The 68,667-nt window shown below is 30.1% G+C and overlaps 6 protein-coding genes and 1 non-coding gene across 10 annotated transcripts; 3 read left to right on the top strand and 4 right to left on the bottom strand.

Annotated features, from left to right (window-relative positions):
* Positions 1-9,706: 9,706 nt before the first annotated feature.
* On the bottom strand, positions 9,707-18,596 carry LOC106757931 (protein GUCD1). Of its 3 annotated transcripts, none has more exons than XM_022779416.1 (11): positions 18,386-18,595; positions 17,909-18,029; positions 16,178-16,450; positions 15,961-16,085; positions 15,151-15,262; positions 14,382-14,480; positions 13,616-13,704; positions 13,296-13,354; positions 12,027-12,099; positions 11,456-11,531; positions 9,707-9,991 (listed from the first exon to the last, which is right to left on the bottom strand). In XM_022779416.1, the coding sequence occupies exons 3-11, from the start codon at positions 16,337-16,339 to the stop codon at positions 9,917-9,919; spliced, it is 870 nt and encodes a 289-aa protein (XP_022635137.1). In that variant the 5' UTR covers positions 16,340-16,450; positions 17,909-18,029; positions 18,386-18,595; the 3' UTR covers positions 9,707-9,916. The 3 variants fall into 3 exon arrangements, 2 of the variants coding, with proteins under 2 accessions (XP_022635137.1, XP_014496272.1); XM_014640786.2 differs by having other exon boundaries at positions 14,382-14,456; XR_002667398.1 differs by having other exon boundaries at positions 9,929-9,991; positions 12,027-12,112; positions 18,386-18,596.
* Positions 18,597-23,095: 4,499 nt separating this feature from the next.
* LOC106756701 (rop guanine nucleotide exchange factor 5) lies at positions 23,096-26,669 on the top strand. Its single transcript, XM_014639237.2, has 7 exons — positions 23,096-23,744; positions 24,009-24,125; positions 24,288-24,442; positions 24,541-24,615; positions 24,707-24,997; positions 25,275-25,637; positions 25,952-26,669. The coding sequence occupies exons 1-7, from the start codon at positions 23,456-23,458 to the stop codon at positions 26,459-26,461; spliced, it is 1,800 nt and encodes a 599-aa protein (XP_014494723.1). The 5' UTR covers positions 23,096-23,455; the 3' UTR covers positions 26,462-26,669.
* Positions 26,670-26,995: 326 nt separating this feature from the next.
* On the bottom strand, positions 26,996-27,067 carry TRNAP-AGG. The gene has a single exon. It is a non-coding gene; the product is annotated as a tRNA-Pro (tRNA).
* A 759-nt stretch (positions 27,068-27,826) lies between these two features.
* On the top strand, positions 27,827-30,193 carry LOC106757390. 2 transcript variants are annotated; one of them, XM_022779415.1, is made up of 2 exons: positions 27,827-28,635; positions 29,828-30,193. In XM_022779415.1, the coding sequence occupies exon 1, from the start codon at positions 27,942-27,944 to the stop codon at positions 28,473-28,475; it is 534 nt and encodes a 177-aa protein (XP_022635136.1). In that variant the 5' UTR covers positions 27,827-27,941; the 3' UTR covers positions 28,476-28,635; positions 29,828-30,193. The 2 variants fall into 2 exon arrangements, with proteins under 2 accessions (XP_022635136.1, XP_014495539.1); XM_014640053.2 differs by having other exon boundaries at positions 29,825-30,193.
* A 2,888-nt stretch (positions 30,194-33,081) lies between these two features.
* On the bottom strand, positions 33,082-36,010 carry LOC106756834. Its single transcript, XM_014639435.2, has 6 exons — positions 35,515-36,010; positions 34,726-34,783; positions 34,399-34,565; positions 33,891-33,966; positions 33,723-33,780; positions 33,082-33,470 (listed from the first exon to the last, which is right to left on the bottom strand). The coding sequence occupies exons 1-5, from the start codon at positions 35,659-35,661 to the stop codon at positions 33,764-33,766; spliced, it is 465 nt and encodes a 154-aa protein (XP_014494921.1). The 5' UTR covers positions 35,662-36,010; the 3' UTR covers positions 33,082-33,470; positions 33,723-33,763.
* An 18,283-nt stretch (positions 36,011-54,293) lies between these two features.
* On the bottom strand, positions 54,294-58,623 carry LOC106757739 (cucumisin). Its single transcript, XM_014640511.2, has 10 exons — positions 58,365-58,623; positions 58,110-58,198; positions 57,174-57,268; positions 56,829-57,072; positions 56,197-56,713; positions 55,925-56,022; positions 55,568-55,786; positions 55,377-55,488; positions 55,086-55,299; positions 54,294-54,994 (listed from the first exon to the last, which is right to left on the bottom strand). Exons 1-10 carry the CDS (start codon positions 58,455-58,457, stop codon positions 54,471-54,473), a joined length of 2,205 nt encoding a protein of 734 aa, XP_014495997.1. The 5' UTR covers positions 58,458-58,623; the 3' UTR covers positions 54,294-54,470.
* Positions 58,624-66,461: 7,838 nt separating this feature from the next.
* On the top strand, positions 66,462-67,661 carry LOC106757096 (ras-related protein Rab2BV). The gene is made up of 3 exons (XM_014639684.2): positions 66,462-66,637; positions 66,868-67,060; positions 67,140-67,661. Exons 1-3 carry the CDS (start codon positions 66,471-66,473, stop codon positions 67,623-67,625), a joined length of 846 nt encoding a protein of 281 aa, XP_014495170.2. The 5' UTR covers positions 66,462-66,470; the 3' UTR covers positions 67,626-67,661.
* Positions 67,662-68,667: the final 1,006 nt, after the last annotated feature.

The raw sequence follows: 68,667 nt of genomic DNA, 5'->3' as shown, positions 1-68,667 counted from the left end.
GTTTTGTTATAATGGCTAGCAAGGTAGGAAGTAGCCAAACCTTCAGATTGAAAACTTTAGTTGGGCACAAGTGTGGAAGGGCTTTTGGTAGCAAAAGTGCAAGTGTAGAATGGATTGCACAGGTTTTGGTTGACAGGTTTGTGAATGTAGGAGGCATGACAGTGATTCAAATCATAGATGAAATAAAGAAGTCATATAGTGTNGNAATAANTCATTGGAAGGCTGGAAGAGCTAAGAAAATTGCAATGGATTCTTTAGTGGGTGATGGAGAAAAACAATATGCTCGTCTTTATGACTATGTGGCTGAGTTGTTAAGAGTAAAGGCTGGAACCGTCAAGATTAAGGCCATCCAACCCCAACCCACCTTGCCACCAAGGTTTGGGTCATTTTACATGTGTTTGGAGGGCTGTAAGGAGGGGTTTTTAGGTAGTTGCAGACCTTTCATTGGGGTAGATGGTTGTCACTTGAAAACAAGTTATGGAGGTCAGTTGTTAATTGCAGTAGGAAGGGACCCTAATGACCAGTACTTCCCACTAGCTTTTGCTGTGGTAGAAACAGAATGCAAAGACACATGGATGTGGTTTTTGACACAGCTCCTTGATGATATTGGAGGCATGGATTGTCAAAGGTGGATCTTTATTTCAGATCAGCAAAAGGTACTCTTTATTTAAGAGAATGATGATGCTATAATATTGCTTAATTTTCATATCAGCATGCTGTAATAGTTTCTTCGTGCTTTAATATTGCAGGGATTAATGTCAGTTTTTGATGATATCTTGAATGGAGTGGAGCACAAACTTTGTTTACGCCATTTGTACAGCAATTACAAGAAAAAATTTGGTGGTGGCTTGCTCATTAAAGACCTTATGATGGGTGCTGCAAAGGCAACATACCATAAGGAATGGGAAAAAAAAATGAGTGAGTTAAAAAAATGTGAATGTTGATGCTTTTAATTGGTTAATGAGTATACCCACTAAATATTGGTGTAAACATGCTTTTAGTGCATATCCTAGGTGTGATGTGTTGATCAATAACTTGTCTGAGTCTTTTAATAGTACTATTCTAGTAGCAAGAGACAAACCCATAATTTCAATGATGGAATGGATTAGGTCATACATAATGAGTAGGTTTGCCAGCCTTAAAGAAAAACTTGATACATATTCTGGTGATGTTATGCCTAAACCAAGGAAGAGGTTGGATAAGGAGGTTGAAAAGAGTGGCAATTGGCTTCCTGTTTGGGCAGGGGTGCAAAATTTGAAGTAACTCATGGCTTTACAATGGATAAGTTCATAGTAGATTTAAGTAATCACACTTGTACTTGTTACTTTTGGGACTTAGTGGGAATCCCATGTAGACATGCTGTTGCGACAATTAATTACAAATTAGAAAACCCAGAACAATATGTTCATCCTTATTATAAGAAAGATGCGTATAGAACATGTTATGCACCTATCATAACTCCTATCAATGGGCAACAACTTTGGCCTACATCTGAGTGTGCACCACTACTTCCTCCCATATATAAAACACCTCCTGGGAGGCCAAAAAAATTAAGAAGGNGTGAAGCTGATGAGTATGTCAGCCACTCAAAATTGTCCAAGAAACAAATTNCAATGAAATGTAGCAGTTGCAATGCTTATGGCCACAATGTTAGAAGTTGTAAAAAGGGGCAGAAAAGCAAGGTATGAGATATGGAACTTTTATTTACTCCATTTATTTACAGTATTTGATATGTAACTACCTTACTCATTTCACAGGAAATAAGGAATGCCTCTGCAACAACTTCTACTTTAGTTGCAAGACGATCTGCATCAGCTGGAAGGGCTGCAGCTGCATCAGCTGGAAGGGCTGCAGCTGCATCAGCTGGAAGGGCTGCAGCTGCATCAGCTGGAAGGGCTGCATCTGCATCAGCTGCAAGGAGATCAAGAAGAGATGAGGAAAATATTCGTCAAGGGGGAACAAGACTGGCTGGACACATTATAGGGTCTCAAGCAAGTTGCAATTGATTTTCTAGTGTAGGAATGGACTTTTTGTACTCAGTCTGACCCACTTAGGGAGACCATTAGTAGTGGGTACAGTATTTTTTGTNATGTACATTAAAGTAGTCAGGGACCACATGCTATTGTTGGCTGAATTATTGTGTTGTTTATTGTGCTGAAGGACCACTGGGACCACTTTGTCAGGCACCATTACTAGTGTTGTATTCGGTGCTGCTATATTATTCAATGTCTGGGACCACTTTTATATTATTCAATGTGTTATATTCAATCTTTTATTCGATGCATCATTCATATTCGGTGCTTTATTCTGGCTAAGTTGTGTGGAGTGTTTTAGACATTTCTATTTGTAAAAGATTGTTTTGTTGATACCAACATCATCTAATTTGACTAAAGATTATATTATTGGAGTGTTTTGGACAGTTCTATTTGTTGTTTTTTTATAACTGTGATATAGCTACCAATATAGAATAGTTACCAAATTTTGAATATAGAATATAGAATTACAGCTGATGCAAATTGTATTTCTGTTTGACTGATGCAAATTGCTGAAGTTGTGGTATAAATTTAGTCTGATCTGTTATTCTAAATGTACCAAAATGCTTAAGTAAAGCTTTCTAAAAAAATCTACCAGTAAAGCAATATAATGCTGATGCATTTACAATGGTCATATGTTAGAAAAGCTAAAAGTTGCATTCATAGCTGCAGTAAACTGATCTGCAGAATTTTCCTAACAGTTGCTTTCAATCATCCAAATTACTCTCTGCCACTTGGAGCAAATTTCTTTGACTGTATTAAGTTCAGTTTAATTGTGTTCAAGTTGAATTAGTTTTGATTGCAAGATTTGGCTAGTATAGTTGCTTAAAAATGCTGGTAGCAGAACTGACATTGTCCAAATCTAATACACTTGGAATTTTGGATGTAATTGTGGTCAAACAAGTTTGATTTAGTCATTCAAATATGCTTGAAACTGACTGACTTGACCAATTGCTGTTCTGCAAAATTTGCATATGTTACTTGCTAAATTTTGGGTCAAAAACTGTAACAGTGCAGTGAACACAATTTCTGTTTCAATTTCTAAATTGAATTTGATTGAGTGGATGAATTGAGGATGTAGTAACAGCCTTGCTTCCAAAAAGCTAAATTGAACATTCAAATTGATGATTGAAAGCAACTGACATAGTCAAAATGAGAATTACAGCTGACTACTTTGGCTTTCAACAGTGATACGACTGCAATTGTTATTACTGATTTGGCTTCAAATTGATGATTGAAAGCAACTGACATAGTCAAAATGAGAATTACACCTGTTTAAACTTTGTTCACTGNTGGAACAAGTCACAATTGGATAAAGAAAGTTGCTCAGATCATAATACTGATTGTATAAACTGGTTTCTGCAAAAGTGCCATCTCAACCACTCAATTCTGCATAAGTTCACAGTTCTGCATAATTTCACAGCAAATAAAATTGCTTTAACCACCAATTGCTGCATTCTGAGTTTGGAAAACACACTTCATGTTAATTGCTTCTTAAAGTTATTGTCACATTCACAAGTTCAACCAATTTGATATCTGTACTCAGACACAGACACAACATTANCTATCTGTACTCAGGGCAGGGGCAGAATTTAACTAGGCTTGAACTGAACTTCCACATTTTATTGAATTAAAAACTTCAAAGTACATCCACAACACAACATTACCTATCTAATTACAATTTATCTTCAAGACAAACATAATAGAAAGCATTGNTGTTAATGCCCATGACAATACAAAAAACACCAACATGATTTTGAAATTTTTTCTCTCTTGCTCTAATTTCTTCTTCAACTTCTCCTTCTTCTTCCTTAGATCAGACACATTATTTTCAATACAGACTTCAACTTCTTCACTCTTCCTTCTTTCTTCAATTTCAAAAGCTCCTTCATCAACCCATTCAAAGAAGTTACAGGTTGAATTACTCTGCAAAAAAAATTACGAATCACAGATACAATTATCAACACAAAAAATAAGGCATTTCTTCTCACTTACTGCCCAATTTCTACATTTATAAAATAGTCTCATTTTGTTCTTCAATGTAGTTGCCTTCAACAACAACAATCTTTCCCCACAACCACACATTTTTGAAACTAAGTGAGAAGAGGATCCACATGTTTGGGACATTCCAGAACCTATGCTCTTTGGTGTGCAAACTCCTCTATCAGCTTTCATCTCCCTTCAACAAAGATTAAGCAAAGACAATGAAGTTCGACTACTACCACGATTGCAAGCACAAACACGAACCCTAACTTATGTCCTCCTCTAGCACAAAAGAACGAACCCTAACTTAATAAAAAAAACAATTTCAAACTACAGAATAATTCCCAAATTGAAATTATCTTAACAGATCACACAAACTAGCAACACGTGGCTAAAGTGTTAATCCATATGGACAGAAACGTTTGTCAGATCACCAAGGTTTTAACGGTGTTAAGTTTCAGGGACTAAAACCAAAGTTTGTAAAAGTTGGAGGACTGAATTGTATCTTAGTTTTAAAGAGGGACTAAAACCAAAATGACTTGATAGTTTAGGGACTAAAAACATATTTAACCCTATAAATAATTATCTATTAAATCATATCCAAGTAGTTATTTAATAAAAGACGAATTTTTCATATTTATTAAATTGAAAAATAAAAAATTATTAGATTTTAATTCAAATATAAAAATACGTATAAAATTTTATATTGAAACTCAATGTATATAGTTAAAATTTGAGATGGTGGTTAGTGAGTGTATAATCATTTTTCAATACTCATTATAGATAGGACAAGATAACCATAAACAATCTCTTTTTGTGATTTTTTAGTGTCATCTATTTATGACTTTAATTATTATATAATTTTTGTTGTTTTGCCATCACTCACATTAGATATTTGTAACGAAAATAATTAATAATCGCCTTCCTGGATGGTAGAAAAAGATAAATAAAAACACTTCTATATTTACAGACATTATAATTATGTTTAAACTTACTAACAAATTTACACGGTATGCTAATTATAAATTATCATATAAAATTCTAATTGTTAAAATATTTAAATTATGTCCAGTTTTACGGGACATGTATTAATATAAAATTTATGACTATGATTACTTTGTAATTTGAATGCTAATTATATTTAATACCTAAAAGTGATGTAGTAGAAAACACCAAAACACTGATAGTGATTTATTTATTTATTAGTGGTAATTGATAGCGAACATGATCCTCCCTCTACATTTGATGTTGAGTTGAGATACATAGGGTGCACTAAATTACGTGTTAGTTAAGTCAACTGTGACTTTCATTTATAATTTTAATTATAATAATACAAACAGTGTAAAATATATTCATTTTAAAATAAAATATGAAAACGGTAAAATTAATTAATCTACAATAATTTCAGGAAAGAAAAATAAAATAAAATAACTGTAAAAAAGTATTAAAGTATTAAAGTATCACTGCTAACACTAAGTTGCCTTAAAACGTGGTTAGGTTTTCTTTTGTATCTAAAGACGTGATATGTCGTCATAATGTTTGAATGAGAAAAATGTGATTTTTACATTTATAGCTCGTTCATATTTGAAAAAAGATGTATAGAGAATAAAAAAAAAAGATAAATTAAAAGAAATCCAAGTAAAAGGTAGGCATAAATGTATTTTACAGTGTTAAACAGATTTAAAAATTAGGGTATATTTTTTTGAGAGAATTGCATTATGGAGAAAGAATAATGACTACTGGCCTTTAGAAAAGGAAAAGTACTAAAATTCTCAAGGAGAAAAAGTAAAAAAAAAGGAATTATTCTATATTTAAATTAATTTGTTACTTATTTTATTTCATAAAGAAACTTATTTTATTTTCTTATAAAATATAATTTAAAATTAATTATGTACGAATATAGTTTTGATTATGTCTCCCATAAACTAGTTTAACATATAATTTTGATTATGTATGAACTAATTATAGATTTTTTCTTTTTTTACTTTTAAGATCTTATCAAGTAAATTTTTCTATAAATATTTATGTTTTAGGTGTCGGATTAAGATAAACTGTTTATATTGATTTGTATTGTTCTAAGTTTAGATGTTATCTAAGAGTAATCTCTTATGAGTTTAAATTAGTTGGAGGGACCAACAAAAGACATTATGATGTCAAAGTTAATTTAATGTTAGATGGATAATAATTAATGTAAGTAACTTATTTCTTTACCTCAAACCTTTATTTATATGTTTCATGGTGGACTATTGATTAACGTTAACCTAATTACAGCTTAATTGTCAGTAATTATACTTTAATCTTAAGGTGATAAACTTTAAGGTTAATATACTATATGACTTTTCATTTCGATCAGTCATATTCATGGTCGTTAAGTATTTTTAGTGCTCGATCGGTCTTGTTGTCCTACTCATTGAGTTGGTGATTGACTATTAGAACTAGTACATTGTCAGCTGACCTGTTTGATGACCAGCCAATCTTGGTGACTTACGCTATGAATTGTGGAAAGGGAGCTCTGAACTACAGGATGTTCATATAAGTTGGTGTATAATCAACCAACTTATTTGATATTTTGACTGGACTCACTAGTTTGTGTTCCGGGACGTGGGATAACCATCTAGACTAATGTATGATCAGTCAACTTGTTTGATGTTAAACTTGATTTACATTCTAGATTGATATATGATCATGTGGTTTGTTTGGTAGTTAACCGAACTCATTAGTTGACCATCCAAATTATAATTGACACTCAAAACTATGACTCTTAGAAGAGTCATACAATATAATTTATTAAAAAAAACAAGAAAAAAAAATCACATAAAACAGAGTAAGTTTTTGGTATATATAAATTCATCTGTATCTTCTGTATTAACTTTTTAAAATACTTGAATCAAGAACAATTTATATTTTATGTTTTTAAAATATTTTTTGATTTTATTATATTGCGAGTGTTTGTTCCTCGGCATACTTTTAGTTTCTTCAGCTAAAGGTTGTCGGGAAAAATCTATTCAGACAAGTCTATGAACTAAAACCAGTTGCACTTATTTTACTCTGATTAATGATCTTTGTTTGGAAATTAAAACATATAATGACATTAAATATTAAAAGAGAAAGTTCGGTGGCATAAAATAATTATACCTTAGTTAAAAAGTTCCGGTTCCTTATAAACAACGCTTGTGAGATTTATATAAAAAAATTTGAAATTAAGTTAAACTTGAACTAACATAAAGTAATTAGTTCATACAAAATTTGATAAAATCGTATTAAAAATCAAGTGAGGTTCGTTTGGATTTAATTCACATTAAAAGTTTTGATAAGAAACACATTATATTACCAAAACAGTTAATTAAATTAAAGAAAATAAACTATAGGCTTAAAAGGCAAATTAAATTATTAAATACTCCTAACCAATCTAAGAACAGTTTATTGGAGATGCATAGATTTGATTTTTATCATCTCCAAGCATTTGAGTTTATAACAAGTCTAAACTACTCAGCTATTAACCATCCTTCTCTTATCTGTGTTGTTGGTTTTGTTCTAATTTTTTTTTTTTTTTTTAGAAATGAACTATTAACATGAGAAGCATGGTGTTCAGATAATTAATAAGAGAGAGACAGAGAGAATATATATATATATATATGGAGCATCGTTTTCATTCGAATTTGGTTGTGACAGGAAGGAATAGGACAGAGATAGAGCAGAAGATGCAGAGCAGTATGATAGATCCGCCGAATAATGGGTTCACTCAATTTGGCTTTATTAATGGCCACCACCTCTCCACTTGGCTCTTTTTTTTTTATTACACATTCCAACCATCTCTAATCAACTTACTCATTTAATCGCACTATTAAATTCCACTTTTCAATATGCAACAACTCACTTCAAACACTCCTACCAAAATCATCTTAATGTTCTTTCTCATAAAAAAGTATTGTAGAAATATTTTTTCATAAATCATAGTCATCTTCATACCATTTACTTTTCCTTTTCTACATTCATTTTTATGCATTAAAATGACAAATACTTTACCCTTGAAAAATGAATCGCTTTTATCCTTGACAAATATGCATGTCTCACTTTTAGTCTGGATAGAAGTTTGTCTCTTTTTACTTTTATCTAAATCATAATTTCAGAATTTCATCCTAAGTTTTGTGACAACCAACAGAAAAAATGTCTAACCTTTTACCACCAAACCAAAGCAAACACTTTACAACGATCGCTGCAATCACTCTATTTTATTGCTTCTTTATATATCTATATATTACAATTGAAATTAGTCATGTTATAATAGGCTTAATTCTTATTGTATTTTTAGGCTATGAAATACACTACAATGGTGAGGTAAGTAAGTTGTGATTGGATTACATTTAAAAACGTGCAAAGAAAGTTCTACATAAGTATTGATTGTACATAAATAATGAAGATGGTACAAGAGAAGGGAATAGGTATAACTAATAAAGGGAAGATATACTAAAAAAAATGAAGCAGGAATTACTACATCTCATACAGAGAAGGATACATCATGACACCGACAACAGCCGGAAAGAAACTAAGAACATGCAAGACTGATATCTGATCCCACCACCAAATGTCAACCATTACTGCTGATAAAAATGCTTCTAATTTAGTTATTTCGTTGTGTTTAAAAAATAATAAAATAAAATAAAGTAATATTGTTAATGATTTTGGTTATAATTATATAAAATTAGGAAATGGGATAAAGTAAAATATTAAAAGTAGTGGAACATGTGTGGGTGTTGTGCGGGAAGGAGACGGTGTGTCGGGGAACTCTTTATAGAAGATTCTTGGAAAAGTGAGTTCCACTTCCATTACAGAATCTATCACCGTTTTTTGACCAATACACCACACCATGCCTCCATTCCACCACCGTCATTCACACAAATTTTAATCATAGTAATGACAAAAATTGTTTCAGAGAAACACGGCAATCACAGACCCAAAAACAATATAATTATTCAATCTTAAACATGCCTGCTCATAAAATTGTCTTTTAGGTTTTGTTTTACAAGAGCATCACAACACAACACAACTAGATCGTAGATCCATTGTTTTGGAAATAATAATAATATGAAAAGCCGCGCCAAGTGTGAAAAGCCCCAAAACCAGGACGGCGTTCCGCTTACGTGGTGCACGTGGTAGTCTACGTAAGAGTAATACACTAATATAAATAAATAAATAAATAATACAAGCATCTTTGATTTATAGAGAGAAAAATCAAACTCAAGTTTTAATAAAGTGACTGAAAAAATAGATCATTGTTTTGTACTTTTGCGATTTGATAAAGATAGAATCAATGATCGTGTTTTTTCCGGACTGAATGCCAAGTTCACTGAAAAGATGGTCGCATCGCATCAGATGCATTGCATATAAGAAATACATCATCCGGAGCAATCTTGTCTTCTTTGTGCAGGAATGGCATTACTATAATAACGGAGATCTGCAACTATGACTTATGAATGTTCGTATTGAACAATATGCCTAACGAGGCATGATTAACTAAGTAAAACAATTTCACATGATCCCATAATACTCGAAGCCGACAAATGGAAAATAAGACACGTAATAAGAAATTAACTCTGTTTTAATTACTCCAGGTCACATAATTTAAATTTTGGTGCAGATAAAGAGCAATGCCCTGAACTCCGAGTTTCCGAGAAAGGACACGGTTTACATTCCATTAAAATGAATTTATGATTACTATACAGTTTGGAGTAAACGTACACAATACATAGAGCCCAGACTAAACCTATCAAGAGGTTTATACTGGGAATACAAATAAATAATAGATTGTAGCTACTAAAATACACAAGGGATAAGTAATATATGCAAAAAAAAAAAAAAATACAGCAACCTAACTGCCTAGTTATTGCAAAACAAGAAAATCAAGAATCACTATTGACATCAATGGACAGTTGCAGAGAAGGTTGATGACGGTTATTGTTCTTCTCCAAACATATCTGCTTGTCCATGCAAGGAAAAATACCATTACTATCACGTTGTTAATTGAGTCGAGTAAGTAGGAATACAAGACCAATTGAAATGCTACAAATATGCTCTTTTTACAAACTTGTTTCAACATACTAAATCACTTAGGTTCCAAAAAATAGAGTGCAACCTATATATACACATGAAACTCATCTAACAATAAAGAATGAGTTTTTAACATTCTCTACAACTAAATTATGATATAAACAACTTATATAAATTAAAAAAAGAATAAACGATGGTCAAAACGTCTATTCAAAGTCCAAAGAGAAGATGATGATGGTTGCACTGACATCACAGTAACCATCTTACCAACAAAACAAATAATCCCTACATGGGTCTATGAAGCATTTTACTCCTGAAAAGTATCAGTTTGACAAAATTATGACAGGTGTTTGAATAAAAGTTTCATTTATTTTTTGTAATTTGGTATTATGATGAACCCAAGATATTTAATTTTTAAACAAATGTTACTCTCTTTTAATGACTACAGAGATTTAATTGAAGGCTAGAATACGAGGAAATCTTCAAGTTAGATTCGGAAAATTCTCACTTCTTGCTCTGATTCCGCAAACTTACCAAGTACTGCAATGCACAATAAAATTAGCCCCTTGTGCTTGTGCAGAAGGACTCAAATCAGAGTTTTGAACTACTGGTATTTCTTTAAAATTGACGTATCTTGAAATGGATTCTTGTATTATTAATTCAATGCAAACAATTCCTTAGAGTCTTAGATTGATCAAAGGAAAAGCCTTTGTTCTGGTGGTTTTACACTCAATGATCAGGCTATCAAGATCGTACCACCTAGGGCCGCTCCTTGAAGTCCTCCATACTTTGATAAGTTAATCAAAATTATATAAAAACATGTTTGACAAATATTAGTTTCAACAACTTTTGGGATAAATAAGTTGTTTGCAATTTAAACTAAATGTTTGTGAAAGCTGAAATTTGCAAATAACTTTTTTTCCTAAAAATATGCTGCTGATTTTATAAATTTGATCATTTATAACTTATCATTTTTCAACAATTTTTTTCCTTTCAACTTCATAGATGTCTTTTTCATCCAATGCAAAAACTGTTTTTTTTTTGTTGTTGCATCCAAATGAAATTACTTAAAATTATTTTTCAGCTCCAAATAAAGACTAATCGATGCTATAACTGTTTATGCAAATAATATAATTTTCACAGCTATCTCAAACACGCACTAAAAGTATGTTATTTGAAGAAAAGCAACACTTTCACAACTAAAACAATCATTTTACACTATTATATTAATTGATGAATTAAATGAAGTTGTCATCTGGTTGTACGAGTAAATGAGCTTGCCCGTATATCATTGCTCTTATTTTAAATATTGTCAAGCATATGCATATAATTTGCCAGTATTAGTTATCAAATAGCCTCGTGCAAGATGATTTGACGTATAAGATGCTTACCAAAAGAAGATCCTCATCAGTGCCAAAGGCTTTGCGAGCTTCTTCTAAAGACTTTGAAGAAATCGTCTTGTGTTTCCTGCATATAATTCACAGAATTTTGAATTTGTAAATTCATAAAGATGATTAGTCAACTCTTATTTTAGGATCAAAATCAGAAAAAAGAACTAGGTAATTATTTATCCACTCAAATTATATGCATATGCTTGTCATATTCCAACATATTTTTTTATGAAAACTAATAATATAAAAACTGGCTATTTGACAATGTCATTTCATCGTTTGCATGTGTCCTTTGCTATACCAGCAAATTCAGTCATTGTAGAGTAATAGAGCTAGGATAACAAGACATAACACACAATTTTAAGAATATTCTCAAATGGTTTTCATCGTCTAAGGCATGTATGAAAAACGGTTTATCTTAACAAATGAATAATTCAATCATTAATGAGTTTTGGATTGACATAAGTTGTGATCCAAATATAATGGTAAATATATTAATGAGGAAAAACATTGGATCATACAGAAAATTTCAATATAAAACCGGAAGTAGAGAGACAGAAAAGAGTATTACTTGGAGCTGGCAGGATCTCTAATCTCAAACATATCCGCTCTAGCATCATAGCCACATATCAACACATAATGACCTGTCAATGGAATCTGCCAATTAGTAACAATTCAGTAAATTGATTAATTTATACTATTAGGATAAATCTTAATAGAATTATAAATCTGTTGCAAGGATATCGACTAGTTTCTCACACATTAGACAAATATCAGCTCTTATTTGCAGCTGCAAACAAGTCTAATCTTGGTGTTCAAGAATTAGAACTTTAGGATACCAACAGCAATCGATCTTTCAAATAATTTTTCAGTCAAAGCACTTAATTTAGCAACAATACAGTATAATATATAAAATTTGCATTAGCCTTCTTCTCCATAAAAATACAAGTAACTTATTTTCTGAGAAGGATTTGAAAGAAAATGGAAATATCAAATATTGAGAAAAGGAACACCATTGGGTTCTGAAACTTATGAGGTGACTAAAAATGATGAAGCTAGGACCTCAAGTTCATGCAGCATATTAATGAATGGAGAGGTCATTCTAAGCTTTTTATAGAATTTGACACAAAGCAAACAGCTCAGGTTGCATCAGCTCTTCAAGAACAATAATAAGTTTACCAGGTTTGAAGGGCACACGCTAGTCCGGTTTGGTTTAATAACTATGTTTCAAATGGAAAGCATCTATAAGAGGATTGTGGATATGACTTCCTACTACACTTACAAGTGTAGAAAAAACCTTAGAGATTGCGGCAGACCTCCAACCAGAAAACTTAACAATGTTGATGCATAGCCCAAAGTTTTACTCCTGAACTAAAACCTATGTTTTTTTCTTCAAATTGAAATAACAACTTTGTTTACACAATAAAAATACATCAACGGGTATAACATTATGAGTTAAATTGAAATACATGATCTTCAACATAAATTTGGCACCAGGGTTTTACTGGAGTACGTAATTGTGTATTCTAAGTAGTACCACATCACTGTCGGATATACAAAGGAAAACAAATTAAAATCAGATTTAACATTTCTTCTTGAAGGAAGGTCAGAGAAAATCCATGAAAATGTTTGCTTCCCATTACCCTAATAAAATAATAAACTATGTTTATTTGACTAAACTAATATATAAAGAAGTTATCTTGAACATCACACAGTTGGGGTAAATCAAAGAGGAATGTTGCTCACATGCATACTACAATTGCAGGTACCAATTTCCACTAGGAAAGAATACATCAAAAATAGATGCAAATTAACCTAAAGCTAAAATATAGATGTTCACCTGTATAGCCAGGGTTGTTGGCGACAGCAGGCACAGGAACACCTTCTTGCCAAACAGGACTGAAACAGAACCTTTTCAGAAGCAGCTAGAATTGCCCATCACCAAGGAAAACGACATTATTCGGGAAAAGAAAATGAAAACTGTAAAGAATTTACATCACGCCTCGGGTAGCCAGGTTTCTAAATAAGAGTTTGTCAATGAGTGAACTTCGTTTACCTAAGGTGTTATCTAAAGTTGGTGTGAGTAATTGGCTTATTATGTAAATATAGTTGTAACAAAGTATAAAAGCCAGCAAAGAAGGGATTATAATACAATTGTACCTCAATTTGTTGTGGTCAACTAATGCAATAGCAATATATTTCCCAGACAATACGAGAATGGAAATCTCTTCTGCACTAATTGACCTGCACTGTAAGAAGAAGGGGATTGGAAATTTTTTAGAAGTTAGGCAGTTATTGTAGTTTGTTAGTAGGTTAGTCAGTTAGAGGGGATTTTAAAGGTAAATAAGTAGCAGTAAGATGTAAAGGAAGAGAGGCACCCTATCATGAATCATTTGCAGATTGAGCTTTTGCTCTGTGAAATGAGAAATCCTTTGTGAAGGGGGAAACCTTTGGAATAGAAGCATCTCTCCTATTTTCTGTTCTTTCCACTTAACTCAATAATTTTATTTTTTTTTCTGTTTCTATTTTTGTTTGATTCCTAAGAAAAGGTTTGCAGCCCAGTTGTAAAGAAACCAAGCCATAAGCAAATAAAATCTCTACATAGAAATAAAACTATTAAGATAATAACCAAAACTTCTACTTGTCATTTTCTTCCAATTCCAACGTATCTACCAAAAAAATCAATTTAAAAAGCCTTATAAAAAGCTGATTTCCTAACAATGACTGCTCGAGTATACAGTAAAATTACAACCGAGTGAACTGAGTTTAAACTTCAAATTGTTAAGGCAAACATGACAATAATAAAACTGATGGAAAGAAATGATGTAACATTTTCATTTTTCTCTCCAATAGGAGACAAACTCGTAACTTCTATCAGATTGATACTAGTAGGATCCAATAAAAAGGGTGCAGGCATGCAGCATACCTGTATATCAATCCCAGCTTCCATTGCTTTTTGAAATAGTAAATCCACTCTCACTAGATCATTAGGCAGCTCCTCCTTCAGAATGTTTACAACAAAGTCCTATCAACTTTGTGCAATTGGTAGACAAGGTATTGAATGTGCACAGAAGAAAGATCAATATAGCATGGTTCCCTAAAAATCTCCAATAAACCAGCATAAAAATTGACAATCATAATATGGACATGCCATAACCCATAAATGGCACCCATCCCACGAAATCATGAATTCGTGATTATCAATAAAACATTGTGCAAAGCTTTGGTACATTTTGGGCAAAACTTTTCTGCTAACACTGGTGAATCACTTATGCCATTTAAAATGGCCTCTTGAATAATATTCTGATACCAATATCTCAAACCCATTTCTTGGCCAGTATCCCAGAAGTTATAGATTCCCAACTTGCTTATCAAACATCAAACAAAAAAATTATATCTTCAATTTCTTCAACTAGACACGTGAGCAAAGACTTGAGAATCAAATCCCCATTTTAGTCCTCAACATTATTGAAACTGAATTTTCTCTTCTAAAAATTATTACATCTATATACTCTTCAGACTTCAAATCATAGTTTTGCAGCATAAAAAACCCAAGTTACTGATTTGATGACCAAAAATCATGATTTCATGACCAAATTGATGTTTCAAAATTCTCCCAATGACCAAGTTCAGGGTTTACTAATACTAAATAAAGATAAAGTGGAGGTAACTATTTTGGTAAGACAGTTAATCACCTTGTAAAATGATTCAACACAATAGTTTGGGTTTGCACCAAAGGTCACCGTGAAGTAGGAAAAAGTGACAGAAAATCTCTGTAATAAATATGCCAAATCAACAGTCCAAATGCTGCAAACAGAAGTAAACAGTGAGTCTAGTCAGAAATTCATCATAAATTCTCATATTGAACTACCACATTTCATATTTAGTTGAAAATCTATCAATACATGATGACCATTTTCCAAGTGGCTTTCTGAACTTCTACCTGATATGGTAAGGAATATTTGTCATTTCATAGTTTATTTACAATAGCATGAATTCTGAAGCAAACTTTAGATCTGACTTTTGAATTCAAAATATCACATGAACTAAAATTTTTATTGATATGAATTGTTTACCAAGACTTCAATTATTTTATTCCAATGAATCTGGTTTAGTATGTTCACTAGCAACTGAGATTTTAATCTGAAAACAAGCTCACACAAGGAGAAAATATGTACTTCCCAAGTATCATAAAACCTATTGATTATGCGAGCCCAAAACACCAGGGAACTACACATTCAACAAACTAATCAAGGAAACACGCAATGGACCAGACCCATGACCATTAAACATTAGACCTATGGATCTTTTTCAATTATAAAGCTCTTAATTAAGTCTATATCTTCCAACATAGGACTTAAAAATCCACATTTAAGTCTAACTCACTGAAAATTATGCTTCCTTCTTAGTTGAGTTCTAAACAGCAATGCAAAAATAATCTAGGATCTTCAGGAATTTCATATGACAGAGTAACTATGATTTTAAGCTTTTATAAGGGAAAGCACCTATTCGTGCAGCATAGTTCAGCCAATGCTTGAATATCGTAGTTGTTGACACCAATAGTTCTCAAAACCATCAAGACACAAGCAAGGCCACAATCCCATGTATATATTTGGTTTACATGCGGTACCTATAGCATAATTAGATAAACTTTAAGTAAAGAATATTTTTCTGGTATGAAAGTAGAGAATAAGTTTTCAGCCACAAATCACATGCTCTTACTTCAGGCAACTGAGAACAGAGCAAGGAGGGAGGATGAGAATCTATGTTACTTGATGACTGCTGAAAGAGGTATGGATCTATGGCATTCAAATGATCTCCTCTTAGTTCTCTCTCATCTCCAGTCTTGAGAATCTTGTTGAATAGCAAATATATGGGCCACATTAATGACCAAAGTGAGTTTGATAAGTTTAATTCCAAGCAGATATCCAGGGCAGGAAATAGGGTGTCCCAGTCATGTATGTGGAGTCTCAACCAAATGGGTAGAATTGCTTCCTGCAGCAGGTTCAACAAGGAAAAATATTTGAAGTCAAGCAATATAAAATTTTCAATTCCTTTATATAGTTAAGGCTGGATCTCTCTTTGTTCAAACTTCAAAGTCTCCAATTTCTCTATTTCAAGGTACAATTGCTGGTATTCTCGTCTGAGTTTCTTTTACACGTATACATGGCTTGTCTTACAAAACATCAGATTAGAGTTTACTGGTTTAGTTCTCCTTTGCTTTTGCTGGCAGAACTTGTATCTAGCTGGATAAGATTTGTGTATGTATACATATCAAAGAGAGTCAAATGAGGACATTTTTTACCGTGAAGAAGTTGATTATAAAAATAAATTTAAAACTTTAATACTTCTGCAATAACAATTATTCTCACTCCATAAATCCGTTGTGTATACGTAGAACGTCACATAGCAAGCTATAGAGAGAATATGCCCTAGAAAATATTTTTGGTATTTTATTGTCGCCTAACACATCCATACCACAAAGGTGTTTCTGTGTGCGAACAATATTCGCCATGTATTATTATCAGTGTAATATATATATATATATATATATATATATATATATATATATATATATATATATATATATATATATTATTTGTTGGAGGTATGCACGACCAACAACAGCACCCTGCAGTGTGGAATAATATAATTGGATGCAATAACATTGGCAGCTTCTACCAGAAATTTATTTTCACGAATGCTGTGAACATGTTGACTGCACTATGTGTGAATTAGCGCATATTCATATATGCCATTATATTGAAAAGCAAGTCATCCCATACTTAACATTATGTGCATACCAGAAGATTGAAAGAGATATATATATATAGTGAAAAGAAAAGACAAACAACATTCAGTCAATGGTAAAGTTTTTTTCTGAAAGGCACTCACGAAGGCTAAATGAAAATTATATAGAACATCGGACTATTCTCCTTCAAGTATATATTGCATAATTTGGTCCTTAACCATGACTTTAAAACATTAGTTACACATCTGCAGAATTATTATCTAAACAAACGTTGGGAAGTTAAGAATTTTGACAAACTTCCAAACACTAAGTGCACTATTTTGTTTTCAGCAAAGAGAAATACCCTGTCTTTGCTCCTCCACTTACTGCGAGCATTCCAACCACTTTTATTCAGAAAATTAAGACTGGTGTTAAATTATTATGGTTTTGTTTCACTTCTGTTTCCACGTCAAAGGAGACAAAAAGGACATATAAACCGATTCACTGATTATTTAATTTCATAGCTAAGAGTAGTCCTTACACAAACGTTCAAGACAACCAAATCAATAATCAATAAAGATAAAACTAAAAGAATATTCTCAGATTTCACCGCAGAGTAAAATCAGCCGAGTCATAATTCGCTTCAGAACCCATAAAGTGATAAAATAGAAGAAATGTTAAAAAGGAAAATAAATATCTTTGGTCACATTCATGAAACGTACCCCACACGCTTGCAGTGTCTGCAGACAGCCCAAAAACCAAATCAGATCCGCTACAACGAATTTCGCAGGTGAATGAAGAAGACTAAAGCCGATTCAGAGAAGGAGAACTCCGAGGGAAATACTGAAAATCCAAACAAAAATAAATAAAACATCAAAAACGCCTTCAATGGAATTCTTTTACCATCCTTAAAGGTAACGGTTGATCAAAAAAGAAGAGCACATGTGATAAAATTCAACGGTAGGTAGGTAGTTTCGCTCCAGCCGACGATAAAGTATAATTGAAAAACTAAATTATTATTTGATACACAGGCAGCGAAAGAAGCAGTGAAAGGCAAAATTAAAGTAAATAAAGGAATGAATTAACGAAGAAGTGTGTAACATTGATGAAAAAAGAAAGATGAACAGAACATGAAATGAAATGTAAGATGGAGGGAGAGAGATAGAAAGAGGATGGAATCTGGAGGAGAAGGAACGTACCAGAGAAGAGGATAGACGAGGAAAACTCGAATTGGGGTAATAGGTTTGTTTGGTTATGTTATGTTAGGTCAGGTGGGTGGCTTTTCTGTTCTTTTCCTCCTTCGCAGTTCTCTGTCCTCTGTTTCCCCCATGCGATTTTCTTCTCCTTCTTCTTCTTAATCATTTCTTTATTTTTTGTCAAACGGATTACTTATTTTATTTAACTTCAGCTGTTCATATTTACTGTCTTTATATGAAAAACAAGTGGCAACATCAGGTACAACTTAGTCTTCCCATTTCCGATTTTTCTTGCTTTATGCTACACTGAATTACTATCATGTCTTTTAAGACACGTTTTTTTTTTTTTGTCTATTAATAAAACTAGCATTTATATGGATAATATCATTAAAAAAGTTATTATGTGAATGTTTCTCATAATTTTTTAAATCTTTGTTCATCGTTTACTTTTTTTAACCAATAGATATCTATGTTATTTTTATATTTAGTGACTATTAAATTTTTGTTTTATTTTTATTTTCGTTGGGTAAAGGAGCTATCAATACTTATAAGTATAATTTATTATTTTAAATATTAATCAAATATAATAAAAAGTATAATATTATTAATAACTTAATGTGAAAATAACGTACGATAAAAATTTAGAAAATTGAATATTAGAAATTGAGATATTTAATTAAGCGAGTCGTATGTAATGGCAAATAATCTATTTTAGAAAATATATTGACAAAATATATTCCCATCTATTTTACAAATCAGTTTTTTTTAGATAGAGGTGTGCCTGTAAATGATATTTTGATGCACTTATTTATAGTGAATTTTTATTTGGATAAACATAGGTTATTTATGTGGTTAATCTTTGTTGATTTGTTTTAGGATTCCGATAATCTATCTTATACATCAACATCTATTACTTTATCTTTATAGATTTTGGTCAAAATGTTCTTATCAAATGTTGTCATTTTACTTCTTTTGTATGTTTACTAAATGAATTTTTATTCTCTCAAATTTTCACATGTTAAATCTTAAGCTATTTTTTTTTAAGTCTTAAAGATATTAATTAACAATACAGTTACTGATTTTTCTTACAACTTCAAAAGTTGAAAAAAATATGAAAATTAAGTTAAAAGTTATTTACATAAATAAGTGAATACTATATATTGAAAGAAGAAGAAAAGCACTAATGACCTCCCTGAATATTTTGATTGAGTTAATTGATTGAAAAGATTAAAGTAATATTAATAAAAAAAATACTAAATTTGATTCGATTAAACTTAGAAGCGAAAGTAACATTTGTTAAATAGGTTTTTGACGACATTGCACGTGAAAGGGACATAACGTATATATCTGGACTATTTCTCAATGTTTACTAGCTGTTTTCGGTTCATATAGAAGAATAATCACAACTTTCCAAACCCGCAATTAATTCGGAGCTCCGAAAGAGTAAGTCAATGCATTGCTGGAACAAAAATTTACGAAAAAAGGAAAACTAAAACTCATCATAAACAAATCGAATTTACTCTATTATATTTAATAAAAATTCACTAAATCCGTAACATGAATTTAATTCAAACTGGATTTAATTTAAATTAACAAATAATTCAATTATTTTGAGGACTATCGGGAAGGAAAAGGGCGAAAGTAAATTTAAAAAGGATGGCAGAAAAAAAAAAAGTAGTAGTTTTGAAAAGGTAGTCGCAATGAACTACAAAAAGTTAAGAGTTAAACGGTTCAAAGTTAATAAACGGACATAATAACAGTTAGCCACCTTTTTTTTCACTTTACTTTCAACAAATCCATTGTCATAAACAACGTGCAAGGTCGGCCTTTAACTTTTTCATCATCGTTTTGTGGGTTGAAACGGATACAACGTACATAAATTTCAAACGAACACATGCTCGTGAAGTTTATGAGAATGAAGTTTGTAAAAATTATCACGAGAGACCGATTCTCCCATAAGAATTAAGACATTTAAAAAGGTATGAATATGAAATAAATGAAAAAAGTTTTATTTTATTTTTAAATAAACAAATATAAACTCATATTATTACTTAAAATATTTTAACGATATTCGTCATCACATATCAATATAAGAAATGTATATAATGCACAAAGCAAATGTATTGAATGCAGGGAAAAGGGACACAAGAAATGTATAGTTTGATAAAAAAAATGTCTCAACTTTCATTTTCGAGTTTGCAATTTTTCACTTTTGGCAGTCCTATGCCGTAGCGGACTTTTTTATACATTTAAAACTCATACTTTTAATCGAATATTGCTATAGTTCCTTCTTATTAGGCAAGATTTATGGTTATCAATTCAAACGTGCTTGTGGACTTTTGTCGCATATAATGCACATTTTCTTGAAAGATTTATGGATTTTCTCAATATGAGATATTTTTATAAAGATGCTCTCAAATAATTGATAGCCTTTTAAATTGGAAACATATTACCAATATATTAAATATATATTTGTTTACTTCATTTCACATTAGAAATTATTTTCTTTTCATTTAAAATGATTGCAGTACTCAATGGACTTGTAGTAGTCGCTTGTTTCTCTGAATATCATTTAATTTCATAAGAAACTTTAAACTTATAAAGTAAAAATATAATATATATTTTCTTATTTATAGAAAAACCATATTTCTTTAAATATATGAAAAAAATTTAAGTATTTTTTTGTCTTTTTTTTTTTTTTTATGGATTAGACTACACTTAATTCTGTAATCTCTCTAACCATCTATTCTATATCAATCAATTGCTCTCCTTATGTCCCTCCATCCAATTGGTTACTTGTAAGATACAAGTAAATATTAAATTTAATAGCACAATAAATATAAAAAGTTTAAAAGTTTACAAGTAAATAAATTTATTTTATTTGATGTTTTTTTTTAAATATTAAAACTTAGATTATTTGATTACACTATTTGTATTCTTAAAACTCTTTCCAATTCAAACATTAAACATCTTACTTATACTAATAAAACACGTTAAATAATATCTTAAACAAGCTGCAAATGATGTAATGGGAGATTTAAGTACATGGTAATTAAAATACATTTAAAAAATGTGATTATCTTAGTAAAACTATCCTCACAAAATAGTTTACAATTCAACCATAAAAGTCAATGTTCATTGTCCTCAATCCTCAAAATGTGTGAAAATTGAGTGTTTTTAAATTTATAAAAGATTAAATATTAATTTGATTCTTAATTTGTAAAGTTTATTTAAATTTACTTTCTTTTTGTCAATATATATATTTTTTATTAATTTTGTTCAATTTGATAATTTTTTTAACAACGTTTAAATAGTTTGATAATGACTTGTCTATTCATTGAACTAATTAATAATAGTTGATTAATTTTAGAAAAGACAAGACTGTTAGATTGGATAATGAAAGTAAGGAGATTATAAGAAGATTACCTCAAGGCATGTGATGTGAGGCAATTTTCTCCGAGGGCCTAACTGCTATTTAACGGCCATATTTTGGTTTCAGGTTTAATTAAATAATTAAAAAAGAGACTTATCTGAAACAAAATTACAAGATAGCCTTTAATCGACTAATACTAAAATACGTTTTCATCCATGAATTGGTCACCAAATTACTAGATAACCCTTCATCAATAATAATTCAAAAGTCAAATCTTGTTATTATTATTACCACTTTAATACTATCACGTTTTGTTTTTGTTAAGTACAAATTTTTAATTAAATGCAGCGCGTGCTTAGGAATAATTTTAATAGTTCAATCAATATATATTACCAGTGCACAAATTTTAAATTGTTAATTGTTTAAAAATTAAGTTTAATATGTTTACAGATATATTTTTTTATCAAAACTAATAAATTCATAGCAAAAGTATTTACACTAGTAAAAAATTATTTGACACCCTTACTTAATATCTCTTTTCAAAATTAAGGATTTATTTTTGTAGTGCTACGGAATCAAGCAAAATTGATTATCAATAAATACCATAAAGAAGTTTGATAGTAGGAGTTGGAAGATATATAAAAGAGGGACCGATTATGGCCTTATTATAGTGCCATTTTCAATACAAGCTCGTAAATATTTCATGCCATCAAACTATTAAAATTTTAAAATACCAACACTATCTATCCATCCACATAAATTATTATCTTATTACACGTCTATTTTTATTTTCTTCCTATAATTAGTGCTACAAACTTCGCCAAGCCCCACACTATCAAACCCTAACTAAACCACGAAACATCTTTTCTAAAATGTCATTCCATTTGAATTAAAATACTATCTACTTTCCCCAAATAAGTAAGTAATCATAGGAGAGTACAAAATCTTCTGTTACCATTTCCGTACAAGTAAATTTTCTTTAAGTAAATCACACCTTTATTTTTTTTTTTTGGTGAAGGCATAATTATGAAAAATAAGAAAAATATTGAACATGTGGATTTTAGTGTCAAAAAATAATTTTCATAAAACTCTTAATTAATTTTGAAATAGTATACTTTCGTGTTTTCTTTTTTAAGTTTCGAGTTTCTGAAAATTCTGACAGAATGAGATACTATTTTTTATTTGAAATTCTGCCATTCAATCTTACTGGTCGTAGAGCAAACGTGAAAGGTCAAAAAAGTAATTATGAGAGCTGAGCGTGTTGTTGTTGTTGTAGTGTAGTGTAGCTCTGCTCACTTACTTCCACAGCTACCAGGTTCAAATTTTTTATTGATATTTTGAACGTACCTTCAAACTCTGAGAGCGAGAGCCAGAAGAGAGACGTTGGCATTTTGGTATGTAAAACCTTCAAACTTGAAATCAAATTTGTCGATGTGAGAGTGTGTGTGAGTTTGTTTGTTGTGTGCACTGTGCAGTGCTGAGAGTGGAATCGTTTTCGGAAAAAGCCACACGTCTTCATCATTGCATCGTCTTTTCTTCCATGAAACATCCTTAGCGGTCCCTTCATATATCCTCAAAACCCACCTCACACTTGTCTTACCGTTATGTTTCGACCCACGTTCCCAGTATCTTCTTATCTGCCTCCCTGCTAACTGCCCCATTTCCCTTTTTGGACTCAAACCGCTTTCTTTCTCTCCCAGATGGATGTTTTTTCCGACAAGAACCAAACTTCTCAAAACAAAACAGATGGGGTTTCCTCTTGTGTTACCGATTCCACCGCAGACTCCAAGGAAACCAGTTTCTGTGCATCCACTTCTTCTGTTGCCGTTGAAGAAGCAAAGGCAAAAGGCTCTTCTTCACCCGCTCCTCTTGGTTGGCCCATTCTCAAGGCTACACTCTCCAAGCGCTCTAATTCTCATGAAAAAGAAAACGAACATAAATCTCACTTGGAAGACACTAAGCTTACTCGTATTGGTTTGAAGTTGTCAGGTTAGTTTTTTTTTTTTTTTTTTTTTTTTTTTTTTTTTTTTTTTTTTTTTAAAGAATGTTATGATAGATGGACGTGGCTGTGTTTGGAAAGTAGAAAAGTATTGTGGGAATTTTACTTGAAAGAGACTATTTTTTCAGTTGAATTGGTTGGAGTTAATAATCAGATTCCTTTTAAAGTCATTAATTAATGTCCCTTTGTTATTTTTTGTGTAATAACTCTAATTAGAGCTAATTATTGGATTTATTTTAATTTGTTTAAAACAGAAGTTGACATGATGAAGGAGAGGTTTGCAAAATTGTTGCTTGGTGAAGATATGTCAGGTTCTGGTAAAGGGGTTTGCACTGCTTTGGCCATCTCTAATGCCATTACTAATCTGTGTGGTATGCTTCCTTTTTTCCACACAGACATTTGGCTATCAGTTTAATTGAGAAACTGTTTTGTTTGTCTTTGTTGGTCAAGTGGTTCAAATTTTGAATTTTCTCGTTTGATGTGAATTTTTGAGTTTTGTAACTTGTTCAAATTTGGATTATTTGAACGTGTAGCAACTGTATTTGGGCAATTATGGAGACTAGAACCCTTACCTTCTGAGAAGAAAGAAATGTGGCAGAGAGAGGTGGAGTGGCTTGTTAGTGTTAGTGATTACATTGTTGAGTTGATGCCTTCTTGGCAAACATTTCCTGATGGGAGTAAACTCGAGGTAAAATTGGATTGAATCTTGATCTCATTGCTGAAGTCTGATTTTTATTCAAAAGGGAATTCATAATTATGATGTTTCTAATATAATGCATTCTTCAGGTAATGACTTGCAGGCCTAGGACAGATATTTTTATTAACCTTCCAGCTCTTCGCAAACTTGACAACATGCTTCTCGTGAGTATTGAATCTTGTTCTTTCATGGCTCAGCAGTAAATTTCTGTGACATCATTCAATGTTTGAGGCCTTAATGTTTCTTTTATAACAGGAAATTTTAGATAGTTTCACTTCTACAGAGTTCTGGTATGTAGACCAAGGCATTGTAGCCGCAGATGCAGATGGTTCAGCCTCTTTTCGCAAAACAATTCAGCGGCAAGAAGAGAAGTGGTGGCTTCCCGTACCTCGTGTCCCTCCTGCAGGACTCAGTGAAGACTCAAGAAAACAGTTGAATCACTCTCGAGAATGTGCAAACCAAATACTAAAAGCAGCCATGGCTATCAACAACATTGCTTTGGCTGACATGGAAGTTCCCGAGTCATATTTGGAAGTTCTTCCTAAGGTCTAATCTAAATTCTATCATTGATAGACTTTTGCCCCTTGAGTCATTATTCTACGATTAAGAACAACGAGCAAACAACGAATATTGATTACACCATTACAATTTACACTCACCTTGCTTATCTACTAATAAGCTTAAGGAACTATCAGAAATCTTTCTTTTAGATGTATGTTTCCTTAAGCAATGTGATCAATGGTTTCTGTGTACCTGCAATAAGATGTTGTTTAGTTAACTTTCTGTCACGTTATGACGTTGCCTTGAATATGGGTTTCTGCAGAATGGAAGAACTTGCTTGGGGGATTTTATTTACCGTTACATAACATCAAATCAATTCTCCCAAGAGTACCTTCTTGATTGCTTAGACATATCCTCTGAACATGTTGCATTAGAGATTGCAAACCGTGTGGAAGCAGCGATTTATGTATGGCGCCGAAGAGTCCACACTCGGTTCTTACCATCCCCAAAGCCCAACCGTTCTACCCCAAAATCATCATGGGAAATAGTTAAGGACTTCATGGTTGATGGAGATAAGAGAGAATTGCTAGCAGATAGAGCTGAAAGCATTCTAGTTTCCCTGAAGCAGCGGTTCCCAGGCTTAAGCCAAACCACCCTTGATACCAGCAAGATCCAGTGCAATAAGGTTGCTTCATTACATTTTTCTCAATCCATTTGCATCTTCCTCAATTGCATATATTACGACCCTTTGAAAAAGTATCAATTTGTTTTTTAGCCTTTTTCCATTTTTAAAAACTTTGGAAGAAAACAGTGAAAATAATCTTTTGGTTTTTTCAATCTCTTGTAGACCTTCGAAAGCCGATTGAAAATAAGAAGTTGAAAACCTCTAAAAATTGATCAGACCCTTATTGACACATTTTTACGGAAGCATTTAAAAGAAGATCCTTGCTTTCATAACTGAATATATATCATTGACACATTTTTACACGGACATTTCAGGATGTGGGGAAATCCGTGCTAGAGAGCTACTCAAGAGTTTTGGAGAGCATGGCATTTAACATTGTAGCTCGCATTGATGATTTGCTATATGTGGATGACTTGACAAAACAGTCAGAGAGGTTTGCATTAGTTCCTACTACTACTACTACTACTACTGTTAAGGTGGTTTCTCAGCAGAAGAAGGTTACCCGTCCACATGCGGTGTCTGTCTCAGGCACTGTTACTCCGCACAAAGCAGCATTTAGCAGACCAAGCTTTTCACCAGCTTCTGTGCCACTCATTAGTCCTGCAAGAGGGGAGAGAACTCCTTTCCTCCATAACAATAGCATCAAACCTCATCGTCGTGGCTTTGCGGTGAGGAGAGTGCTGTCAAATTATCTTGGAGTAGAGACAAAGACCACTAAGATATGCAGCAACTCAACAGAGGTGAAATGTTCAAACCCAAGTAGCAAGAAAACTGAACAACAACGTGAGAAGAAACCATGCACACTCAAAAACAAAACCAAATGACTACCAAAAGGTTTATCTATTAGATCCACTCAGTAGGGTTGTTGAGATTCGTCGACACAAAGTTTACATAGTTTAGTGGAGCATAAACTACGTTGTTATAAAGAAGCATTTATTATATATTTTTTAACTTTTACATTTGTATCATTCACGAGGAATATATATTTGTTGGTATTGAGAATTCAAATTCAAATTCATACTCATCAGTTGGCTTTTGAATTTAAAAATGCTGAGAATCACGTTGACATTTAATGATATTTTTTCAATTTATAAACTTGACTTTGTACCAAACATAAGAAAATGGAGCTTGGTTATTAAAGCTGAGAATCACGTTGACATTTAATGATATTTTTTCAATTTATAAACTTGACTTTGTACCAAACATAAGAAAATGGAGCTTGGTTATTCGTGTAATTGACAAGTGGGACCTAAGACACTAAGGTTGCTTATTCTTGCTTGGAGTACTAAAATGCAGGAGTGGTCACTGACAAAGAAGACTTAATAGTAAGGAAAAGGGAAAACAAAAAGCTAAAATTGGGGGCATTCCGAGAATTGAACTCGGGACCTCTCGCACCCTAAGCGAGAATCATACCACTAGACCAAATGCCCTGAATGATATTGGCTTGTAAGTAAAACTTTAAATTTCTATCATACTAAATTTCTAGATGGCTTCCAAACATGTAAACATCACATCACAGCACCAAACGTGTACGCTTTTCCTCTTTGTCAGGATGCTTCTGCAATTTTCTTTGAAAATAGACTTGGAATCAAATTAAATAACATGTTAAAGGAACACGAAATGTGATTTTACTGATCGGCACAATTTTAATATTTAAAAATCTAGTCAATTACTTCAAAGATTTTTTTTTAATCTCACTACTTTAGTTCTTTGGAATTTGGACACACTCTTCTCAAGGTATTTTGGTCAAGATTAACGCCCCAAACATATTTATTTATTATCATGTTCTTCGCTGTTAAAAGAAAAAGAAAAAGAAACAGTTAAACACGCAAAAGATCCCGATAATTAAAAAAGCAAAAATGATATTTTGAGAATTCTTTTTTAATAATTTTTTTATAACAGTGTGGTTATTTTATTAATTTATTTGAATTTATATTTGAAAAAAAAATTTTAAAATAAATCAATTATAACTGTCACAAAGTAAAAAAATAAAAAATTGTTAATGAAATTTTTTCCTTAAAATTTTTTTTTCAGTATTTACAAAAAGGATAAAAATATTTATACAATATTTTTTTACAATATTTAAACATTATCATACCTGTCCTAACTGGTCTATATGTATCATATGCACAAATCACATAAATTCTTGTAAAAAATGTTATCTATTATTACCTTACAAAAAATGGGTCGGTGAAAGCGTTTGTTGCTGGCAGGCATATAACTGACCAGTGACCCTGTCTCCCGTAAGAGTCCATTCCATAAACTTTCGTCTTCTCTCTTTTCTGCCTGAAGAAAATAATAGCAATGTCATCTTCCTTCACGAGTCTTCACATCACCGCGTTAGACTCGATAGTGAACGTGAACTCCCTTTTCACTCTCGCTGTCTTCATAGGCCTAACTTGGAACCCTAACGATCCGGAGAACAATCTCAACTCCGATCCGGCGTGCGCTCCCACCTCCGCCATCGCCGAGAACCTCATCGCCTTCCACGTCTACTCCTTCAGCTCCTTTCTCTTCTCCAGCCTTGTCGCACTTGCGCTCAAGCAGGCCATTCGCCTCTCCCGCACCACCTCTTTCCACTACCCCGCCGCCGTCGAACACCTCGTCGCGCACGTCAACCGCAGCTCCCTCCGCGTCGGAATGCTCGTCTCCGCTGTGGGATCCGTCTTCGGCTGCTCCTTCCTCATGCTTGCGCTCGTCAACGTCGCGCAGATCAAGCTTGGAACGCTTGCCTGCGGAAGCTCGCACACCTACGCCGCCGTCGTTCCGCTTCTCATCCTCGTCCCCATTGCGCTCCTCATCTACGCCTCGCTCGTTCTGTACGCTTTCACTCGCTAGGTTTTCTGTGAACGAATGCAATCGCGTTTCACACTATTACAATGTTTGATGCGGCTAATTTATGTGTCTTCGTTGAAATTGTAGAGCTCTAGATTTCTACTGAGTTTTGGACCTTTGGAGATGTTCTAAACTCCGATTCGCTTTTGAAAATTGATCCCGAGTAAGTGTAAATTAATACGAAAGTGCTCTGAAATGGAAGTGTTGCTTTGGTTGTGTTGTGTGTCCTTCTGAATCAGGCTTTGAGATATTCATCTTTGTCAATACAAGCAGTTTGATCCTTGATGATAAGTTAGATCTTCATGTTAGAGTATAGAGAAGAAATTTTGATGAAAACTTTAGCATTATAAAGGAATTTTGGTATTTCAGGAATTAGTCTTTTACTATCCATCGGAGAATACTTCTAGTTAACCCAAACAATAGTGATATTGGGGGTTTCGATTGCATTTCAAACTCAATGTACAGTTTCATTGGAATTTGAGCAGAGCCTTTGGAATTAAGGTTTCTCTCTATATTTGCCACTGAATTGTATGAGAATTAAGGTCCACTATTCCTTTTTTTGAATCTGACTACTGACCAGACCGTTTAAATCGAATAACTTCAAATTAGTTTGAAAATTAAATTAAATTTTAGTACAAACTTTAGTTTATTTTTAAATTTTATATAATTTTTTATTGATTTGTGTGCATATATAATTCAGTTATATTTACTTTATTTGTGTATGAATAAATTTAAAAAGAATGTAACACTACATTTATTGAATGACAACTAGTTTTAATCGAAAGGAGTTCAAGCTAAAAAATAGTTCATGTTAAGTTTCAATCAATCTACAAGTTGAGTCATTTTCTATTGATTGGATTCAATCAGTTCGACTCCAATTAACTCTATAGCAACATATTAATTTCTTTAGAATTTTTTGAGAGTTTTAGATCTTTCTTTTAAGCGCATTCTTGATTATCGATTACGACTAGAGTATTTTCTTAATGAAAAAATGTATTGGTTAAAAATGTATAAATACAACATGTGAAAATACTAAAAAGGTCGAACCGCTGGCTTGCCTCAAAAGGATTGTTTAAGGCGTTTACTTCCTGGAACGCTTAAATTTTTAAAATGACTAACATTTTTCAATTTCATATTTCAATTTTTTTTTTTATAATTTTCAGAACACATAAAATATATTTTAGAATAATTTTTTTGGAATCGGATAGCCCAGAACAAACTCTTCCAAAATGCACCTAATGCCTTTTGGAATGATTTTTTTGGTACACTTTTATATAAAAGTGTTTTGAAATTAACTTATTTTTGGATTCTCTCTTCTTCCTCTGTAGTATTCTTATACTCTTCGTTTTCAGCAGCGATGGCAGCAGCAGCAACATGGTAAAAGATGTGAGTATTATTCTCTGTTGGTGGAGCTAGTAATTGTGGAGGTGTAGAAAGCAAGAGCTATCGCTTTATTACAAGCAATTGACTTCACCAACTTTTATTGATTTGTTTCGGGGCTGGACAGTAAATAAGGCCTATCTTACCATACAGGCTTTTGCCTCATTCATTAACACTTTTGTTCCTTCAATGAATACGTGGAAAGGAATGGAATGAATTTGAAGGTAAATTTTTTTATTGTTTTTTTAATGAATTTGTAGGTAAGTAAAAGTGGATTTAGAAATAAAGTTTTGTAAAGATTAGTGTAAGATTTGATTGATGTAACAGATTAAAAAAATTTACTTCCAAATCAATCTCACTAACAAAGCAAGAAGGTCTATTTATATTTGCCAAGTGATATTTTATAATATTTTAATAATTATTCTATTAATGATTTTTAATTAGTGCTTTTAGGACACTAGTTAACGAGACAGTTCATATTTTCCTTACATTTTTCTTTCTCTTACAGTATTATCCTATTAGACAACATTTCTCATGATTTATAAATTTAGTGAGCATCGATCAGTAATTTGACTTCTCTCACAATCTACAAGATTTAGTCAACAACTGTTATTTTGTGAAACAGATGATCTTGGTATAGCATGACGTTTCAAAAAATAACTGAAGCCTTATATAAAAGTTAAGTACTTAATTCAAATTTTGATCTTTCGTTTTCATTGAAATAGTCCATCTCCCAAACTTGAACCTGTGGATTAGGGAAATAACCTTGATTTTGATTGAAGTTCAAAAGTTACCTTGTTAAATCTCTCTTTCGCATGTTTCTACGGCCCATTATACAAACATCAATTGGAAATCTCAAGTCCTTGAATTAGTTATCAATTGCATAATGCCATTTTCTGGTGTATCCCTTCTTCATTTTGAATCACAATGCAAGATATTAGAGAAAAAGAAATTCAAGGGTAAGCTTTCTTCATTCTTGATAAATCTTACCAATTTTTTTTTTGGCACTGACAAGCTTTCTTCATCTTCATTCAAGTATATTTGTCCTCATCTTTATAGTTTAGTCCTACTAAGTAAAATTGCCCCAATCTTATTTAATTAGCCGTTGTTACAAGTCTAGAATATTAATTCTCCATTTGCTTTGTTTGCTTCTGTGCTTATGAATACAACACCCATTGACACTCCTTGGCTCTTTGATTTTGCTTCATTTCTAAAAACATATGGTTGGTTTTTACATTCAACAACAAAAGTTATCTACATCAAGAGACAAACTCTCTCTCAACTATAAAGTCTAAGAAAAGTTAGATCACACATTCACAACCTTGCCTATTCCACTCAAATTGGCTATGTATCTCTAAAACCCCCACTGTCGACATGATTCCATATTCAACTCAAATTATTCAGGACTTAGTTCTAAAGAGGATCCATAAATTTATTATTACATTTGAGTTAAAGATTGTGTCAAGTTTTTTTTTTTTTTTATTTATTTATTTGATTCATATTTCATTGTTATTGAATTTCATAATGAATCCATTCAGAGTCGATGAAGTTTTATTACTAATAGTAAAATATAAAAGAAGATAGATAAGTGTCGTTATTTTAAAATATAAAAAAAAGTGTCTTATTAAAAATAAAATATTAAAACCATTAAAAAAAGGATATTTATTTTAAAACTAAACAAGTATCGATAAGTGTATCCTTTACCATGACTTCTTGTAATTCTCCAGAAAAAAAGTACTTCTTGTGATAGTTAGAAGATTGAACCTTCATTTATCTTATTAGTAAGCCACAAGGAATAATTGCAGAATAGCACAGTTGAAAAAGAAGACGAGGAAGAGAAAGCCTCCATTGGTTTTGTTTTCATATTAGATATATACAATATATCTAATACCAAATATACAACTTTCTCCCTAGAAATCACATAATATGCAGAATCCAGGTATATTGTGTATCAGATAACTTTTATATATATGTCCTTAAATATGTCCTTTTTGTTCGTTTCAGTTATATATTTTTCTCACATTAAAATACTGCATACCCAATTATATATAAATAGATCGACAATATTGAAACAATTTTCTTCCACCTTAATTATATCAGTACAATGATTAGTTCCACCACTCTTGTTTATGTTGCACTGAACGTGGTTAGGCATAATAATAAGCTTTTCACATAACACGTAGCTTTTCCACTTTGTGGATGAGTGAAGTACAAAAACTGAAAGACAAAAGTGATCAGAAAAATTAATAAGCTTTTTTTAGGTGACTTTGGGTTGAGAGAAAAATCAGAAATTAAAGTTGTATCTTTTATCTTATCTGGTTAGATAGAAATATAGAAAGTATTTTAGTATATAGATCTTTTGGTCTATATATGAAGAATAAATACATGATGTAATTAATCTTGATTTAAATATAAAATTAACTATTTCTAGTCAGTGATTATTTTCTTCTGTGTCTCTTACATGTATTATTGCATAAAACTGTATATAAATCTGGACTTATGGTTGTTAACAGATTTGAGCTACATCAAACTGAAAATTATCCACATAAAAAATTTAATTATTTTAAAAATAAGATCTTTATATTTAAAAAAAAAAAATACTTAAAACAAACTAAATTGTAACTCAATTTTTTAAAATTCAATAAATATATTATAAAATAAAATGAATAATTAAATAACTCATTCAATTTAGATAGTTTAACAGTAATTCGAGCAATTTAAATAATTCAAAGGAAATTTGAATAACTAATTTGTTAAAACGATTGTAGAGAGTTCTTTGATGGTTTGAAAATGTATGTGTATTTGAATATTATTAGTTACCTAAATTAACTTTCAGTTTATATACTGGATTTGGATTATTTTTAATTAAAAGCAAAATTCATTTCGAATTCCAATTGACTAAAAACTATAAAGAGGTATCTTTTTCAGCTCCTTAAATTTAAAGTAATTTTATAACTAAAATTCAAACTTATATTGTATCATTGATTTAACTCAGTCAAATTGCTTTTATAATTGGTTTGGTTATTTCAATTTGTTGACTCTTAAGGGGACTATATTACTATTACTGGGAGTTTTATTATTATTTTTTTTTTCATTTTCATGTGGGTGTACTGCACCTTTCATTTGTATTGCTCGAGGTGCATTAACTTTGGTGGCGTAGGTTGGTGTGTCTTTTTTATATTTTTTTGCATTTAATTTGTCCTTATAAAAAAATGTTAAAGAAAAAACAAAGTTATAAATGCAGCTCTCTTATTTATAAGTCACAGAATGCTACATGCTACACAGCGGATAGAACGGGAAACCTTAAAGTACATGCAACATAATCACATGATTCTAGAACACTACTAAAAGTGAGTTACCAGCACGAAACTTTTTGCATGAAATAAGAACACAACAGGGAGTAATTATGGCTCGAAGCTACTACGTACTAACTACTATAAGGGTTGACTTATCATGTGCTACAAACTTATATGTGCGAGCTGTGACAAAAAGGACTCAACACATGTCGAAGAGTTCTAGTGTCCGCTACCATGTCTTATTTCCCTACTTAATTAGAGCACCTGCAATTAAGTAATCAACCAGCGTACACCGTATGTGGTCGTCCATATATATATCATCCTGCAAAATCAACAAACTCTCCATCTTTCAAAGCTGATCAGTTAAATGGGAAATTCTAGCACTGTGTGCTGAAGAGTTTTTATTCAATTTGTTTATGTACGTGATAGTTTGGATATAAAGTTTGCAACGTTTCTCTTGCATAACACTTAAACAGTGGAGTTTTAGCAGTAGAATTTGACTATTCTACAGTGGCTACGAACACAAAAGAAACAGAATTGAGTATATTACATTGTTGGAAGGAATTTCAAATACCTGATCCGCAGGATGTGAAGCTTTTCATACATTCGCAGAAGTTAATAATAAAGAGAACCTGCGGGAATCGAAAATAATGTTGGTATTATTAAGTCAGTAAATTTTGCTTCACTTAGAATTTTTGTTTATTTCTTTTTTCTCTGCTACGTGGAACCAAGATTGTCCTACCTTGCCACCAGTTCCCTCTTGAAGCACTATTCGAATCGTTACCATTTGGGTCATCGTCTTCCTTATCTTTCTTAAACTGCAAAGATGCCAAATATGCTTCGACTAAGAAAAAAGAAAACACACATATGTATGCATGTAAATACTTACTACTATAAAGTATTCACTGCATTATTATACGGTTACTATTTTATTTATATTATCCAATGATCCTTGCAGCATCTGATTTTAAAGTTGAATTTATTCACTTGTGTGTTTACACTTATTTTACAGGGATTAAAAGGAAAGCTACAAAAGAGAAAGTGTGGTTTACTTTCTCTTATCATATGAAAGCAAGGTTGAGGAAAATGTATAAAAGATAAAGCATATGTGCTGCAAAAGCATATGTGTAACTAAATGTAAAAACAGTGCAGGTTGTACTTAAAAATTTATTATATATATTAAATAATGATCCCTTTGGCAATCAACAGCATGGACCATGATGATAAAGGATGGGAATTGAGGCACTAACAATGTGGTGGGATTCAGTGGTCCTGGTTCTTGGGGAATAATTTTCTTGACCACCATAAAAGATTGATGAACTGTAGTAACTACTGGGCTCCACTGGTTCATTCTGATAATTGGTACTGGCATTCTTGTTGGAGACACCGCTGTTTTCACCTTTGTAACCGTAATTGCCTGAAACGAATCCAACCGAAGCTTTACTAAATAAGCCCAGACATTAAAATTTGATTGAAAAAGCCACATGTTCCCTGTCTATAGACAAGATTTGAGATGAACTGAAAGAGGGCATATATTTAGTACTTCAGGTCAAAGTGGTATATGTCTCATAACGAACCTGGTGCTCCATAATTTTTGCATCCCATCTCTTGTTTTGTTGAATCTCTCCCTCCAACCTAAAGTTGTATAAAGAGTAACAGGGTTAAGTCTATATGTTATGTCAATTATTTTTCTCAAACCAGTATATGCTACATATATCGCTCAGAGATCAAAGCTCATATTAACTTTACTCCAACGCTACTCATACAAGAACATATTCATTCACGCTTAAAGTTCTGATTAAAGATAAACTTTATGTGCACAGAGAAGAGCTAGCCAGACCAAAACAATTTACAATTCATATACTCAACAACTTGCTTGCCAGCTTTCTCAACTCAAATATCATCATCTGCATACTACTGTACTCCATTTTTCTTCAGGAGTATAGCATGGTAAAAACTAGAGCAGCAAAGATTATTACTTTTTTTTTTTTTTTTCTTTTGCAGACATCCAGTTATAGTTAGTTACCTAGATAGAAGAGTTTGACCATAATGCTTTCAATAACTACCTTGTAAAAAGGTGTGCTATTGATACATACATACAGGCTCAAACGAATCAAGGACCTTAAAGATTGAAGCCATAAACCATTGAAGTTAATTCTTTTGTTATTAAATACCAATACATTAGAGGTATGATATTCCCGAAAAAACCTGTTGGTTAAGTAGTCAGAAACAATAACTATGCCATATAGCGAAAACAGAAGACATAAAAAAAAGCAAAACAAAAAGAAAAACATGCAAGACATGTTATGGAAGGAAGATTGAGCAATAAAAAGTAGAAAAAGAAAGTAGGAGGGGGACATGCATACAGTGGAAGGAGGTGGGAAAATGGAGCCAAAGATGCTGGTGGATGACGATGAAGTGGTGGAGGGGTCCTTGGGACCAAAAAGATGATCAAAGTTGGTGAGTGATGATGAGGAAGAACCTGCTGCCACTTTCTTTTTGTTGTTCTCCATGTCTGGTGTGTGTTTGAGTGTGACTTACGATTAATAGTGATTAACGAAGGAAGCAAGGTAGCTAGCTTTATGTGTTTGGAGAGGTATAATATAAAGGTTTCTTTCTTTGTCAACCAACGGACAAAACTACTAGCTAGTTTGATAAGTATATATCTATCCTTTAACGACCAAAAGATTGGATAAGATTTGCAGGTTTGGAAGAAGGCGAAAAAAAAGATAACGATGGAAGATGGGGAAAAGGGTGCAGAGAGAGAGAGAGAGAGAGAGAGAGAGAGAGAAAGAAGATTGAAGAAGAGAAGAAAGGTAAGAGAAGGATAGGAGAGCACGTGATGGTAGCAGATGATGTGTAGAAGATGATACGTATAGAAGGTATTTATAAGCCCAAAAAATATGCTGCGCCCATGTGCCTCTCATTCAATTTCAATTTCTTTCTCTTTCTTTGACACATGGGTTTCCATTTGGGCCCCACCTCGACTTCATACCCAAATCCAAAACCCTTTTCTCCTTTGACTTTCCCTTCTCTTTTACCTACTCATTTCTCTTCAACCACTCCTCTTTCCCACAATTAACTCTCATAATTATGTCCTTAACTATCCTCATTCATTCATATCATTTTCATTCAATTTCAATTACTTCTAGACAACCACATTTATTAACATAAATTCAAATAATTATTATAGATTTTGCTTTAGATTTTACTTAATTTTTTTGCTTTTAAAGTTTCAAAATTCACTCTTTTCTTCTTTACCTTGAGACTCTTAGTCAAGCTTTTGCTAATAAATGTTCCTCATCTCTTCAATAATTATACCTTCCACGAGCTTAATTAAAAACCATTGCCACATTTGGAGAAAATAATATGATTTTATGTTATTTTACGTGGCAGAAACTCATTTCATAAGCTGTTTTCCCCCCAACTACTAACTATACTGGTATTACATTTAGTTAGTTGCACTAGAAATTATAATAGTTTCACTAATATTTTGATGTATCTATAGGAATTATTTTGGTAGGTTTAATATTTTATATTGTTAAGAACTTAAAATTAACAAAAATTCGAATACATTTTCTTAACGCTTTGAGACATTTTTTTAAAGTTTAGTAGTACTTTCTTTCTTAAAATACTACCCCATTTCTATTTTTGTTTAATGTTCTCAATTTAGTTTCAATATGTTTTCTTTATTAATAAAGATCTTGTTAACATTACTTAAATAATTAATAGAAAGTAAATATATGTTATGTGTCAGTTTATAATTTTTTAATTTTATTTTTTTTAATTGTATATATTTTATCTTTTTTTATTTTTAGAAAATATTTAAATATCACACTAATATCATGTTACATGATAGTAGTAATGTTATATGGTAGAGTTAGTCATATGTTTCAATTTCAATGTCACATGGCAATATTTTATATTTAATTTATTTCTTATATGTTTGTTATTTTTCTTCAATTAAATCTTAAGTTTTTAAAGGAAGTGAAAAAAAAAAAAAGAACAAATATAGTGATAGAAAATACTAAGACATGACATTGATCCTAACACATGATATTATTATTGTTATGGGTTATGGAGTAGAGATATTGTTTGACACGTGGATATTTTTTAATTAAAAAAAAAATTAAAAATTTTAAAAAAATCACAAACTATATTATTCATCATTAGTTAATTATTTAAATGATAATTACAAAAATTATTAAATTAAAAAAATTGACAAAAATTAAAATCTTATTAAACAAAAAAATGTTAAAACTTAATTAATAAAATCGAACAAAAATAGAACTCAAGTATTTTTAGTTGTTTTTTTGTCTTATATTTGTAATAACATTCTATTATCTCTATTTAGCTTGACGTGGTTGCCTAGTTTTTTATTTTCAAATTTAATATGGTCCTTTTTTTATATCAACGTAATTCTTTCTATTTTATATATGTGAGATTGAAAATTAAATATTTAAAAGGAGTTAGTGATTGTATTAATAAAGTAGACCATTGACTTTTGTTTTTTTAAAAAAACGTAGAAACCTAAGTAGAAAATAAATAAAATAAGCATTGAATCATTATTGTAAATAAGAAAAAAATATGTTATTAGATTTCTTTAAAGATAAAATTGTAATAGATTTTTAGAATTTTAAATTTAACCATACTTTGAATATATGATGATGGATCTTATTTATATTATCTGAAACATTAATTTATATTGTGATCGATCTTCATCAATATTATTTAAATTATTAATATTTTTAAGTAATTTAATTTCTAAATTAGTCGCTATTGTAATAGTTTAAAAATTTAATAAATGAATTTAAATACAATATTATATTATTATTATTATTTTAAAATATAATTAAAAATATAATACAATATAAAATATTTACAAAAAAATTATAAATTTATAATCTATATTGTTATAGAGAAATTTTTATAATAATTCGAATGAAAATAAATATGAAAAGATGTGGGAATCCATGCATTTTTTTTATATATATTATTTATGACCAAACTGAAATAGAAAACACAATTGTGATTTTCTATATAGAATGATTTCATACTCCTAAATTTGATTTGTAAAGTTGGAAATCACTTTTCTGCATTTTTGTTATCGCAACCAATAGTTACCAAAAGCGAAGCCATGTTTATGCTAGTTGTGATCGTAATATATAAATAATTTTTTCATCAGTGAAACTAATTTGTTTAAGAAAATAATTTAATTAATAAATTTTTCCTTTCTTAAAGTTTTTGATAATTTAAATTGTTTAAAATAAGCTAGACGTGTATTTTTATATTTCCGATATTATTTGTTTGAGTTGATTATTTTCTTTTAAATTTTATATATATATATATATATATATATATATATATATATATATATATATATATATATATATATATATATATATATATATATATNAAGGATATTTAAATAATTTTCATTCTCAAAACTAAAAATAAAAAAGAAACCCCAAAACCCTTGCTCACCTCCTTCATTCCTCTCAACCCTTTCTCTTTCATCTCTCTCACTCCAACATTTTCAACATTTTCTCTGTCATTCGTATCGCCACAATTGAAAAAAAAAAAATAGCTTAACCCTTGTCCTTTTCCCTTTACACAAAGTGTTTCTTTTTCCTTTATCTATTAGTATGGGATACATGATGTAAGATTACAACCTAGAATTGAAAGAATTGTACTCTTAGGGAATTCTTCTATACCTATTTCTTTAATTTCTTTAGGTCTCTTTTTTATCACTGAATCAACTTTTACAGGCGTTTAGAATAAATTTTAACCACTGTGCAAGATAAAAAACAGTAAAATCATTTTTTACCTTTCAGATTTGGAAAGAATAACATAAAATGACAAAGTTTATATTCATTTTACACACATTAATAAATATAAAATTATTATAAAAGAGTAAACTTTTTCAATTTTTAAAAAATATCTCTGATTCAAATTGCTACCACCATCTTCAATTGGGTTGAAATGAGAGAAAAAATGTTGGAATGATGACAGAGAAAATGTTGAGATGAGAGAGAAAATATATCTGATGACAAANGGTTTTTGATTTTTTTTTTCAATTGGGACAAGAGTAGGGATGACAGAGAAAATGTTGGAGTGAGAGAGATGAAAGAAAAAGGGTAATGAGGGAGGTGAGCAAGGGTTTGGGGGTTTCCTTTTTTGTTTTTTTTTAGTTTTGGGAATGAAAATTATTTAAATATCCTTGACCTTAAAACTTAGAATCCATGATGAATGAGGGTATTTTTGTCTACTATAATCCGGTATACATTGTTAAAACGTACCAACTGAAAAACAGGTGTACGCGTATTAACAAACCCCATATATATATATATATATATATATATATATATATATATATATATATATATATATATATATATATATATATATATATATATANACAAACCCCATATATATATATATATATATATATATATATATATATATATATATATATATATATATATATATATATATATATATATATATATATTCCTATTAACAAAATACTAACAACTAAAATTGATTGATAAGAAAACATATATTATTTACTTTTGAAAATATATAATTAACTTTTAAAATGAATTAATAATTTCTCTTCATGTAAGGGCCAACCTAAGTAGGGTATGCTAGAGTGCTTTAAAATAACGTGGAAGGAATTTAGCATAAACAATTTCCTAACAACAATAAATAAAAAAAAAAAAAAAGCCGTCTTCTTATCTTTTAATTAGGAGTTAGGATAACTGACGTATCGAATAGTAACCATTCATTAGAAAAAGGTTAAAAGACCCTAAGGATTTATTCACTTTTATGTTATATTGTAGTGTATATAAATTAAATTTATTTTTAGTTATTTGAAGCAAATTATTATTTTTAATACACATTTAATATATTAAAAAAATGTCTTATATAGTAAAAAAAATATTTAAATTATCTTCAATTTCAACTCTTAAGTAAATAAAAAGTTAAAAGATATATGTGCATTTAAATTGTCTTTTTTTGTTAAAAATTTGAAAGATTTGAACCTATATACATAAGTTAATTATAACATATAATTACTTTTAATTATGGACAATTTCTTATTAAAATATTTAAAATTAAATTAAAAGGTTGAGATAAAAGAACACAAACTGAAAGAAAATGACAAATATAAATATAAAATAGAGGAAAATTTTAAATGCTTGGGATATTTTAAAATTTCGTGAGTATCTGAAAATGTCCTTAAAAAGAACAAGACAAAATAGATAATATAAATAATGTCTAATTGAGAAAGTGAAAAGTTGGTAAGTTCAGCCATTCTATTTCATAAATTTTTCAATCTCATTTTAAAAAATATGTGATTTTCTTAACTTTTGAATTAAGAATGCATACATATGTCAAAATTTCTGCATAAAAAGATTTAAAAAGACAATTTTTTCACATTGTTTTTAATCTTTGATCACATTTTTTTTCCCTTTTCTTTGGGTGTATTTTCTTATTCTTCTCTACTCTTCTATCATTCTTCATCTACATTCTTTGGGTATCACCGTCCGTCTTCCTTCTTTATTTATGCTTTCAAGTTTTATGGATGAGAATAAAATCTATAGACATTTTCGTATTCTTCTTCATCCATCGTTTTTGTCATTCTTCATCTGCGTTTCCAATAGCTTGCTTTCTCTCTTTATGCTCTCATTTTTTTAGATGAGAATATAACTCTTTTAGAAGGTGCTTCTATAATTAAAGTTTTACCATTTTTTTCTCCCATCTCAGGTCCCTCTTATATTTAATTTTCTTCTAATAATTACCTTTTGAACAAATTAAAATATGTTCAAGAATGCAAACAGATATACTTATATATTTAAAAGTCGAAACAAATATCTAATTTTGTTATATAATTATTCAAGTGTTCTTTAATATTTGATCATATCCTTCTTTATTCTTTTATAAGAGACAGATAATAGTTAATCACGGATTACGAATATAATCTACAAGAGGTAATATTCCTGAATGGAGACTATGAGCCAAAAGTATATCTCTATGATTATTAAAACCTAATTAGCTATGTTATACACAATGAAAATTTGGAATTATGTTTTATTACCCTTTCACTTCTTCCAAACAACAACAACTATCTTAGACAAGTTATTCTTTTTTTTTTTCTATTTTTATCCATCATATTTCTATTTTTTTTCCATCAATATGAATATTAGGTGTTGAATATATGTAAAATCATTTTTGTTTTTCAGATAACTTGTAAGGAGTAAAACATTGTAAACATATTTATCAACAAATTAAAAACTAATTAGAGTCATTAAAATAGATTTTTGACTTAACCTAATGACTTGACAACGGGTTGGGTCGAGCACGGATAATGTCTACCCGCAACCCAATCTGTCGAATAAAATCTTACTCGTTATCTGATCCACTATCCGTCAGGTATTCGTTTAAAAAATACCCGCGAGTATTTTAAAACCCGCGGATACCCGCAAAAAAAAAAAATATTTTATACATTTTAAAATAAAATTCAAATAAAATTACAAAAAAAATATATAATATAATATAAATTAAGTTAATATAAATTAAAATTTAATTTTAATTAAATTTAACCTGATAAAATATCATTTTATTTTATTTTTAATTAAATTTAATTAAAAATATATATAAATTATTATTTTTTTATTATTTTTGGAGAGAATGGATACTTGCAGATCGGATAGTATACTACCTGTATTTGACCCATTTAGAAGCAAGTATTAAAATACCTGTTACCGGTTACCTGCGGATAGTAAATATCGATGGATAGTAGCTACCCACCACGGATTTTACACACGGATACCTATACTCGGAGATATTTTTTGTCATCCCTAAACCTATGAGTGTGAAATAGAAAAACAATATTTGACATTCACGCGTTAGCTTCGAAGTTTCTTCTGGCTTATGTTATCCAGTTAAAAGTAAGCTCACATTTTTAATAGTTTTCCTTGAGTCTCCATCGCATATTATGATTCTCTTGAAGCAAAAAATAAAAAAAAAAAGGTCGACTACCAGTACTGTAACATAATATGATGGCGAGTCTCTTTAGTAAATTATGCTAAAAACATGCAGATATATCAAAACTCCGTCAAAAAATTGTTGAAAAATAAAGTGATTAATTATGAGAAAAATGGTGTATGATTCTCCTGGTTGCATTATCTAACACAGTAACATGCACCTTTCTGTTATGTCATTGTAATTCCATTATTATCTCAGAAATCATATAGCCCACGAAGTTGAAATTTAAGTACGCAACTGCACCTTTACTGTTGGAAGATCATGTTTGCATCCATCCTCTCTGTCTGCAATGCACATGCACGTTCACCTTCATTTATTCCAATGCCAACAACAGAATAAAGAATTTCTTTATTCTTTTTTCAACTATATTTCCTTCTATTTATTACATCTCATGAACAGATGTCGTGTTTTCAAGATGTCTAAAAGGAAAATAAAAAATAAAAAATACTACCCCTCTGGTTGTTGACCTGATATTTTCTAGAAATTTGATTATGAAATAACATGTTTAAATATTTATGTGGTTGAGTTTTGTTAATGCTAACTCGGAAACAGACACATCGGGGTTCTGAGTCTGACCTTATTGATCTGATAACTTTGCAGCTCTGGTTGAAAGCAAAAGGTGAAGTGGTAATCACGCACAACGAGAAAGAAATGGATAAGGTCTTAAGGTGGCAGTTCCCACAGTTGACCTGCTATTGTCAATTTGAAACATAAAATGGCATTCTCTTATTTGAACGTAAGTATTGCTTAAAAATAAACTATAAATAAATTTTAATCAGTGTAAATGACTACCAAGAACAGACGATTTTTTGTATAAAAGACAAGAATCACATTCAACATATATTTTCGTAAATTTGAGAACAAATAAAACATAATTTAACTACTATATATTATTTGAACTTCATAGACCATTTTTTTTTACAAACTAAACAGAGATTAATCTTTTGTTCATTCAAGATACTGTTTTCTGGCATAGATATTTTGCCATATATGTAGACCTAAAAGATTAAATTCTTAACACGCATATTAGGAGATATTGTTATTGGTCAAGCACATCTTTTAACCCAAATTATTATCTCTTGTTAACTTGTTCTATATAAAGTGTATTCTCCTACTTTTGAATAACAACCCCCAACCCATGGTTAGGTTATGTTCTATCAAATCTTTCAAAGAATCTTTGTGATTTTTGGGCCAGAGATACCATTTCTCTGGTTGGATGCAGTTACAGATTTTCTATTGTCTAATAAATGTTGGCCTGAGTGACTCGAGAATCATATATATGCATTATAATGTTACTGGTATATTTTTATTATACCCTAAACACAAATCGGCATTCTCCTACATGGTATGCAGATTCTTCAGAAAAAGGTTTGTCCAGATATTATAAGAAAATTAGTAGATACACTCAACATGGAAAAAACATTTTTTTTCTCATTCTCTATATGGAAATGGTCAAATCAGGCCCACAAGTTTTGGTTGTTCATCAATAATGAAATGGAGATAAAGAGCTACGAGATATATTCTCCTTGTTGGTTGAAGGTTATACATTAATTAGAGATAACATTAATGTAAGTCATATTTTATTAGTTAGTTTTGTAAAATTGAGTTAAATTTAAAATTTATTTTTGAACATAATATTAAAATAATAAATTATTAAAATTTATTCTAACTGAGATTTGTCAAATAAAATAAGTTTAATTTTTCGTCTTGCAGTACTAATTAGAAAGTGAACAAATAAAAGTTTAATTTTTTTATTAAGATAATAATCAAAATAATAAATTTCATTATCTTTTTGTTAAAATATTTATAATTGGTAGCAAACTCTTTTCAGTTTCTAACACGTACAATGAGAGAGGAAGGGAGAGTTATTAATAAAATTATGAGTTTGAATAGCATGTATAAGATATAGGTTTAAAATTCAGTGCCATGATTCTGAAAAAATAAATTCAAAGCTTTTGATTAGTTGGGTAGAATTATTCCATGCTACCTTGTTTACGCACTTAGAGATAAATAATAAAATTATCTTTATATCATTTCAGTGTTATCATATATTTTAGATGAAAAATGATAAATAGTATGATCAGAAAAAAGCAAAAGTAAAAATAATTTATCGAAAAAAGAAAGTAATTAATAAAAAAATTTATGGAAAAAAAAATGGGCAGACATTGCTTCAAGAAGAACGTTTAAAAAATAAAAAAATAAAGGAAACATATGAATAAAAGTTCATAAATAGAAGATACCGAGGGACATTTTGAATTAATTAATTATATATAGTTATAAATAGCGTGTGTTGATGTATAAGATTTGATGAGTTAATGTTTTAACAAAGTGTTTGTGGCGTTGAAATGAAGCACGTGGGTAATTTGGAACGGCAGAAACGTTAATTAGGTGAATGAATGTAAATGGTGGGATGTAGTGCAGAGCAGTAGTTTTTGAATGTTGATATGCATGGGTGGTTTAAAAGATAATTTAGTTTGTTATCCTTAATTAACGATAAGATTATGATTAATGAAGAGCATTGTAAGGAGGAATGGTCTTAAAGAAGATATATATGGAAGGGATGTAGGAGAATTTAAATATAGATTGGTGTACTTAAAGAATTGGGTTGATTCTCTTAGGTTCGTTTTGGATAACTAAGGATAAAGACGTGCATGAGAGAATTTCATGGAGGGTAATATATTCTGGAACAAAGTTAAAGTACTTTTTCACATCAAATATTGTCGGAAGTGTTAGTATTTTGGAATATGCCACTAAGCCCTCCAACCTTCTCTTTCAAACACCGAATTCCAACTAAACATCTTCTTCTTTTTACTTTCTGCTTGTTAATACTAATTATGTCTCAAAGAGATCAAAGAGAAGGAGATGAAGGAAAAATAAATTCATGAAAAATATATATATAAAAAGAGAAAAGGTTAATAAACAAAAAGGAAGTGGCTAATGAAAAATAAGGAAAAACTAAATAACGATATTTGTTATGATTATGCAAATATTTTTCTTTTCTCCATCCAACAATTTCATGAAGAGTATTTATGAAATATCTCTACAACACATTTTTGCAGGGACTAATTCTAGGTCTTAAATGGAAAATCAATAAAATCTTTATCTTTGATTCTGGAATAATGTTTCTCTGGAAGGAAGTATACTTACAACATTTGAAAATGAATGACCTCTCAATAATATGATACGAGGAGGAGGTCAAAGTAAATTTTAGTTTTTTTTGGTGTATTTTTTTTTTCTTTTTAATTACGTATGAAAAAAAAATAATGATATATGTATTTAATGCCAATTAAAGGCAACATCAATACTAGTGAATATTAAATATTCTTGATCAAGAATTAATGTAAAATTACGAAGGTCTCATCTAATTCACCGTATAAAAAAAAATGCACTCGTAATACTATGGACATATATAAACTTTTATAGAAAAAAAAAATGAGTTTTTTCTTTCTCCCTGGGAGTGTGTTTTTTTAAGAGTCGTGAATTATAATATAAAGACTTGAATTTAATTTTATCAAAGTAATGATTGATTCCATAACTTTTTACTTACATTTTATCTTTCACAGTGTAACATTAATGTCTTTCTTCAAATGTACTATCACAATGATCTCCTTATATTGTCTCTTTATTTTTTTCATCATATATAGTTATTAAATTCTTTGTATGGTTTAAATATTAATTTAGTCTTTATTTTGGTTAAATTTGTTTAATTTAGTTCCAACATTTATTTGTTCAAGTATAAATTTTTTCAATTTTATTTAATTTAGTATTATTTTATATGTTACTAGTTAGTTTGTATTTTTTTTTAATTTTTCTTAATTTTAAAAGACTGTATATCCACTTAAGCCAACATCATGTCATAATAGTGTTATGTGTTAATGTATTATATTTAATTTGATTCTTATATTTGTTATTTTTGTTTAATTCAATTTTAATTTTATTTTTTATATTAATCAATTTATTTATTCCAAAATTGAGACAACATTTAATTTTTATACAAATATTATATTGATATTTTTATTAAAATTCATATGTTTATTAAATGTTTTTGGTTTAGGATTATAGTTGATTTAAAATTAGAAAAAATATTTTAACAATAACCTTATTGGTTTAAACTTTTAAGAGATAAAAAATCGTATAAAATTTTAAGATAATAATGTTAAAATTTTAAATCAATGGTATTAGTTCTCACTTTTAGAATTTTAAAACTTTTAATTTCCTAAAATTTTAAACCAATTGTGTTGATTCCAACTTTTAAATTTTAATTTGAATTTTAAATCAACTCTAACCCTAAATTGAAAATATTTAATGAAAACATAAATTTAAGAAAAAAAACAATGTAAGATTTATATACAAATTAAACTTTGATGTATTTTAAAACTTGATCCATTTTAAAAAGAATTGAAATTGAATTGAGAAAAAGTAATAAAAATAGAAATAAAATTAAATATAAGAAAATGACATATAACATTATATTTTTCACGTAACACATTATCACGTGACGACAGAATGTTTATTTGACATGTGAACTTCTTTTTTAAATTAAAAAAAATATAAAAAAAATTACGAATTAATTTATAATATATATGCTTCATTAATTATTTAACCGACTAACAAATGATTAAATTAAACAAAGCTAGCAAACATAGAAATTAGAGATTAAAAAACTATATATTAAAACCAAATTAAATAAATTCAACAAAAGTAAAGACCAAATTAATATTTGAAGTCTTTATTATATTTATATACAATGATATATATTAATTTTTTTTATTGATGTTTAATCTTTATGTTTATTACTTATTATACCGTGATGATTTATAAATTAATTGAAGTCGTAAGAAGTTAAAAACTTGAGTTTTTGGGTTAAGATAAAACAATAAATGAATTATTTGTCTAAAATTGAATGTCTTATGATTATCTTTAAATTATTAAATTTTTGAATTTAATATGAGTTTGTATTATTGACTTGAAACTGTAATATTCAACATGGTATTTATTTAGTGTAATATGAATTTTATAGAATCTGAGTTATGAAATAATTAAATTTAAAATGAAAGAAATTCAAGAATATATTAAGAATTCAGCTTACTGCAAGTTTAATATTCCATTTATAGGCCTTTCGTGCATTTAATCTATATTAGCTCGTATGTTTAGCCTTTTTTTTTTCTTATGAGGGAGAATCATGTATACTTCGAATTTAAATATGTCTTTATCACTTTTCATCTATTTGGTTCACAGGATGTAGCATTTTTCTCATGAAACAGAATTGCGAAGCTAAAACGAAAGAAGGAATTAAAGTTTGATGAAGCTGCACGTCAAAGTTTACAATAGTTGTTAAAGAAAACCATTATAATTAACAATCACTTGAAAGAAATACAATATGAATGATAACAATTATTAATAGAAAATTGTTATAATTAACCTAATGAGAAACCTGAATCGCAAGAGGTTTTACTGTATATATACGATGATGAGAGTGCATGCATGAGGCAGATTGATTTTGTTTAATTATTTATGAGCTTAATTAATATGTGTGCATCGAAATTCCTAATATTTCCATGGATGGCAGCTGAGATTGGAGCAAGCATCATCCCATGTGGTTGTACATTCTCCACCTTTACCATCACAGCATCTGCACACCATCCCCAGAGTGGAATAAACTTGGCGTTTTCTGTACCCTACATATATTAATTAATAATCGACATTCATTTCAGGTTTATATATATTCTGCAAGAACCAATGAAAATAAGAAAAGAAGAAAGAGAAAGAGCAGAAACACGTGCGCATATATATATATATATATATATAGAGAGAGAGAGAGAGAGATAGATTCACCTTTAAAGTGGCTTCTGTTTCTATTGATGGTTAGAACCTGAGTTGCTTCCACGGTATTAGGGTTGACAGATAGCATGGGAAGAATTATTAAGAGGCAAGCAAAGAAGAGCATAAACCAATTACGGGTGAGCATTTTTTCTGAACTGCGGTGGCCACACACTATAAAGAGCAGAAAAGAGAAAAAACAGCACAAGCCACGATTAACAGACACGATAGGAGTGAAAAGTTGAACAAGATTGAAAGAACCCTTGAATGAGTGTACGTTCTTTATAAAATGGGGGAATGCACATTCTGATTCCTTTGGACTATTGGACTGAACAAAACTACAAAGAATTTCTAGAACAGTGGAATCCTATGGTTATAGTCAAAATCCACGCGTTTCATCATCAAGACTTCCTTACCGTCTTCCTTCTGCTACGAAATTCACAATCAATTCTTTCAATTTTTATGCTTTATTATTCAATCCACCTATAAAAAAACAACATCTGTAAACATTTTTCACCTTTCTCCAACTTTTCCAGGGCTAAAAATATATTAAATTTTTGAGTAATAACATGTATGTTAGAGGTTAAATTCATATGATATATACTATTAAAAGAGTCAGACTGTATTGGTTGAGTAACAGTAAGATGAATGATGTGATCAATTCTAACTAAAAAACGAAATTAACCTAATCTTTACTTAGACATAAAATTCCAAAATGTTACTAATAGAGCAAATACTTAAGTAAGTTGTGGGAAATAGGTAAGGTAACTTCGAAGAAGATGCAACTTCTTTGTGTGAATGAGACATAATAATTTCTTCTAGCCAATTCTATCTACTTTTAGGTGTTATATTCAATATTTAATTTAAATAGGTCTGGTATAGTCTTGTTAATTAAAAAACAAAATTTAAGCTTCTTTTAAAAAATTCTGTTGAAGTATATTTTAGGCTTTTAATATATTTACTGAAGCTAATTAGCTACAATACTTAAATATTTTTAATAAACATGCAAACAAATATTAATATGGATTTAAAACTAATTATTATAAAAAAATAGATGGTTGGTGGTGTTACGTAAGAATATTTATAGGTTAGATAAAAAATAGTCTTAAATTTCATGTGCATCACAATTATCACATGTTTGTTATAGCAAGAGAAAGTAAAAGTCGTAATAAGAAAAAAGTTAGGGCAAAGAAAAATGAAAAGATTTTTAGGTAGTGAAATAAAGAGTCGTGTTATTTAATTTTTAATGATTGTAAATGGGTGAAAAATAAGGTGGAGTATTGGATGGTTACTTTAGATAGTGATTGATAATTTTCACTGGAAATTACTGAAATAGGTGATTTATTTGCACACGTGTGCATTCCATCAATTTGAAACAATTGAAATTGGAATATTTTTTGTCATCTCTTCTTAGGTCAAAATGTGAAACCATGTATTTTCAATAGGACCCATAAGCTTTGTATTTAACTTCAACAATGACTTTTCTATTCCCTTTTTTTTTCTTACTATTTCTCTTTTATTGACTTTTAACATAAGTTTGTTAATTTTTTTTACGTGTAAAATGATATTTTAAGTTAATATTTCATCTATTTATATAGTTTGACACAGTTCAAAATAAATGTTAGTCTAGGTAAAAAAATAATGTTAATAGATTAGAAAGTTATATTTATTTATTTTTAAAGTTTTAAAATTATAATATATGAAAATTTAAAATAATGACTAATTTGAATTTTGAATCTAAATTTATGAACGTATTTAATCTTTGATATATTTAAGTAGTGATGATAACGTGAATAAAATTAGTGTGATATAGACTACAACGACACCATGAAAGAGAAATCTGTTGACCAAAAGATATTGGTAGTCTTTCGTATATTATGTTTAATTTAAAAATTTCAAAAAATATGAAATATGATATATTACCTTAAATCACAATAAATAAATATATATATATATATATATATATATATATTAAAGATTAAATATAAAATTATTATAACTTTTATATATTTTGCAAGTTTTTTTTTTTTTTATAAAATTCCACGAGCTAACAAAATATGAAAAATCATAATAGTGTATTTATACGACGCAACATAAATTTTATGTAATAAATATACAGGCTAGCTTTCATAAAGAAACGCCGATTAATTTTAAAATTTTGTAACATATCAAGTAATTAAATATACTACTTTTTAGAAAAAAAAATGATTTACTATATAAGTTTTTTTTCATGTGTTAGAGGTTTAAAAGCAAGAGATTCAATCTCATGTAAAAGAAGTTCAAAATATTTTTATAAATACTCAGTGATGTCTAGCTTATTTGATAATTACGTATAAATAAATTTCTGAAAAAGAAATTATTTATAAATATATTATATCTTGAATTCTATTATATGTAGATCAATTTTAAAATTATTATTAATCTTTATTTGATAATTTTATCTTATTTATAAATTTGTGTTATTTTAGCTTAAATATAAATATAGTCATAAATATATTTATAAAATTTTATTTTAAATTTAAAATAATTTAATTATCTTAAATAAATAATTCTTATTTTAGACTGCACTAAACGAAATTAAATAATTAGAGACTTCTAATCCGTAATTCACTAAGTTAACCGGATTACGGATTCAGTTGGATTAATTCATAATACTGGTGGAAATTAAAAGTAAATTATTTATTTTATCTTTTAAAAGAATTAGAGAGAAGTTAGACTTTCGTTTTTGTCTTAATTTAAATAATTTAAACTATTTAGTATTTTTTTGTTTTTGTTTTTTTATATTTATAGCCTGCTCTAGATGATAAATGCCCCGTAAACAACGCCATATTTTCTTCCTTTTGGTCGTTGTTTTCCCTATTCAATCAAGAGTGTCAAATCATAATTATGTATAACTAAGTCTCAATTGTTACATTTATTTAAAGTTTTCTTGACTCTATTCATCACACACCTCCTTTTTTACACTTTCCACCAAATTAAACCAACTGATTTTACTCCACTAACTTTTATCACTATAAAATAATGTCATTAATTTACTAATTGCTATTTTAAGAAAAATTATCTTCCATTAGAATATCTTCTATTTTTTTTTCTAAAGAAACTTAAATATGACAGTGGACAGAAACTATGATTTTTATACTAATATATACTACACTTCTCTATCCACATCTCTGTTATTTAATAAAAACACTTACCATGACATAATAAAAAAATAGTTAAACAATATTAAAAGTAAAAATGTAAAATGATTTGTACACCAATTATAACCAAATTATAGAATAGAAAAATCACTGTTAGTATTGTATATTATATTGTTAACATTAATTTATTCACAATTTAATTTGTACTAGACAGCAGCATCGAAAAGATTTACGCTTTTTTTTTTCAATAGAATTTCAACCATTTTTAATATTAAGCACCTACATTTTGACTTTTATTCGTAAAAACAGATCACTTTTATTTTTATGTTTTTTTTAATATGTACTTTTTATTAAAAAAATTACAAATTAAATACATGAAAAAACATGTTTTGGGTAGATAAAAATATTAAATATATTTTTAAATTTTAATATGAACGTGAATTTTATTTCTGTTTTAAACTTTAATATATTTAGATATCTATTTTAAAAAAAGAATAAATATAGTCTTGATATCCAATTACATTAAATATTGATTAAATATTATTGATATATTAAACTGGTAAAAATGACGTTTAAATTGTTTATATTAGTTTCAATTCAAATGTCAACTTTCAAACACTATTTAATGAGTTAAAAAAAAAAGTCATTAAATTAAAAGGATTGTATTTATTAATTTTAAATATTTTAAAAAAATTAAAAATCAAAATATATAAAGATAGATAAATTCTAATTTCGCATATTATTACTAAAAATATAGTCAATCTTAATAAAAATAAGATTAAGATTTTTAATCATATGATGTCATATGTCATAATTTATTTTGTGTCTAAATTCGCGAATTTGAAAGCACAAAGGATACAGAAATGATATGTAACGTGAATGTTGAATTGAGCTAAAATGATTCTTGCGGATTCTATAACAGTTATTTTTCTTATTAAAGTTGTTAAATGTATATAATATTTCATCTCAGAATAAAAATACTTACGTTATAATTACTAAAAATATTATAAATACTGAACTAGGAGTATGACAATTGTGGTTGGCATGCACTTATTAAATGTTGTTTTTCTTTTTCTTTTGTCTAATTTGGCATTATATATGTCTGTGTACCCAAGTCCAACTTGAAATTCTTTCCATGCAATATTGTTTTAGCCCTCAAAACTTTGGATTATGTCCAAGGAACGGGGTAGACTAATCAGAAAAACGTGTGGAGAAAGTAATTATCGGACAGAAACATGTCATGCATTATATGTATATTCTTGAAAGATGTATGTAATTATAATTTAATTTATCAATGCCAATTTTCCACGTCCAACATTAATTAGACAAGGTTATTAATACGAGAAAGTGATTACGTGATTGATGGTGTAAATATTATATAGAATTTGTTTTAAGTATAAACTCTGGGATTTAAGTTTTATAAATAGAAAATTATAATTACAATAAATTATATTGATAATAATTAAATAAGTTTTTTCGACAAAAAGAGTTATAAATAAATATTTTACATGAATAACATGATGTAAAAAATATCTAGTTATTTAATTGATTTCTAGAGAATCAAATTCTTCTTTGAACTAAAAAAATGTACTATATTTTAGTTTTAGAGTGAAAAAAAAAGGTTGGTATTAACGAAGTGGGTAAAGAATCTGTTCTTCCTAGTGGGTTCTCTCTTCTTGAATTCCTGGAAAATGCTTCAAATGACTGGTTAAGATAGCAGGAATACTAACAATTATTAACATAGTACCAAAAGAAGGGGTTGGTTGGGTTTTCTTGATGAAATTAATGTAGTTTTCTTAGTTCAAATATGACTCTGAGTTTTTCATATTGGAAACATTCTTCAATCATACACTATCTTCGGAGTTTTGGGTTTTGGAGTAAATAATATATTTATATATATATATATATATATATATTTATATATATATATATATATATATATATATATGTTATTTTTTATTTGCTTGTTTAAGTCAATAAAAGATATCACAATGTGATAAGAAAACAAATTGATTCAATATCTTCTTAAATATAAATAAAACTCAATAGTAAAGAAATGAGAAAAGACAGAGCAGAGTGTGTTTTCCATTAATTAGATATTTATCCACGTGTTTTTTTATCCTCAAATATCTAGATATGTTTATAAAAATTGAAACAAAATTATATAAAATTAAATATTTAAAATACAAATTAAATAAATAAAAAAATTAATTTTAAAATACAAAAAATAATTTTAAAGTAAAATTTAAATCAAATTACTCATTAAAATATTAATAAACATAAATTTAATTTTTCTAAACAATAATTCAAAATATAAATTTTAAAAAATTAACTTTTTAAAAGCAACTTCAATTCTATAAGTTTAAATAAAAAATAATCATATAAATTTAATTTTTAAATAATTAATATTTTTTTATTAATAATATTATTTTAATCACTTATTATTTGTTTTTTTGAAAAAAAAAAATACTCATGTAAAATTGAGGTCACAAAATTGGATCGCTTACATAAATTGAAGGGGAGTTACTCCCTGTACCTCCCCAATTCCAACCCCCACCCCCCCAATTTTTTTGGATTTTTTTTTAAATACAAAATTAATCTTTATGTTTTNGTTTTACACCTATTTACTAAAGTTAACCTACTCTTTTACAGTCTGCCTCAGTCAAAACACACAGACTCAAATTCCTCTCCTTCGTATTCCCACCCCCACCCCCACCAAANCTTTTGAAACGCTCCTCCTCCAAACGCTCTCTGCAACTCTCACTCTCCCATTTATACGTTAAAAATATATTTAAAAATAATACATCAAAACATATAAATTCCATTATTAAAATATCTCAAAATTAATATAAAAAGTAAACTAATAAAACAAATCTTAAAAATGGAATGGGGGGGTGGGGTTAAAATTGGGGAGGTACAGGGAGTAACCCCCAAATTGAAGATGGATAGGCCGATTTGTCTATCAGTTCTGGGCCTATTCATGGCCCAATAAAGCGTAGATCTGTGGTTGATGAAAATGAAAACAGAACTCGAAAAAAAAAATGAAACCTTCTAAAATTGAGTGGACAACTAACAGGGGCAGTTTGGTCTCTCTCTCTATATATATAAGACAAGTAAGTGTTGAGAGATAAGTGGAGTACGAGGTAAGAAGTTTAATTTCTGATTCAATGACTGCCACTAGAACGCTTTCATTATTACATAATGAATCAAATGAGATGAGCCATTTTGGGTGTTTACTACTATTATACATGAAAATCCTGCAAATGCCTTATGCATTGGCTTCTAGTTATTTAATGCATAATTAGCCTAGGCCGTTATACTGTGTTAAACACAACAATGGGGCTCCTAACTTGGAATTTACCATCATCCCAAGTCAAAGAGGCTGATACTATAGGTTCCTTTATTGTTCCCTCAACGGTGAGCACAAATGAGAGCTTTTGGTTAAGAGAAGTGAATGACAAAACACTCGGGTTCGCTTCAATTTTGAGTCCTGCAGGACCAATCACCTTAGCTTTATACGTCGACGTTGCTGACCCAACATTTGTAACAGTCCTGTTAAAACTCCCACTTACTCTTTTCGACTTGGAGATTGGGGAAAAAAGTGCAAATGAGGCATAGTTTAGATCCCTTGCTGAACTTGCTTCGGAGCAGCTACTGTTGTCTCCTGTGATGAGTTGTAAATTCCTTGTACTATACCCTTGTCCACATAAGAACCTTACATAGTCTATTTCACCAGCATCATATACTAAACCAGGGTACACAGCCTTCGAAGGATCGATTTGGCCTGCCCCATATGACAGTTCTGCGTAAAGGTTAATCTTTGGACTAAGTTGTTTAGCTGCAAGATGCAAAGTGAAGACAGTTAGCTGAAAGTATTTTTCCAAATCCAATGCTATGTGTGTCATCACTCATTTCATTTCTAGTATTACCTGTTGTCATTAGAGCTGAACGAATAGCAGCAGGAGACCATGTTGGGTGGAATGACTTCACATATGCCGCTGCCCCAGAAACATGTGGACAAGACATTGAAGTTCCGGAAATGATGTTGAAGTTTAATGTTCTGTTGTCACCGTCAACATCAGAAGGAGTAGAAACTGGAGACCAACTAGCTAAAATGGCAACTCCAGGAGCCACTAAATCCGGCTACAAAATGTAAAGAAAAATTGATTACATTTTATGTGGAGATTGACCACGACCATTGGAAAAGCTAATTAAGGTACCTTGAGAACTTCGGGTGTAACAATGTTTGGACCCCTTGAAGAGAAAGAGGCCACAACAGGGGCTATTGTATCTTCTGTCACATCAGTCTTAAATACGGTTGCAGTTGGAGTCCTGAAAAAATATCCATATTAGACAAGTGTGACTCTCTACACTCTTGTTAAAGTAAGTGTCATCTTCGGTTGATATATACCTCGTGGAGTTTATGTAGTCAAGTACAGAGGCACCATCCTTCAATTGGAGGTAAGATCCTGGTAATGGAAGAGTAGGAGGAAGATCTCTAAAACTTTGACCTTGTATCAATGCCCCAACAGAACCGGCATCGAAAGGGCCTGTCGCTTTGCTTCTGCTATCACACAGAACAATTTTACCCTCCACTAATTTTTTGTCCAACGAACCGATGAAGCAAAACCTGCACTTTGGAAACAATTTCATTAACAGATTATTTAATTTTAGAATGTAGTTTGGAACTCACAGGATTATTTGTACTTGTATAGTTGTTTGTTTGGCCATAATGTTATACATCTTAACGGATATCAGGAATTGTTACCTTGATGACGATGAATCGGAGCCTTTGCTTGGTGCATCTCCACCATAGATTATAGGATACAACTCTCCCTTGAGGTCAAATGTATTTATCGAGGTACCCTAAACATGGAATGAAGAAACTGAATTCTATGTAATGTAACAAATGTATAAAGAAAATAATACATTCATGAGTGTGAAGACTTTTATACTGAAAGTTCATATAAAATAGTTCATCAAAGTTTGAAGTCAGTATCAACCTATGAAGCATGATTTAGGACAGAGTAGGTAATTTACCTCATAGGTAATGTTGTTACCTAATCCAACCTTGGTAACAAACTTTCTGTCTATGGTAGTCGCAGCCACAGTAATTGACCAAGGCAAAAAATTGGACAGGGAGGAATATTTTGGACCATTGTTCCCTGCTGAAGTTACTGTCAACACTCCTTTTCTCACAGCATGAAATGCTCCGATGCCAATTCCATCTCTAAAGTAGTTTTCGTCACTGAAACCTCCAAGAGAAACTGATATTATGTCAACCCCATCCGCAATTGCATCATCAAATGCAGCAAGTATGTCTGCATCAGAACAACCATCAAATAACCAACACACTTTATACACAGCAATGCGCGCTTTTATCGCGCCACCTCTTGCCGTTCCCTGAGCAAGGCCTAACATGCTTGCTTGACTAACTGGATTCCCTGCTGCTATCGATGCTGTATGAGTGCCATGACCATCTACGTCTAACGGAGATTTTGGGTCATCATCGGTAAAGAATCCATCAGCTTTGTAAATCTTAGCCCCAATGATTTTACTACAAGAATATAGCAACATGTGTTAATGATATTGTACAATTTGTGTGCCTCTGAATATTTTGAATGTTATCTGGTTGTAATTCTATATGTGGGCCAGAAAATTTAACTGCATACTTGTTGCACGTGAAATTTTTTGAACTTTGGCAAGTGCCCTTCCATTTACTAGGTGGTGGACCGAATCCTTCGTCACTGAAGCTCTTAGATTCTGGCCAGATTCCAGAGTCAAGCACTCCAATGATGACATCACTCTCAGTTTTTGCTCTGTCTACGTTTAGTGGAAAGCCGATAAAATCCCATGACCTTGTTGTATGGAGTTGCTTCTTTTGATTGGGAAAGACAGCTACCACTCTTTCATGCCCTGCATTTCAAGAATTCTTGGTTCACAAATTTTTAATCCTAGAAGAAAATTGACGGATATGATTTAAAGAGAATACAGGATAGAATAGTTTTTGTGCATACTAGCCAATCTATTGGCTTCCTCTTCCGTTAGCTTAGCAACAAAGCCACCGAAACTTCGTTTGTAGTGTTGCTGCACTGACTTGGGCTCGGCATTGCTGAAATTGTGAGTATAAATCAAGAAAAACAAGCTAATGAATGATGCATGTTTAGTTCACTCAGTCTCTTCAAAAACTGAAACTACACAAAAATAGCTACTTTTGTACTTTCCTTCTGTTAATGCAGGAAACAAGAAGGAAAAATAATAGGAGGTTTCCTTTTTAGACTCGTTCTTTTATTTTCTAACAAACAAAGCTTTACTAGGAAAAACTAGGCCTGCCAACTGAATGATGATGGTATGACGCAATTACATTTAATTTTACCAGTTCTAGTAAAAGCATTGATTGAATTTGTCACCAATAAGTGAGACAGAGTGCTAATGCTATCACAAAAATAGCAATATAATCATTATAATGATCATATGGGGTTCTGTTTCACGAGACACAATACAACAGCCACTGATAACCCAATAAGAAAAAAGTGTTTTTTCTAGTGTACCAAAAACAATACAGCTTCTTTCAGTTCTTGGAATCTTGTTAAATAAAATTGACCAAGTAGTTTAGGAAATCATTCGGGTCAAAATCTGAGATTGAAACTCTCAGTTTTCTTTTTCCTCTTTATTCAAGATTTCGATGTACAATAAATTTGACTCCACAGAGTGAGTGAGTGAGTGAGTGAGTGAGAGAGAGAGAATGTTTATCACAAATGATTTTTGTCGTGATAAATTATTTGAGTTTATTTTTGTGGCATTCAATCTGTGCATCTATGAGGACGTCAACGTTTAAGGGGATTAGTCTCAAATTCTCAGTTGATTGGTTGCTACCGTTTCGGAACCGGCCAACCGTATGATTCAAAATTTGTGGGGTCTAAAATTGTTTTTATTCTGATATATGTTATTACCTGTCTGCAACATCTTGTAGTATGTTGGAATAAAGAGCCAACGCAGAATCCTCATCCTTCATGGAATTGCCAGTGTAGACAATGTAGCTCTGCATTCAGAACAAATTTATATAAAAAATAAGACACACGCTCTTCTCCTGAATAAGATACCAAAGCCTCTGACAAGAAGAAGCACATGAATTTCAAAAGCAAGAGAAAAGCACAGAAAATGACGTGATTAATAGAGAATGGTGAATGAAGAGAGATAGGTTTTGCCTTGAGTTGGGATGATGAGTGACATAGTTGAAGAAATAAAGCAAAACACAGAACTATGAAGACATGGGGAGAGGATCTGCAAGCAGTATCCATTGTGAAGGTTGCAGCCAAGTGGTTGGTGCCGTGTCAGTTTATATAGACGTGAGTTGACAGAGACATACTATCGTCCATGCTTGATTCATTTGCAGCATTTGGGAGTTATCTTTTCTCTCCTCCCACCAATCAAGCAAGACGTGTTTTCAGATAAAATATGAAAGGTTTGCACATAGTTGAACGGTTCAAACATAATGTAGAAAAGTCTTCAAACACAGAGGAAACAATAGAACATTGGCCCGTGGGGCTCTTGTTCTTGGAAGCTAGCTACCACTCTCTAGTTTGTGCTAATTGAGATGACACTTATCCTACAAAAATACTGTAACTTATTGATTACTTCCATCTACTCTACTCTACACTTCACGTTTTCCATAAATCATGTTAAGGAAAACCGTTTCTTTGTGTAACATCAACTACAAATGATAACAGTAATGAAAAGCATTTCTTTTGGTCTCAAGTCACATGCCAAGTACAGCTAGCATGGGATCAGAGTGGCCTTCAAATCAACGTCAGACACACAGGCATTTCCACGTCTAAATAAATTGAAATGTTCCATTTTATTGTCTGCGAGAAAAAGTTTCAATTACAAACATCCGTGAATGTTGTTAGACTGAGACGTGCTTAGTGCGTTTTATACATACATGATGAAATGGCTACACTCTACGTTTTCACTATGGTGGGACTCATCTGATGTAGGGTTTAGTTGGTTCTCTCTTATTTTTATTCAATTTCTCTAATGTTTTTATCTGTTCAAAGAAACAATTGCATGCATGCACGAATGTCCATGGATTCAGTGTTAAGTATATAGTTTCCTATATTTGTCTGATAAAAAAACCAAAATTGTTGATAAATAAGAAGTACTTAAAAATCTCTTATTAAAATATCATTAGAAATACCTAATGAACAGATAGTATTTAAATTAATTGAAGAAGAGACTATTCCCTTAGCATCTACCATGTAACCGACGAAATGAAAAATGACAAGACAAAATAATGAATGAATTATAGAGCCTTAGATACAATGAGTGATTGTTATTTAATTGAAGAAAAGTCGAAGAGGAAATTGGCTACAAATGCGTTGTCCAAGGACAAAACATAGAAATTATTTAATTCAATTTTGTCATCTTCGTATCATTACAAATACGTACATCGTAGGTTGCTCACATCATATTCAACCATTTATACCTCTCATTCCTTTCTATTACTTTGCGGCCAAACATTGGCTTAGGGTTTCATCATCTCCTACAAAAATAAATTATATTTTTATAAACAAACTTATAAAAAGTTTTAAAAAATTAAGACTTAATAACTATTTTGGTCCCTATTTTTGTTTGGTTTGTTCATTTTGATCCTTATTTTTTATTTTTGTTCAATGTGGTCCTAAAGATTGTAAAATCTGTTCAATTTAGTCATTTTCTGAAACGACGTCTAAATAGTTAACGGCAAACAGTACAGCTGAGCAATGCAGTAACGATTTGGCACAGGACTGCCTACGTGGATGCCCTTGATGCACAATTACGTGGACTTAATTAAATTTTAAGTGAAATTAGGGTTTTTATATTAGGGTTTTATGTTTGAAAATGAAATTAAGGGTTTTTCGAATGAAATTACCCCCAATTTGAAGCAATGTCTCATTCGCAATGAAACCCAATCTTTGACAAAGTGCAGATTCTGAAATTAGAGTTTTGTTTACTTTGTTTCAGTGAAAGCCACCATGGTGACCAACCTCACACTTATTTCATTAACTTCCAGCCATGGATTGTTTTTAAATATTAGCCTTCTGTTGTTGGGATTTTGAGTGAGAAGAGCTTCAAAGTTCAGAACAAGAGGTACCATGTGACCCAAAGTAAGAATTGACATCATTATCAGTGAGATGAAGTGGAGCAATTCACGGCAACCCTGTGACCCAAAGTAAGTTCTCCAAATTTTTCTTCTTTTTGCTTCCCTAGGTTCAATTCACGGCAACCTACCATACACAAGGTTCCTGCCCCAGCATCATAAACTCCTTCTGCAATGATAGAATCTGCATTTGTCAAAGATTGGGTTCCACACTACGCTTCAAATTGGGGGTAATTTCATTCGAAAAACCCTTAATTTAATTTTCAAACATAAAACCCTAATATAAAAACCCTAATTTCACTTAAAATTTAATTAAGTCCACGTAACTATGCATCAAGGGCATCCACGTAGGCAGTCCCGTGCCAAATCGTTACTGCATTACACAGCTGTACTGTTTGCCGATAACTATTTAGACAGTTTCAGAAAAGGACTAAATTGAATAGATTTTACAATCTTTAGGACCACATTGAACAAAAATAAAAAATGAGGACCAAAATGAACAAACCAAACAAAAATAGGGACCAAAATAGCTATTAATCCAAAAATTAACTTTAAAAAGTAGTATAAAATTTTTAAAAATTAACTTTCTTATAATGAAAATAAAAAAAAATAAGTAAGTTTATTAAGTAATGTATAATGAAAAAAATAAATAAATGGAGAGATTGACATCATGGCTTGTAATTGAGAAAGTTGTGTTAGCTATGCATCTTTCAAACTACAATTCCTCAATCATAACATTTACATACTTCTCCACCGTAATTTACGCGTCAATCACCAATCTCTTTTTTTCTACCAAATAATATTCATTATGCTTTTTAATACATCTTTTTATTTAATTTTAAAAATCCATTATTTTAATTTAATTTTCAGTTTGACGTATATTTTATTTCACTTAGTGCTTTTAATAGTATCTAGAAATATCATTTCAAATAAAGCTTTACATAACAAATGATAACATTCTACACCATCACACACATGTCACAATTTATTATATGGTAGTATATTTAAATTTAAAACTAGTTTTTCTTACTTATACCATTTGCTCAAAATCTAACTATTTATATAGACATAAGATCAAATAACTAAACATATCACTCATACCACAACTCAAGAGAGATTCATTTTGAAATGACATGAGATACATGCATGCTCCTTACAATTGTATCTCAAAACACTAAATATATGTCTAATAGAGCAAAAGTAAACTTAGCTTGTTTTCAATTTTTAATACAGTTTTTTTGTTATGACTCTACTAATAATCCATTATCGTTAATCAGATACAAGATTGAATAAAAACTTAAAAAAGTATTCTAAGATTAATTTTAGAAAATAGACAAGATTAATTTAAAAAAATAGTCTCGATTATTATATATATTTATAATTCAATTTTTTTTAATAATAATACAATCAAACGTGATTCTCGTAGAGACCTGCCCAAACTGTAGCATTCAAGAAGACATACTCATAATCTTCTAATCATATCATCATTTCATCAACATATCAATACTCATCTCACAATAACATAAATTATTAATTTTTTTCCCATAACTTAGTTCTAGTACGTAACACTCTAAAAACTTTTCAGTGTTCTTACTTATTTCTTGTTTATCCTTCACTTTCTTGTTTCTCGTTTATCTTCATAGTTATCTACTTCTTCTCTTTAAGTTTACCTAACAATATTTTCTCTAAAAATCCATTATATCATTCTAAAAAACAAAAATTGTCTTTCAAAGTATATCTCTCATATCTTTATCACTTATTTTATCCTTTAAAAATATTTTTAAATTTATGATATATAATCATAATCACACACATAATAAATCTTATATTAATAATTTTAATAAATATTTTTAAAAATAACCATAATATATAACTCACTTATTATAATAACCACTTCATATATCTTTAAATTCTTAATGTTTTTTTAATAATTATTCATCAAATCTTTAATTTTCTGAAAAATCTTTCAAATACAATAAATATTTTAATTAATAAACCATTATATCTCTTATGATAATTGATTGAATATGTCTTTTTAAAACAATTAATTATCACTCACTAATGTCTAATAATTGCTAATATCTTTTTGATTATATAATTACTAAACTCTTATATATTTTATTTAAAATATTTATTTAACATGTTCTAATTATTATAATTTTCAGAGTCCTTCGTATTCAAATCAATGAAGAAAAAACAAAATTTTATATATATGATATGCATCATATAAAAATAATTTTCTTTGTGAAAATATATTATTAATTTCAAATTATAAAAAATTATCAATTACATCATAGACACGGGACATATGCGAAGTAATAGTAGAACTGCATTTTGCTAGAACCGTTTTATTGTATATATTTTATATATCAAAATACAATAAAATAATTTATTGTATCCAAATTTATTGAATGAGGTAATAGAAAATTAAAACATAAAAAAAAAAAACAAAATCAAAAGAGAATCAGAAGTTTCATATGATTTATAAAATGTAACATATATTTACACTGTTATATATAGAAATCGTCCTTTTATAGACATTTATATTTAAATTTTATTTTTTAAAAAGTAATATTTATTTTAAAATTAAAATCAGAGTTATGTTTGCTTTTAATTTCTTATGTGAAATTGAAATTCGTTTTTAATATATTTTGTTTTCATACTTTAAAAATAATGTATATATAATCTTTTTAATTAAATTATGTTAATTTTTTTTATATATAACAAACCTATTTTTTTAATAAACATTAAAGTTAAAATATGTCAAATATATAGACAATTCAAATATTAATATAAAACACGTTAATATACATAACAAAATTTAGTGTATTTAAATTAAAATAATTTTATCTGTCATTTCAAAAGTTGATCAATCAAAATATATTTAAATTTGGATTATTTTAATTTTACATCAAAATTCAGAAATTAAAAACATATTTAATCTTGAAATAATTATTTTATCAATTTTACTTTTAAATTAATTTTTTAATTTGATTGTTTTCTAAAATTTAAATATTTTTAAAGTTAAAATAACTATTTATAATAAAAAAATTGCTTAGAAAATAAATAAAAACGGTCAACGATAAAATTATAAAATTTATAGTTATAATTTTATTATTATTATTATTATTATTATAAAAAAGATATAAATAGAAAGAGTCGTTTTAAATTATAATTATAACTAATGTAATTTTGAATTTAAGATGGTGTTTTAACATGGTATACTAAATTTTCTTGGTTTCATTCATTTTAAAATCCAACAAAAATCGGAGAAAATCTCACATTCACGATATGTTCATCCGAAGACTCTGAGAAAGCAAGTCGTTTCACAGTGAATTTTTTTTTTCACTCAAAGCGAAACTTTAGAAATTTTGTTTTATCGACTGAAAAGACATTGCCGGTTTGAACTTCATTATATAATTATTCGTTAAATAATTTCAAGTGATGAGCGAGATTCTCCAATTATATTTACAAAATGTTTGGTAATGTTTTGCCTGGGTCAACAGATTCCAAAGATAGGAGCGATCAAACAATTTTTTTAATATTTTTTATTATTTCGGGTTTTGCATGTTTGGAATCTGAACATGCAACAACAAATGATAACAGCAAACAAAAGCATTTGTTTTGGTCTCATCATGTTGTCACATGCCAACTACAGCTAGCAACCAAACGAGGTGGGTTGAAATCAACGTCAGATATACACAACTAAATAAATAAAATTATTCTATTTTATTATGTTGGAAAAAAAGTTCAGTTAATATTAGTCGATTTAAATCTTTCATGATCCAACCGTTCTTAGATTGGGACGTGATTGATGTATTTTTTTATTATCCATATTCAAACTTATTGCAGTGTGCAGGTCCTTTTTCATAATCATAACACAATAATCAACAAATTGACTCCTTCTGGAACAAAATTAGTTGTTGCAGCCTTTGGAGGAAATTTCTTCTCCAATAATTCAGTTTTCTCATCTCACAGTTATCATTTCATATTAATAAACTTATCCACGGATGCATTGATTCTTTGTTTTAAATATTTATTATAAAATAAACTTTTATCTTTGTCACTTGCCTTCGGCAACATTTATAAAATTATAAAACTGTGATTGTATGTTTTAAAGTGTTAATTAAAATATAAAGCAACGAAAAAATGTTTAAGCAAAAATTATAAAACTATTGCCTATATTAAGCTATTAATCTTATAGACAATGCTTTTACAAATGTAAGAACATAGAAATACCACCATTTAAATATATTTTATAATATTATTTTAAACTTTATTTATACATTTAGGTGACTCTATTTTAAATCATATATTAATAATTTTTTTAAAGATATTAAGTAAAATAAATGCATTTCATTAATGTAGTAAAAATTAAATAAAATAAAATAAAAATTGAAGTTATTACTTAAAACTATTCTACTATTTTAAAATTAAAACTATTACAAGATAGTCATATTATCAATTCAATAAACATAATAAATTTCAATATCAAGGAATTTATTATTGGTATCATAAGTAGGGTTCTCATTGGAGTGTTTCTCCCTACACTTTTATATTTCCAAATTTAACCCTAAGAGGAATTCACTCTCCGCATTTCACAGTTCATTTTTTAAAAACCTACACTCCCTTCTTCCTTCCTTCCCTATGTGATGTACATCAGTCCTCTCCCTATATGTTGTTTTGTTTTGTTATATTTTGGATTGATGTTTTGTTATATGTTGTTACTGCGGTTTGGGATTGATTTGGGGTTTGGGTTGGGATCGATTTGGGGTTGGAGTTGATCTGGGTTCAGATTTGGGGTAGAGCAACCGCACTTGATCCTGCGGTTGAGGGAAGCCGCACCTAGGAGGTGTGGTTGTTGCTGTTTGAAGAAACGCACTTGGAAAGTGCGGTTGTTGTTTGCTGAATTCACGAGATGCGGTAGAGGAGGGGGAGGTGCGCTGGTGCTCGCCGCACTTAGCGAAGTGCGTTGCTGAGTTGCGGTTGGCTGCGAGCTGCGGTGAAAACCATGCAAAGATGCTTACGAAATGGGTTTCTTAATTGGCCAAAGATTCTCCAAACTCATAAGGAGTAGAGTTGCCACAGATCTCATTCTACAAAATCATCTCCGACCCTTTGCCCTTGGCCACACCCCTCATTCAGAATCACTTCTCAAAGCACTTTTTCATGTCAACAAAACCAAATTCCCGACCTAGTGGGATGAACTATTGGGGACTGCAGCAAGAAGCGGTGTGCCAATGTAATTGGTAAACCATATATTATACGCAAATAGTCAAATGCTGCAACATATAACTTTAAGGTTTTGTAACAGCATAAATATTTAATTAGTGTCTTGTTGTGTGTGCGGTTTAGCAGATGCAGAATGGCAGAGAGAAGGTGAGATACAGGGAGAAACACTCTTCTGATTGTTGGTTGGTAATAGTAAATGCGGAATTTGTTTGTTTTGTGATGTTTGTTGTCCAAGCAAGGATAAACCAATTACAATATAAGAAAATGGATTATAATTAAGACTTTTATATATAATCCCATTCAACAAGTAACATGACAAATTTATTATGTGTTTGATTCAGTTTATTTATTATGAAAAAAATACTCACCTTTTGTTGAGGATTTAATAGTTTTATTTTATGGTTGTGTCGGATTTAAAGGTAACTTTACTCTATTTGAAAGCTATTTTGAAAACAATGTTTTTAAAAAGCTAAAGAAAAAAAAAGTGTAGAAATATTTGTTCATATATCTTGCACCACATTTTTACCAATTAAAAATGCTTAAAAAAAATAGATTAAACATATCCTGAATTGGTTGTTGCATCTTTTTCCTTCCCTTAAATTTTTTATATAATTTTATTTTGTACAGGTGATCAGCCCAGCCCAAATCCATATAAGCCGCGGGACATGAGTGGAGAAAAAAACTGACCTGGAAAACTTAGGCCACAAAAATATACCTTACTTTTTAGTACGCTACTTAAAAATTGTAAACACAATTATATTTAGATTAACGACATATTTAGTGCATAAATTATCTACAGATAAAGCAAGAAAAAAAAGGGTTATTGGTTGTGTAAAATAAGAAGCATGTGTGTTCAAAGTTTTGTGTGCACATGGTTAAAACATGGAAATGGAAAGTAAAAGTGTACCGAGGTTGGCGTGATTTACTCAGCACGAATGAATGAATGACCGTTCAAAGTGCCTTGCACGTCGTCGGTTTATTCTGTTTGCGCCCACTCGTTGTTGACCTTTCAAAATACATTTTCTTCTCTCTCTCTCTCTTTCTCTTTCTCTCCAATCTTTGCATCTTCAATCCCTGCATTTCTCCATCATCGTCACCCTTCTTCTTATGGTTAGTACCCTTCGTCTCTTCCATTCTTTTTCCACTTTCCTACTTCCTTCTTTTTATGCTGCACATTAACTATCACTACATTCTTTACAACTTTCTGTAATATATATCAAGGAACACGATGAAGCTTCTACCGTGGCAGTTTTTTTAAACATTGGTTATGATTATGTGATTATGGACATGCATGTATATGTATGTACTTGATTTTGGGAACCGATTTTGCAATGGGTCAGGTCTTGGGTGGTGTCGAGTGTTGGAAGCATGGCATACAAAGTGGACCATGAATACGACTATCTCTTCAAGATCGTACTCATTGGAGACTCTGGTGTCGGAAAATCCAATATCCTTTCCAGGTTTACCCGGAACGAGTTTTGCTTGGAGTCTAAGTCTACCATTGGGGTTGAATTCGCAACCAGAACATTACAGGTTCTTTTTCATCAAACTTCGAAAAACACCAACTATAACCATATTGTATTGTAAATAATAATGTCTATAATGTATACAGGTGGAGGGGAAGACTGTGAAGGCACAAATATGGGACACAGCTGGTCAAGAGAGGTATCGGGCTATCACGAGTGCATACTACAGAGGAGCAGTAGGTGCCTTGTTAGTGTATGACATAACCAAGAGACAGACATTTGAGAATGTACAAAGGTGGCTTCGTGAACTGAGGGACCATGCAGACTCCAACATCGTTATTATGATGGCTGGAAACAAGTCTGACCTCAACCATCTCAGAGCAGTCTCTACCGATGATGCTCAAGGTTTGGCTGAGAGAGAGGGTTTGTCATTCCTAGAGACTTCTGCATTGGAGGCCTTCAATGTTGAGAAAGCATTTCAAACCATTTTGTTTGATATTTACCAAATTATGAGTAAAAAGGCACTCGCTGCACAGGAAGCAGCTTCCACTGCTAACGTTCCTCATGGGACTACCATAAATGTCTCAAATATGTCTGCTAGTGTTGAGAAGAAATCTTGTTGTTCCAATTAAACTTGTAGAAAACACCAGGAACAACAACTTTTTTCAGGGACTATTTTTTTTTTTTTTCTTTTTGTATTTGAAAACGTAGAGGACATTACCAATAGTGTTACCTTCTGCTACATTTCCTTGATGTTCTAGTTTTTTTTGGAAGACATGAGAGGCTGGTCTATAGCCTTCGAAAAATACAACAGAAAAATTAATAGATATGACAAGTGTTAACAATCTGTAGTCCTCACTTTCCTATACTCATTCTTAAATACATGCATTCAGATTTTGGTGTTTGGTCTTAGTGCATAGTTTTTTACTAGTATTAATTAAGCAACTCTAACTATAGTTTCACATTAGTCTCTTATCTTGCATCCTATTCCTTTCATAATTGTACATAGAATATTGCTTGAAAACCTTTTACTTTCTGATACATAGAATATTGCATTGAATTAGAAAAACAAAACAACTTTTTGAACAAAGGCAACAGTAAAAAAAAGGTGTTTTGAAGAATGTTTGTGATTTTAAAATCAAAAGTGATTTAATATTTGTATTCCTAATTGTTTCGGTAACATTTGTCGGAGGACGGTTGTCTCCGAGGACTCGTCATTCTTTGTTATGTTCCGATCGTCCAACTCTTCATGTAATTTTTCTCGGTGAGGGGTTGACCTGCACAAGACACTCCGACGCTCAAGTAAGATATGTTTGATAAGGAGATCTATATTTTATTAGTATAGAAGATAATGATTATACTTGGACATTAGTTGTATATTTATAAGGCTTGTGACAACAAACACTATTGATTAACCATTAGTGCAATATATTTTAGGTAATCAAACCCAATAATTAATCATTATCACCGTATATTTGTAAATTAATACCTGATAATTGTCCATGAATAACTATTAACTCCAACCGCTACATTTCATATAGTACACTAATTATTAAAAATAATTATCAGTGCTTTTTTCATTATAATACTTTATGTTACCATTAATATATATATATATATATATATATATATATATATATATATATAGAGAGAGAGAGAGAGAGAGAGAGAGAG

This window comes from Vigna radiata, chromosome 3, assembly GCF_000741045.1.
Source record: "Vigna radiata var. radiata cultivar VC1973A chromosome 3, Vradiata_ver6, whole genome shotgun sequence".
Lineage (NCBI taxonomy): Eukaryota > Viridiplantae > Streptophyta > Magnoliopsida > Fabales > Fabaceae > Vigna > Vigna radiata.
The sequence above is the reverse complement of the archived record's forward strand: the minus strand, read 5'-3'. Positions and strand labels throughout refer to the sequence as shown.

Bases quoted from the DNA above. Each gene is read 5' to 3' on its own strand.
- LOC106757931 (XM_022779416.1), bottom strand. From the start codon at position 16,339: ATGTGGCCCATATATTTGCTATTCAACAAGATTCTCAAGACTGGAGAT. The intron at 16,086-16,177 runs GTAAGAGCATGT...ATTATGCTATAG, and splicing joins TCTGTTCTCAGTTGCCTGAA to GTACCGCATGTAAACCAAAT. The intron at 12,100-13,295 runs GTGAACATCTAT...TTCCATTGACAG, and splicing joins CAACAACCCTGGCTATACAG to GTCATTATGTGTTGATATGT.
- LOC106756701 (XM_014639237.2), top strand. From the start codon at position 23,456: ATGGATGTTTTTTCCGACAAGAACCAAACTTCTCAAAACAAAACAGAT. The intron at 23,745-24,008 runs GTTAGTTTTTTT...TGTTTAAAACAG, and splicing joins TATTGGTTTGAAGTTGTCAG to AAGTTGACATGATGAAGGAG. The intron at 25,638-25,951 runs GTTGCTTCATTA...CGGACATTTCAG, and splicing joins GCAAGATCCAGTGCAATAAG to GATGTGGGGAAATCCGTGCT.
- LOC106757390 (XM_022779415.1), top strand. From the start codon at position 27,942: ATGTCATCTTCCTTCACGAGTCTTCACATCACCGCGTTAGACTCGATA.
- LOC106756834 (XM_014639435.2), bottom strand. From the start codon at position 35,661: ATGGAGAACAACAAAAAGAAAGTGGCAGCAGGTTCTTCCTCATCATCA. The intron at 34,784-35,514 runs GTATGCATGTCC...ATACAACTTTAG, and splicing joins TTTTCCCACCTCCTTCCACT to GTTGGAGGGAGAGATTCAAC. The intron at 34,566-34,725 runs GTTCGTTATGAG...GATTCGTTTCAG, and splicing joins CAAAAATTATGGAGCACCAG to GCAATTACGGTTACAAAGGT.
- LOC106757739 (XM_014640511.2), bottom strand. From the start codon at position 58,457: ATGGATACTGCTTGCAGATCCTCTCCCCATGTCTTCATAGTTCTGTGT. The intron at 56,023-56,196 runs GTAAATTACCTA...TTCCATGTTTAG, and splicing joins GTAACAACATTACCTATGAG to GGTACCTCGATAAATACATT. The intron at 55,787-55,924 runs GTAACAATTCCT...TCCAAAGTGCAG, and splicing joins TCCGATTCATCGTCATCAAG to GTTTTGCTTCATCGGTTCGT.
- LOC106757096 (XM_014639684.2), top strand. From the start codon at position 66,471: ATGACCGTTCAAAGTGCCTTGCACGTCGTCGGTTTATTCTGTTTGCGC. The intron at 66,638-66,867 runs GTTAGTACCCTT...GCAATGGGTCAG, and splicing joins TCGTCACCCTTCTTCTTATG to GTCTTGGGTGGTGTCGAGTG. The intron at 67,061-67,139 runs GTTCTTTTTCAT...TAATGTATACAG, and splicing joins TCGCAACCAGAACATTACAG to GTGGAGGGGAAGACTGTGAA.